Raw genomic sequence first — 65,548 nt, forward strand, 5'->3', positions numbered from 1 at the left:
CTTTCTCACAACATGAAGATTGTTACTGGCCAAACCAATGCACTCTGTGGTGAGTTGTCTCTGCAGTGTGAGAATACATGTCAAATGGAATCAACAGCAGGAAGTAGCTGCTCTGGTTTTAAATGCAGAACAAAATGACAATGATTTACTGCATTAAGAGACAGCTGTGCTGTTCACTCTGTCTCTTTATATAGTAATGACAAAAAATGTTGAGTTCAAATTTTGCAGAAGGAATTCGGGAGAAGGTTCTGTCATTTAAAAAGATTTAATTCAGTTAAAATTACAAGTTTACACAGCGTTGTGGACCGTGATGTGAAACAGCGTTCAGTCACACCAAAGATGACCCTGAGATGGGCTTTACAGGTTTTTATAGAGTGACAATAACAAGTGATTATTATTGTTCTCTTCTCCCAACATAAACATGGCAGTCTGCTATAATCCTCCTCTGTCCACGTCTCACCTCGTATCTGCTCCCTCCTCTGTAAGAGACAATATAAGAACACCTCCCTGCTTAGCCTTGATGATGTTATTATCCATTGTTCTTCTGCTGATACTAAGGCTCCATTCAGGATGTCTTGTTTGGACTCCCTGACCTGACAATCACCTGCTACTCATTAGCAGTTGTAATGTGTGTAAGCATGTTGCAAATCTCTCTGCGGTTCTACGTCATCCTACAATTGATCAAATCCAGGAGCTGGTGATGGCCTCCAGGGATGGCAATGATTTTTGTGTGTGTTGTTAATTACCCTTTACACAGCCTTCCTGTTCTCGGTTTTGGCCTCTGAATTTAGGCAGTAGGAGAGTACACTTTCCACTTTGGAGCGGTAGAAGGCCAGCAGCGGGTTCTGGTTCAGGTTATTCTTCTTCCTCGGGACATGGAAGAAGAGCAGCCACTACTGGGCTTTCTTTACCAGGGCACTGGTGAGGTTGGCGGAGAATTGGGTGCCCAGACATCTGAAGGTGGAGAGTCCACCCATTCTCTATCTGTAATGAGTACGGAGTGGACCTGTCTGTGCCTCTGTTTTAAGGACGCTCAGTTTTGAGTGGACAAATTCTCTACCTCTTGTCTGCATGCTGCTGTCTCATCTTGATCAGATACCCCTGAGATAATACAGCATATAACAGCAGGGTGAAAGATGCTAGCAGGCAGGGCATACATGGAACACCATTACCAATCAACACGCCACCTAGGGCTGTCAAGAATGCACAAATTAAGATTCTGTGGGACTTCCACATACAAGTAAATAAACTGGTGATGGATAAGCAACCAGACATGGTAGTAGTGGACAAACATAAAAAGATGGCCATAGTGAGAGATGTAGCTCTACCCAGTGATAAAAACATCAAGAAGAAGGAACACAAGATGCAGACGTAGAAGAGATATATGGGAGGATGACTTGGAAACTTCTGATTTTTTTCTTTCTTTTTTTTGCCTGTCCCCTTTGGATCTTCAGGCAACAGAATTGTTGTCTGAAGGCCAAGAAAGATGCCAAGCGGATTTACTTTACCAAGTAAATCACCATGGCCTTGCCATATTGGTCCATTTGATTGACCTTTATTATAATTATGTATTTATTTGATTTGCTTTTCGGTTGTCACAGACAGGACAGACATGACTGGGGAATAGGACAGGGAGAAAGAAATGAAAGAAAGAGAGGGCGATAAAGAAAAATAGAGGGGAGAAGAGATGGTAAATGGCCTGTATTTGTATAGCGTTTTACACCCAAAGCGCTTTACACTACATTCAGTCATCCACCCATTCATACACAAATTCACACACACTGGCGATGGCAGCTACATTGTAGCCACAGCCACCCTGGGGCGCACTGACAGAGGCGAGGCTGCCGGACACTGGCGCCACCGGGCCCTCTGACCACCACCAGTAGGCAACGGGTGAAATGTCTTGCCCAAGGACACAACGACCGAGACTGTCGAAGCCGGGGCTCAAACCGGCAACCTTCCGATTACAAGACGAACTCCCAACTCTTGAACCATGATCACCCCCAAAGACGGTGAGAAAGGGGGGAAGAATAAAAAAGAAAAACAAACAAAACAGCTGGATCACCTGTATGGCGATAAAAAAAAAAAAAAACAGAAGAGAAAACAAACAAAAGAGCTAACAGTAGATAACAGTAGCTACTAAATATTACATGTTATTGTGCAGTACGCAAGATCGACAGTGCACATGTGCTTTGAGGTAGCAGCCAAGAAAGGTGTAGTTTGTGTCTGTGAAAAGCCGTGTGTACACCTGTGTGTACACCTGTGTGTATCAGCACGCTTGTATTCAAAAGGTTTCTGCTAGGGAGTTTGGGAAGCCATAGCCCCGTCCCCCAGGGCATGAAGCAGGTATGGAGGTGATCCAGGCCCCAGACATCCAGAGGCCCCAGAGTACGACGACCCAAGGAGGACCACCGGGGGGCAACCGTGCCACCGTCCTGGGAAGAGCTCAGGAGAGCCCCAAAAGAGAGGTCACCCAGCAGCCAAGGAGCAGAGGCAAAGATATAAGAGCCATCCCACCAGTTAGAGAGCCCTGCAGTTGGGCCGATGCACCAGACATCGCCCGCACCGAGGCTGAGTTTATTTCTGTAATGACCTCATCCAAGTTGCCCAGCAAACACACTAAAGGGGAGGCTGGAATGTTACATTTCAGACACTTTGATAAGTCTTCACATATCTCACGCCAAAACTTCTGAACTGGTTGACAGAACCAAAGACCGTGGATATAATTGTCTGGTGTATTTGCTTGACAGTGTGAGCAGCTGTTGGAAGACATAAAGCCCATCTTGAACATCCTATGACCACTATAGTGCACTCTATGTAATATTTTGTATTGAATTAATTGCAAACTGGGATTTCTGATCCATTGAAAGGATAATTTAAACATATCTGAGACCAAAGGTTTTGGTCTAAGTTGATCGATAAATCCGCTTCCCACTTTGCAATAGGAAGGGATATTGATTCATCAATTTTAGAAAGTGTTCTGTATATTTTAGACAATAATTTGGGTTTGTAATTCAGCTTCACTGGGATTAAAGTTCTTTTTTACTATGGATTTAATTTGTTGATATTCCAAAAATCGTTTCTTGTTGATCCCATATTGTGTAACTAGTCTGTCAAATGAAATAAAGCCTGTTCCTGCCAATATATGTTTAAGTATTTAATTATTAGTATTTAATTCCTTTATAACGCCAATCTGGTAAATTGATCATATTATTGTTTTGTAATATGTCCGGATTGTTCCAGATTGTACGTTTGCATGGGATTAATGAAGACTCTTGTTGGGGGAAAACTCTGTAAAAGACCCAGGAGAAATAAAGACACAATGAGACAAAGTTACTTTCTTTATCAAACGTGTACACGGGTGAGCTGCTAAGGACAACTCACCCCATGCACAGTGGCTTGGTAATTTTTATAGGAAAGACAGTGAGAACAGGATAAGAAAATACAAAACAAATAAAATAAACAACTCCATATGTGGCGCTAGTCTCGTCAGCAGAGAGCTGGGAGAAGGCTGTGAGAGATAAAACAATCTAAAACAATATGTCCCAAAACAGTATGTCTTTGCTGAGAAAGTCTAAAAAGATAATTCTAAACTAATCTAACCATAGACAAAAGGGCATGCTTGCACATTTAAAAGAAGGTAAAGAAACATAGAAACATTTTTCCTGTAACATTCCCTCCTGTTTTAACTTATTTTAAATGTATACAACAATTGTCTGTGAAGGTTATTTATTAAGTATCTTAAGCAATTTTTAAATTCTCAAAATGTCAGCATAGCAGAAATGGAAGTCATTTGGTCTAAAGAATAAAACAAAAGAAAATAATACAAAGAAAAACATAGTAAATGAAAATCATAGTAAATGAAATAAGAAGTGGAATAAACAAGAAAAAATAATAAAACTAAAACTACAAAAAATAAAGGATGAAAAGTAAAATGAAAACTTTATATTTAAAAATGATGAAAACCTAATATGTAAAATGAAAACTTCAAAAAATACAAGCATGACACCTTATACTTAAAACGATGCAAACCTTAAATTGAAAACTTTATATGTAAAATAACGAAAACTTCATATTTAAAATGGAAACTTTATGTTTAAAACTGAAAACTTCAAAAAAATAAAAGCATGAAAACGTTACATTTAAAATGAAAAACTTTATGTTTAAAACTGAAGACTTCAAAAAATATAATAGCATGAAAACTTTATATTTAAAATGACAAACTTTATGTTTAAAACTCAAGACGTCAAAAAAATAAAAGCATGAAAACTTGCATAACCTACTAATGTTTTAATCAGTGCATGATCACTTGACAAGTCATTTTTAATCACCACGTCATTTATTAGCAGCTAGTACAAGTTCTCCTCTAACAGAATTGCAACGGGATGTTGTTCTTCTTCAGGCACGGCAACATAAGCAGTCATTGTAGTTGTTATCATCTGTGAAATCATTACTCTTAGACATGGCAACACACACAACACTAATATGAGCAGTGCTATCATGATGAGACCTAGAAGGAAAAATGGCTTTGCTACAGCAGCCAGCCATGAACCGCTGAACAGCCAGTCCAGCCAGCTTTGTGCTGTAGCTGCTCCAGGTGTGTGTTCAGTGACATATTTTTGCAGAGCGGTCAAATTCTGCAAAGCTTCATAAATGTCTCCTCCAGTTTCGTATCCATCAGGGATAAAAGTGCAACATGTTTCCCCGATCAGCTTGCAAACTCCTCCTTGTGATGCTGTTAGCAGGTCTAGTGTCAGTCTGTTCTGCAGCACCATCATTCTGATGGCCTGCTGTTCTCCTGCTAAGGCGGTTCCCAGGGTCTTAGTCAAGTTGATGTGTCGTAGCAGAGCATATCGGTTGATTTCCACATGATCCCGCACCTCGGCAACTCCAATGCCGGGGATCAAGCTCTGTAAGAATTTCACTCCTCCTCAGATGCGAAACTCTGGTTCCATTACTGCTTGGTGCCGTCCGTGCACATCCTGTCTGGTAATGAGTCTTTGTTTGTAGTATCATTCGGTAGCTGTAGTTGGAGCGACAGTTGAGGCTCATCAGTGTCGCGTTACTGGCACAGGTTTCGTTGAGTGAACAGTCCATACACTTCCTCTCGTTCCTTGGTGGGCAGAAAGTGTATATGTATTTGCGTAGCAGTCAGTTTTATTATTCAAGTAAGCTGTAGTGTTCATAAACTGCCACCAGAAATTAGTGGCATAGCCATGGGGAAACTTGGTGTACTTTCCTTTGTCATACAGTGTCTGCCTTTTCTCCATATAACGTGACTTGTTGTCCCCCACGGAAGCAAAGGTGAGGAGCCCGGCCATGGTCAGGGCCGCTGCAGTTGTTAAGAGCCACCACCTCATGACGACGGGACACACCCTCCTGTCGCGAGTAGACCCCCCGGCCAGGAAAGCTGACCCCTCCACCGGGCGAGATCACAACAAGTGGGCAAGCCTGCCGTCAGCTGTGTTTAGATGGCTTCACTTACTGGCTCTGATGGATGCAAGATGGTCGTTCCGCTATTTTGCAAGCTCCAGTTTTTCCTTTGGAGCACTTTGATCAGAACCCAGTCACCGGGCTGTGATCTGCAAGACACTTGATAGACATCATTACATTCTTCGTCATTTACAATCATCTCTTTATTTTCCTACAACTTAGACATACATTTTGCTACTGAAATTGTATCTGCCTTTTTCACTGGGTAGATTTCTGGCCACTTTGAGAATACATCTATAACCACTAGGGTGTATTTTTACCCTTGGCATTCATTTAGCTCAATAAAGTCCATATGGATTGTGTGGTCTCAGGTTTCCCTGAGCATTACATTTTTGACACGTCATGCACGTTCTGACAAATTGTTTTGCTGAGGTTTCAAAATTTACAGTGTAGAAATGAGAGTTGACAATACTGGTCAGTCCCCCCGTTGACAAATGCGTACAGCCATGAGTCACTAATGCCGCCACTTTGTGGAGGAATTTTGGCAACACTGGCTTGCCATAACACATCATTAAGTCGTTTGTCAGAACTGCACCGTGTTTTAGCCATTTTGCCTGCTCTGCTGTGCTTGCTGCTTTTGTTCATTTTTCAACACATCCAGTGGAATCTGATGTGTGTTTACTGCCATCAATGTGATGTTTGTGTTTTGTGCCGCCTATTTTGCTGCTCTGTCGGCAAAGTTGTTGCCTGTAGTAATGAAAGAGTCAGTAGGCGTTGTAAGAGGTTGGCATGCTGAACCAGGTTTCCAGTTGGTGTAATCATTCCTCTGTTATGCCAAATTTTTTGCAAAATGATGCACAGCAGAGAAAACATACTGGCTGTCTGTATGTATATTTATTAGTTTGTCTTTGTGTATTTCACTTTCGCGTATCACAGCTATCAGCTCAGCGCTCTGTGCAGAACACGAAGAAGAAAGTGGTTTTGCTTCTATTATTTTACTATCTGTGGTTACTGCGTAACCTACACAATTTCGGCCTGTGCTGTAAGGTCAAATGCTGTTCTCCTAGCTTCCACACTTGCTGATCATAAGGTGGATCTGGGCCTGGAGTTTGTTTAAATCTCAGAATGTTGTGATACTCGGTCGGTTTCTGGAAAGTGGATGTGGCGGGTGTCATTTAGCATGCACTCAGGTTTAATACCAGAAAAGAATGGCATGACTGCTATCTTAAGTTTTGTCAGAGCGTCTCTACCTAGCAAATTTACTGGACACGACGGGTCATATGCATTTAATAAAGCACCTGCGGCCACTTGCTGTGTGTACTAGTTCTAAAAGGGCAGTTAATTGTTGTACAGTTGTGTGGCCTGAAGCTGACTTTACAACTAATTTGTCCTCTACTCCTACAATCTCGTGTGAAGTGACCTTCCTCTCCACGGTTCTAGCAGGCGTTGTCTCTATGTTATCTGCTGTTTCTGCATGGCTGTCTGCAGCCTTGGTGTTTGTGACTTTGCTCGCCTCTCTGTTCCTGATAGCCACCTGCGAATTAGTGTTTTAGTCTATTGTCAACAGTCAGCCTTATTTTGAAGTTACAGAAAGCTTCTTCTTTTTTGTTTGTCTTGGTGTGGGAGAATAGATGCAACACTACATTTTCACTTAAGGCAGTTTTGAATAATTTCTAGTTTTTCAAACAATTCATGGATCTCACACATTTCAAACTTTCAAGTTAGGGTTGTTTCCCATTTATACATATATATATATATATATATATATATATATATATATATATATATATATATATATATATATATATATATTAACTTTGCATTGCTCACAGCTCATAGCTCACAGCTCTAAACCTAGGCATTTTTCAATCATATGCCTAATCACTATGTGTCACTGTGATTCTCAAGTATTGTCACAAGTTCGTTTAAAATCGTTTCCAAAACCAACAAAATAATCAAAGAAAAACAAAAAACATAAACGTGTCAGGACACAAAAGAAAAAGAAAAATGCTGCCACCCGAACAAGGCAGAAGTCTGCATATGTTGGCTTTTAATAGCATGCAGCTTGTAACATGGTAGACTAATGTGCCTGTGTTAATTCAGCTCCATATTATTGTGTGAAGTTGCACTGGGTTGGGAGTGGTTTTGTGGTTGTCACATTTTTGGTGAGCCAATAGCTGGAATGGGGTTGGACTAATTAGAGGCAGGTGTACTTGATTGCACTGATACACCGGTCTTCTTATAGCCCACACTACAAACACTGCTGTGTTGTTTTGTCTCTCTGTGCAGGTATGTAATGTGATGAAATCAGATATGTTTGGGATGGATGGGTTTTGCCCTATGAATTTTATATTAGGTGTGTCGTTTTGTCTCTCTGTGCAGGCCAGGGCCTATTATATGCCACAGCCTAAAGGCAGCAGGGTTGCAGAGGCTTGAGTGACCACTGACTATATGCTTGCAGGGTGGTGGGTCTCCAAGGACAACTTCTAACCCTGTTAAAGGCAACATGTGGAGTGCAACTTGGCTGTGTGGCATAGCTGGCTCTGGCCTTGGGACTGTGTGTTTTTATACAATTCATAAGTGGGACACTGGACTGTTTTATCTTTTATCTCTTGATATATTTTTCGTCAATAAATTATCTTTTAGAATTTTATTGACTGTCATCTTTTTGCCCACGACTGAGACGGTTGGTCAGACCTAGAGTCTTTCTTTGGGTGTGTTACAGCAGCTTCTGCTCTAAAAGAAACAAATAAATAAAAAGAAAAGAAAATGTGTAACATGCTCATCAGCTTAGCAGTGTCTACATATTTAATTCAGCTTCTCAATCCTGTAGTTTTAGCTGTTGTCTACAGGGTTTTGCTTATTGGTTGTTATTATAGGTGTGCTCTATATCTCAGCAATGTGTCATTCTAGGATGATAGGTTTCAAGCTGGTCAAGTGCCTCTATGCACTTCATTAGTTTAGTTATTCTCTGTATTGTCTTCATCTCACATGTCATTACACTGAGTTTTAGCAAACCTTAAGCTTGATGCAGGCTACTGCTTAACAGTTATCCACCTCACATCATAACCGACTAAGGTGCCTCTTCATATTAATATTATGTCATTGTTAATATTATACCCTTTGTCTTATATAACAGCAATAGCATATTATAATATTTTATCAGTGTGTACCACTATACTACTCCTGAGCCAATTTGATAGTTAGGATCATCTTATTCAGCAAACAGATAATTTAGAATTCATCCAATCTGCGGTCACATTTGTTCTCTCTGTTGCATGGCGGACCAGGCAGTTCTATTATAATATATTATTTATATTTTATTTTGTATCCATCAAGGGCTTCAGATGACCTGCAGAATCATCCTTTTCCCAAGGTGGAGACAGTTACCTTTTCACACACTGTCCTTGGCTGAACAATGACACAGCCTTAATATACTTTATTTATTTTATTAAAATATTTTCGTGTGAATTATTTGCTTTATATTCATTTTATACATGCTGGGCATGGTCATCATGCCAACTGTGTTTCATTGTTAATATCACTTTACAGGTTGTTATCCTTGCTATTATTAATTTCAAATACTCTAAAGATAATTTCTACTGTAATTTTCCCTTCATCTTTATTTCATACTTTTTATATTTATATCTACTCAGTGGGGTCTGTTTTCAACCCTTTTAAACTACTTCAAACTACTTTGATCTCTAGTTTTCACTTAATAAGGGATTATTAAGTTCTTCCTGATATGGGTGTTGCTGCAGATGCGGCTGCAGGAATGAGTGATGGCTTTCTAAAAGGGTTGTGGGAACTGCACGGTGTCTCGTCTTCTGGTTTTACTAAACTGGCAGTTGAGTTCTGTTCTTCTGACTGTTTATATTTTGTTTTCCTAAATCTCTCAGTTTACAGACATTGTTTTTGTCCGGCGTCTGGACTTGTCTTTTCTCACCACTGCTCGTCAGCAGGAGTGAGTTTTAATTTCACTTGCTTGATTACCCATCTTATTTATGTATTTACTTATTTTTGTTTAAGTAATATATACACAACACAGCTGCTATCACCTTCGCTGGTATTAGAGACGAGAGTGGTTGCTCACACGCCCTTCTACTTTCGGACTATTTCCAAAAGCGGTGTGAACTTTACGAGACGGAACTCGACCGTTCTCTCAACTCACCAGCACGTCAGTGAATAGCAGTAAAAGAAAAACACAGTAGGAGCAGCTCAGTCTCTTATTGGACCGTGAAAATTCAGCTTGCTCCGTTAGTTACAACAATACACACACATACATTCACATTCACACTTATTCGCGCGATCGGAACCCTTATCATAAGGGGAGCTGCCAGTCTTTCTGTAGACGAGCTACTTATTCCCTTGACCCAGCTGGGGGAGCTACCCAGAGCTCCAAACCTAACCCACAAGAGTGGGGAGCTTCCAGTCGACGAGCTCCAAGCTACCAGCCGACGAGCTACTTTAAACCCACAGAAGTGGGGAGCTTCCAGTCGCGACGAGCTACTTTCGCTATTTTAAATTCCCTGAATTTAAAATACGATTTTACGCAAGATTGTGTCAGTGTGTCTGTATCTACCTGGTCAGTGTCGCCGGGTCTGGTCCACCTCGATCGGGCCCCACCACCGTGGGTCGCTTTCTAAGAACGTTGGCCAAGACTCGAATTTAACGCCCTTGGTCTTTGACCACACACCTAGTGTGTGGGCTGTCGACAGACGAGCAACGTGGACTGGTCACGGAGATGGGACACGATGGAGGCGCTCCGGCTCCGAAGGACCAAGAAATGTTGGGGGAAAACTCTGTAAAAGACCCAGGAGAAATAAAGACACAATGAGACAAAGTTACTTTCTTTATCAAACGTGTACACGGGTGAGCTGCTAAGGACAACTCACACCATGCACAGTGGCTTGGTAATTTTTATAGGAAAGACAGTGAGAACAGGATAAGAAAATACAAAACAAATAAAATAAACAACTCCATATGTGGCGCTAGTCTCGTCAGCAGAGAGCTGGGAGAAGGCTGTGAGAGATAAAACAATCTAAAACAATATGTCCCAAAACAGTATGTCTTTGCTGAGAAAGTCTAAAAAGATAATTCTAAACTAATCTAACCATAGACAAAAGGGCATGCTTGCACATTTAAAAGAAGGTAAAGAAACATAGAAACATTTTTCCTGTAACAACTCTGTTATTTTTAGAAACTCCCATCATGCTGTCAGAGAAGAGCTGATGTTGATGCTTTTAAAGCACATGCCATTTCATGTTTGAGCTTGAAACATCTGAAATTTCTAGATTATTACACAGTGCCTGTTCTACATTTATCCTGGGTTCATCTAAGAAGGTGTGTTTTAACCATCCTGAGATGGCCTGTTGGACAAAAAGTAGTGATTAAAGTTAAGCAGATCTAGTTCTCCTTTATCCTTGGTCTTTTGTAATGTTTTTAAGATGACACGTGGGGGTTTATCTTTCCAAAGGAATTTAGAAATATACGAGTCTAGAGATCTGAACCAATCTTGTGATGGCTTACTTGGGATCATTGAAAATAAATAGTTTATTTTTGGCAAGACCATCATTTTGTATAGCAGCGACCCTTCCCATGAGTGATATGGGTAAAGATTTCCATCTAGCCAGAAATGCCATCTACTGTCTTTAAAAGTGGGATGTGGTTTAATTTAGTTAATTCTGCAAGCTTAAGAGAGATGTTGATACCTAAATACTTAATAATTCCAGATTGCAGTCGGGTAGATGAAGAATTATGGAAGGAGCAATTAATGGGAAGAACTGTAGATTTTGACCAGTTAACTGAATAATCTGAGACTCTTGAGAAAGAGTTTAGCAATGCAATTACCCCAGAAATATTGGTTTGTGAATTTTGGAGAAAAAGTAACACATCATCCACATAAAGGCTGATTTTATGTTCTACATTCTTACATTTTATGCCCTTAATTACTGAATTCTGTCTAATTGCTGCTGCTAGTGGCTCAATAAAAATTGCAAACACTGAAGGGGAGAGTGGACATCCCTGCCTGGTGCCCCTCAGGAGACAGACTCATTTGTTCTGACAGAAGCTGTTGCGGAATTGCATAATATTTTTAACCAGCTTACAAAAGAGTTTCCAAAACCAAATTTGTGTAAAGTTGCAAATAGAAATTTCCAGTTAACTCTTTCAAATGCCTTTTCTGCATCAAGAGACAATATTATGCTTTCAATGTTTTTACTGCATGCGTAGTCTATTCCTACCTTTTATGAAACCAGTTTGGTCAGGATGAATTAAAAGGGGGGTTATTTTCTCTAATCTCTTTAAGAGAGTTTTGAAGATTATTTTAAGGTCTACATTTATAAGGGATATTGGACGATTGAAGGAAATACAGGGTCTTTGCCTGGTTTTAGTAAGGGACTAATATTTGCAGAGTTCATATTTGGTGGTAGTCTACCATTTTGTTTGATTTCCTGCAACATTCTGTGAAAAATTGGCGCTAGAATCGTCCAGAATTCTTTGTTAAATTCTGGAAAGCCGTCTGTACCTGGAGCCTTATTATTGGGCATACTTATCAGGGCTTCCTGGAGTTCACCTGGTGTCGGTGGTGAATCCAGTGCCATTGCTTGGGTGTCTAATAATTTTTGGAAGAGTTACGTTGTCGAGAAATTGATCAATTTCGTTTTTAGACGGGTTTATTTGTGGTGGATATGAAGTTTTGTAGAAATGCCTAAAAATTTTGTTTAATTTTTTAAGGTCATATATTGTATTCCAAGATAAATCTTTAACGGCACATATGGTTGTTTTTTCTTTATTGATTTTTAACTGGTTAGCTAGAAATTGTCCGGATTTGTTACCAAGTTCAAAATTATGCAGGCAAAGTCTTTGTACTAAGAATTGGGTCTTTTCATTAATAATTTAATTTTTTGCGTATTTTGTTCAATATTTCTTGATCTTGGTGTGACACATACGCTTTTTCTAAGGATTTGATGTTTTTTTCTAGTTCCTGAACATTTTTGTTTTCTTCTTTCTTCTTATGCGATGAGAAAGATACGGTAGCCCCTACAGACAAAGCACATCCAAATTCCAGAGCATGTACAAACTCCAAAACACTTACAAACTCCAAAACGCGTACAAACTCCGAAGCACGTAAAAACTGCAAAGCACGCACAAATTCCAAAGCACGTACAAGCTCAGAAGCACGTGTAAACTCCAAAACACAACAGAAGTGCTCCAGGACGCTAGGGGCAGTGTTGAGCTCGCTTTGCAAAATAAACAGCAAGTGTGTTGCAAACACATGGAGTTGGATACCAGCGGAAAACACCTGCTAGGATAGAACAACCACACTCATATATATATATATATATATATATATATATATATATATATATATATATATATATAAGTTCATTTATAGAAAACTGCTCAAAGAAGTCCTGCCATTAATTAATTCTTCGATCTTAAATATGATCAACCTATCTCTAATAATCAGCTATGTACCACAGGCTTTCAAGCTGGCTGTAGTTAAACCTTTACTTAAAAAGCCATCTCTAGACCCAGCTGTCTTAGCTAATTATAGGCCAATCTCCAACCTTCCTTTCATATCAAACATCCTTGAAAGAGTAGTTGTCAAACAGCTAACAGATCATCTGCAGAGGAATGGTTTATTTGAAGAGTTTCAGTCAGGTTTCAGAGCTCATCACAGCACAGAAACAGCTTTAGTGAAGGTTACAAATGAACCATGTGACAGGGTTTAAAAGAGAGCCGCGCTGACAGCCTGGTCATGGGAGTGGAGCGACCAGACTGACAGTTGAAGTGACCCGGCCCTGGCCACCAAACCTTTGTTCGTTTCTGTGAATGTGGGAGCGTGTTCTCCTGGAGAACCGCAGTTGTGTAGGCTTAGGCTGTACATGTGTAGGCTGAAGCTGAGAACTGCCTTTTTCTTTGCAACCATTTTCTCTTGTTTATGGGTTAGGACAGGGGTGGGCAACTCCAGGCCTCGAGGGCCGGTGTCCTGCAGGTTTTAGATGCGTCCTTGAACCAACACAGATGATTTAAATGGCTAAATTAGCTCCTCAACATGTCCTGAAGTTCTCCAGAGGCCTGGTAATGAACTAATCATGTGATTCAGGTGTGTAAACCCAAGGTGAGATCAAAAACCTGCAGGACACCAGCCCTCGAGGCCTGGAATTGCCCACCCCTGGGTTAGGAAGTTAGGGATTGTATTGTCTTTTGCTCCTTTGTGTTTCTGTAGGGCTTAGTTCCACATGTCAGGGTTAGTTTGTTTTGTTTATTGTTTTGGCCTAGGTTCGCCGTGGAGTTATGCTTCCTGTTTACTTAGTAAATGTCACTTATACATTTTAAATGTGCGTTGTGGACTTGGAGAAGTCATTCAACCCATTGCTACGGGCCATTCAAGCCTCATTGACAGATTGACAGACGGATTGGTGCTGTGGCTAGAGGGATGCGGTCGCTGTACCGGTCTGTTGTGGTGAAGAGAGAGCTGAGTGTAAAAGTTAATCTCTAAATTTATCCGTCGATCTACGTCCCTACCCTCACCTAAGGTCACAAGCTGTGGATAGTGATCGAAAGAACGAGATCGCGGATACAAGTGGTGGAAATGAGCTTCCTCCGAAGGGTAGCTGGCTTCTCCCTTAGAGATAGGGTGAGAAGTTCAGCCATCCGGGAGGGGCTCAGAGTAGAGCCGCTGCTCCTCCTCCAAAGGAGCCAGCTGAGGTGGTTTGGGCATCTGACAAGGATGCCTCCTGGGTGACTCATGAGTGAGGTGTTCTGGGCACCGGGAGGAGGCCCCGGGGCAGACCCAGGACACACTGGAGAGATTATATCTCTTGGCTGGCCTGGGAATGCCTAAGTTGGGAAGAGGGAGGTCTGGGCTTCTCCGCTTGGGCTGCCGCCCCTGTGACCCGGCCCCGGATAAGCGGAAGAGATGGATGCATGGATGAATGGACGGCACCAAAGCCCATCAACAGTTTTCTGAAGATGCTTCCAGACATCCTCTCCACCTATTGATTTATCTGTGGGAGAGGCTTGAGCTGATTGTTGATTTCAACTGTTTTTTGTTTGGGTGCTCACAAATGTAGGCAGTCTAAAAGTTTTTTTTCCCTAAATAGATATAGATAAGATAAGATAAGATAAGATAAGATAAAACTTTATTAATCCCTCAGGTGGGTTCCTCTGGGAAATTCGGTTTCCAAAAGCACCATGAATGAATGAATTAGACTAACTATTCACTTTAGCTAAAGTTATTAAGTTAGCTAAAGAGTTGGGATGCTGTGTAAGACATAAATGAAGCTAAAACACAAAGGTTTGGACACCGTTTTGCATGTTTCCCTACTGTAGGGGTCTCTGCAAGCATACAGAGGGGGTACTCTGAGAGGGTACAAGATGACAACTTTGGAATTCTACTAGAAACAGTCGATCATATTTGTTGTCAAAGCTGAATTCAGGGCAAACTACGCTAAATTAGCATTTTTAGCTAACAGCTACAATACGCATAAAAGTTACCTTACGGCTATCATTTGTTAACATGACGCTTGTTCTTATACATGTAATTGTCACGGTCCGCTGTGACGGACCGAGTGGAGAGTGCGTGGAGGACTCAGGTGCAGACACGAGTGATAAGGAAGTGAACTTAAACAAAAGCGAGCCTTTTATTGTGGCTGATGAATACAAAAGAAGCAAACCAGAATAAGGGCAGCACAAGAGCAATAACTAAACAGAAACCTAAACTGGGAATAAACTAAGGTAAGGCTATGACTTGGAATACAATAGACCGGGCATGGAAACACGGAGGGTGGGAACACAGACAACGCGACACAGACTGTACGAAACACAGAGACTAAATACACATGAGGGATGATCAGGGGAAGTGGATGCACACGGGGAACACAGGTGACACTGATAATCATAACAAGACACGGCAGGAGTGAACGTAACACTGATGGGAGATGGGCAAAGTAAAGCAGGAAGTACACAGAGGTTCAAACAGGAGGAGAGAGAGCACGGGGAGAACGCAGACATAACGGGCTGGGGAAAACATAGAATAAAGCACAAAGAGAGACGAGGGCTCATAAATACACAGAGGGGCACACAGGGGGTAAGAGTCACGAAGGGAAAACACATAAGGAACAACGTAACAGATCAACCCAGGAAGCATGGCCTAAATAAAGAACAAAATACAAAAATACATGAAAACTAAGAATACTGGGCCCACATGGCCCAGGACCATGACAGTAATACATTTATTACCAACCTGAGAGTTTATCCGCTGGTCATTCGACATGACGAATGACTTCTGAAGTCTTAATTCAGCTCAAGATGCTGTAGATTCCCGTCAGTAACACTTTCGGTCCGCTAGTAAAACGTAGTTCTATTAATCTGCGCTTGAACCGGAACCGGATGTAAGTTCCAAAAAACTGAATTTTGGAACTGAAACTGAATGGTGAGAAGTGAAACTGAAATTATTCGAGAGCTGAATTTTTAAAGGATAAAATGCAGTTTCAAAGCAAATCAATTCATTTTCAAAATATATAATTCAATTTCAATTTAGTGATGATCATTTTCAAACCATAAATTCAATTTCAAATTAGACTAATTCAAATTCAGTTTTCAAAAGCATTTATTCAAGTTACAATTCAGATTCAATCTGAGCAATTCAAATTCAAATTTAACTTATTCAAATTCAGTTTCTGATGGCACAGATTTCTGCCCATATTCCACTGACTGCTGCGACTCACCTGCACCAGGGCAAACCTCCGCCTGCCCCACTCCTGCTATACAAATAAAAATAGAGCAACAGGACCGCTGAGTCTTTGATTTTATTTTTTTATTTTTTATTTTTATTTTTTTCTGTTGTGTTTTACTTGCATCTATTTAAAAGAGTGAGTGTAAACACACAAAAACCTATTTCATTTTATGTGCTGGAATGTGCAGAAAATAGGTTTAAATGTTAAACAAATTTCTTCCAGTCAGAGAATGTTGCATATAATACAATTTTTGCTTGATGCATAAAGTTAAAAGATTAAAACTAATAAAACTAGTTTTAAAAAGCGACTTTGTCATCTGATTTCATTTTGTATGATGGATTATGCAGAAAAAGAAGAATTGGGCTGAAAGATCTATCGCTTTATCACCTATACAGGTTGTAAATCGTGTTTTTAAAAAGTAACTAAGTAATTAATTACCTTTGAAAATAAGTAATCAGTAAAGTAACGAGATTACTTTTTTGGGAAAGTAATCAGTAATTAGGTTACTGATTACTTTTTTCAAGTAACTCGACCAACACTGTGAAAGACTGAAGTCCTTGTATGTGCTCCTGACAGATTTGTACCTAAGATAATGAATGCTCTTGGTCCCCTTTCAATGTTTGTTAAGTCATGCATAAGGAACCTTGCGGTAATTTTTGATGTGGCTCTCACTTTGGATGTTCATGTCAAATCTCCGTTGTTTTTATTTTTTTATCAGTTAAGAAATGTTGCTAAATTAAGCCCTATTGTATCTCACACTGAACTGGAGATTGTTATATATGCATTTCAACACATTTGGACTACTGTAATTCACTGTTTATATTTTTAAGCAGAAACTCTCTGGAAGATCTTCAGACTGTTCAAAACGCTGCAGGAAGATTTCTGACCAAATCTTCTAAGTACTCACATGTGATACTGTTGCTAATACAGCTGCATTGGCTCCCCAATGAATTTAGAGTCCATTTTAAGATTCTGGTTCTGACTTTTAGAGCTCTTCATGGAGAAGCATTAGCTTACATTATTGAACAGCCCTATGTCCCTGCCAGGTCCCTGAGGTCATGTGATCAGGGCCTACTTGTTATACATACAAGGCTGAGAACTAAGGGAGACAGAGCATTTGCCATTGTGGCCCCCAGACTGTGGAACTCTCTCCCTTTGAGCTTGAGATCAGTTCTTTTAAAAAACAGTTAAAAACCCAACTTTAAATTAAACTTTACTTTTAAATGCTTTAATAAATGTAGACTCTTTGTAGCTCTTGAGGCCAGGATCACTGATTTGGAAACACAGCTTCGTACCCTTGAAAAACCATGTCTTCCAGGGGTCCTACCAGGCCACAATGAGGGAAATTTAAAACTGCTGGCTTAGGGTCATAAATTCAGTAAAATTATAATTCATGTCGGCAGCAGTGTTGGTCAAGTTACTTGAAAAAAGTAATCAGTAACTAATTACTGATTACTCCCCCCAAAAGTAATCCCGTTACTTTACTGATTACTTATTTTCAAAAGTAATTAATTACTTAGTTACTTAGTTACTTTTTAAAAACACGATTTACAACCTGAAGAGGTGATAAAGCTTTCAGCCCAATTCTACTTTTTCTGCATAATCCATCATACAAAATGTAATCAAATGGAAAAGTCTCTTTTTTTTAACTTGTTTTATCAGTTTTAATCTTTTAACTTTATGCATCAAGCAAAAATTTAATTATATGCAACATTCTCTGACTTGAATAAATTAGTTTAACATTTAAACCTATTTTCTACACATTCCAGCACATAAAATAAAATATTTTTTGTGTTTACACTCAGTCTTTCAAATAGATGCAAGTAAAACACAGCAGAAAATAAATAAAGTCAAAGACTCAGCGGTCCTGTTGCTCTATTTTCACCTGTAAAGCAGGAGTGGGGTAGGCGGAGGTTTACCCTGGTGCAGGTGTGCCGCGGTCAGTGGAAGAATCCGCGAGTTTCTCTGTGAGTTTCCCATTACGTCGTAGCTACTCGGTGCTTGCTTGGAAGTTTAGGGGTTTTTTTCGCTGTAAAAAGAAGTTTTCTTCCCACGCACAGCGGACACTAATGTTTTTGTCACTTTTTATGGAATCAAACTCAAAGTAAGGTCAGTACTTCCACGCTTTAAACGCTGCACGCTCATACTCTCTCCCACAATCAATATGTGATCCATTGTTGATCTGCACACAGCTGTTGTCACCAATGGCGCACTTGCTTACGTCACTGTCGTGAGACATTCTCGCAAAAAAATCACGGTTTTAGTAACGCACTAACGCAGCGTTCCTACGGGAAAGTAACGGTAATCTAATTACCGATTTTGCAATAGTAATCCCTTACTTTACTCGTTACTTGAAAAAAGTAATCAGATTACAGTAACGCATTACAAGTAACGCGTAACTGCCCATCTCTGGTCGGCAGTAATGACACCCGGTTACATCAATCGGAGGTCACTAAAATTAATATTGAATCGGTGTGTAACTTTGCCAAAACAATGTGGGCGTCATATAATTGGGAAACTTTCCGGAGGAAACCTGGTCTTGTTAGGAGAGACAGCATCCATCCCACTTTGGATGGAGCAGCTCTCATTTCTAGAAATTCAATTCCAATTTATTTTTATAGCGCCAAATCACAACAAGTCGAAGATTATGTGATTTACGCTACACCATCAAACACAGCGGTTACTCTGAATCAGCAGCAGCAGCTGCAAAGATCAACCGCCATCTCGACGTCTTCCAACAACGTTGTCTTCGACGGCTGCTCAAGATCACATATCGGGATTGCGTTACCAATGAGAAAGTATATCGCTGTGCGGGAGTAGAGCCACTCCATGTCCAAGTCACCAAGCGTTGGTTCAGATTAGCCGGTCACATCTTTTGGCTACCTGACCCAAGACTTGCCCGTGTTGCGGTTTTGTGGAACACGAAGAATGGAAAGAGACGGTGAGAAAGACCCAAAATAACATGGAGGAGGATTTTCCTTGAAGATTAACGCTCAGTCGAACTGTCATGGGATGAAGCAACAACTGCCGCGATGGACCGAGTTTGATGGCGCTCTCTTGTTGCCCGATGTGCCGATCGGCATGGGAGGATCTAAGTCTAAGTAAGTAAATCACAACAACAGTTTCCTCAAGGGGCTTTATATTGTAAGGTAGACCTTACAATAATATGTACAGAGAAAAACCCAACAATCATATGACCCCCTATGAGCAAGCACTTTGGCGACAGTGGGAAGGAAAAACTCCCTTTTAACAGGAAGAAACCTCCGGCAGAACCAGGCTCAGGGAGGGGCGGCCATCTGCTGCGACCGGTTGGGCTGAGAGAAGGAAGACAGGATAAAGACATGCTGTGGAAGAGAGATAGAGGTTAATAACAAGTATGATTCAGTGCAGAGAGGTCTGTTAACACATAGTGAGTGAGAAAGGTGACTGGAAAGGAAAAACTCAATGCATTCTGGGAATCCCCCGGCAGCCTACGTCTACTGCAGCACAACTAAGGGAGGATTCAGGGTCACCTGGTCCAGCCCTAACTATATGCTTTAGCAAAAAGGAACGTTTGAAGCCTAATCTTGAAAGTAGAGATAGTGTCTGTCTCCCGAATCCAAACTGGAAGCTGGTTCCACAGAAGAGGGGCCTGAAAACTGAAGGCTCTGCCTCCCATTCTACTTTTAAATACTCTAGGAACAACAAGTAGGCCTGCAGAGTGAGAGCGAAGTGCTCTGGTACTACAAGGTCATTAAGATAAGATGGGGCCTGATTATTTAAGACCTTGTATGTGAGGAGCAGGATTTTGAATTTAATTCTGGATTTAACAGGAAGCCAATGAAGGGAAGCCAAAACAGGAGAAATATGCTCTCTCTTTCTAGTCCCTGTCAGGACTCTTGCTGCAGCATTTTGGATTAACTGAAGACTTTTCAGAGAGTTTTTAGGACTTCCTGATAATAATGAATTACAGTCGTCCAGCCTGGAAGTAATAAATGTATGAACTAGTTTTTCCAGCATCACTCTGAGACAGGATATTTCTAATTTTAGAAAATCTAAAAGTTTCTAAAATGATGGCTTTTTAACTGTTTTTTAAAAGAACTGACAGAGATCACTCTGTCACCTTTTTTCTTTTTAACCTTGTATGCTGGACAACCAGAAAGCCCTGTTCAGAAGACCTCAGGGACCTGCTGGGAATATAAGGATGAAGAAGATCAATGATGTACAGTATATTGGATCTATTCCGTGCAGAGCCCTGAAGGTCAGAATTATAATCTTGAAATGGAGCCTGAATTTAATGGGGAGCAAGTGCAGCTGGATCAGCAGGGGAGTGACATGAGAGTACCTGGAAGCCTTCGTCAAAAGCCTTGCAGCAGCATTTTGAACTCCCTGCAGATGTTCAAAGGAGGCATTACATAGACAGCTAAACACAGAGTTTCTTAAGGGGTAAAAACAAGAGCGGACCAGAGATATAACATGAATATCCAAAGACAGAGCTGGGTCAAATGTAACACCAAGATTCCTAATATAAGATTTAGCAAAAGGGACCTAGATTTTTTACTACCATAGTTACAAATTTATCAAGAGCAAAGAGGACTTCAGTTTTCTCAGTATTAAGTTAAAAATAATTATCAGCCATCCAACCTCTGATAGAATCTAAGCATCTCTGCAAAATTTGAAGTTTAGAAACATTATGTGACCTAAAGGAGATATATAGCTGAATATGATCTGCATAGCAATGATACGAAATGTCCTTAAAAGTGCTGAGAAGTAAATAGACAAAAACAGCACAGGACCCAAGACAGAGCCTTGTGGCACACCATAGGCAAGAGAAGTGAGGGAGGACCTGAACTTAGAGGTAGCCACAGAGAAGGATCGTTCACAAAGATAGGATTTTAAGCACTCCAAGGCAGTTCCTGATATACCCACCCAGTGTTTTAGTCTATGGTCGACAGTATCAAAGGCAGAGGTCAGGTCCAACAACAGTAGAGCAGTGCACTCGCCAGCAGAGATGGGCAGTAACGCGTTACTGTAATCCGATTACTTTTTTCAAGTAACGAGTAAAGTAAGGGATTACTATTGCAAAAACGGTAATTAGATTACCTTTACTTTCCTGTAGGAACGCTGCGTTACTGCGTTACTAAAACCGTGATTTTTTTGCGAGAATGTCTCATGACAGTGACGTAAGCGAGTGCAACGGTCGTGACAACAGCTGTGTGCAGATCAACAGTGGATCACATATCGAGTGCGGGAGAGAGTATGAGCGTGCAGCGTTTAAAGTGTGGAAGTACTGACCTTACTTTAAGTTTGAATCCATAAAAAGTGACAAAAACATTAGCGTCCATTAGCATTGTGTGTGGGAAGAAAACATCTTTTTAGAGCGAAAAAAACCCCTATACTTCCAAGCAAGCTCCGAGTGCGCTACGACGTAATGGGAAATTCACAGAGAAACTGCCGTATCCTTCCACTGACCGCTGCGGCACACCTGCACCAGGGTAAACCTCCGCCTACCCAACTCCTGCTTTACAGGTGAAAATAGAGCAACAGGACCGCTAGTCTTTGATTTTATTTATTTTCTGCTGTGTTTTACTTGCATCTATTTGAAAGAGTGAGTGTAAACACAAAAAAAAAAAAAAAAATTTATGTGCTGGAATGTGTAGAAAATAGGTTTAAATGTTAAACAAATTTCTTCCAGTCAGAGAATGTTGCATATAATTAAATTTTTGCTTGATGCATAAAGTTAAAAGATTAAAATTAATAAAACTATAAAAGTTTTAAAAAGAGACAGTTCCATTTGATTACATTTTGTATGATGGATTATGCAGAAAAAGTAGAATTGGGCTGAAAGATCTATCGCTTTATCACCTATTCAGGTTGTAAATCGTGTTTTTAAAAAGTAACTAAGTAACTAAGTAATTAATTACTTTTGAAAATAAGTAATCAGTAAAGTAACAGGATTACTTTTTGGGGGAAGTAATCAGTAATTAGTTACTGATTACTTTTTTCAAGTAACTTGACCAACACTGCTCGCCAGCATCATAATTCATCAGTATATCACTGGACACTCTAAGAAATGCAGTTTTGGTCAAATGAGCTGTACGAAAACCAGATTGGAAATTATCAAGAATTTTATGTTCATCAAGAACCACTGTGAGTTGCTTGGCCACAACCTTCTCTAAAATCTTGGCAATAAATGGTAGTTTTGAAATAGGTCTCTAGCCTCCTGTGCAATCCTGAATTGGATAAGTGTTTAAAAATGGGTGGATGGAAATGTCCTGTAACAGGTGTTAGGAGAGATGATAACGTGTCTTGATGCATGTTCAATCATCCAGGTAAGACAACTCGAAAAAGTTGATTCGGTTCATCTGGAGGTAGCGTTTTCAGTGTGAGAAGTGTTTCATCATCATCGTGTGACTTCTTCAGTCTCCGCTGACTGCAGGTTTCCCAAACCTTATAAACAGCACATTTGCATGACTGAAACTAGCGCCACTAAATGAACAATGGGCTGTGAGGACAGTTTATGATAATTAAAATACAAATTGTCATGACCATTGATGAACAACCACTGATCAATGGCCATGAGTACTATTCACAGAGAGTTGGGAAATGGCTGCAATCACAGCATTGTAAGATGGTGAAACATCTTACATGTGCATTATATATACATGTGTAAACATGATTATTTCAGGCAAGAGACATGACTACAGGATGCAGGTCATTAAAGCATGCCCTGCCCTCAGCAATCACAGCAGCATATCATCACAGCAGTGTGGCGACTTGGTGTTCAGCCAGTGAAACACTGCATGTGATAAAGGGGAAGTGATGAAGCTTAAGGCATTTCTCTGCTGCTCAGACTGGAGACGTGATCAGTCGTGATCCAGACAACATGAAGACTGCGGCTATCTCGCTGCTTATCGGTGAGTCCAACTCACATCTCCTTTACTCAACCATCATTCATTCTTTCATTCAGCAGAAATCCAACACTTTTTAAAGAAAATACACATTTCCATTAGACGTGTAGGGAAGCTGTCTCTGACTCTCACAGCTGGAAGGGAAGTTATGGCACAGTGATTAGTACTATTGCCTAACAGCCAGAAGATCCCGAGTTCAATTCCACCATCAGTTTTCATATTATCTTCAGGTACTTCCTCCCACAGTCCAAAGATGTGGAGTTGGATTAACTGGAGAGTTTAAAGTGTGAGTGAATGTTTGTCTGCCTCTGTTAGCCCTGCAAAAGATTGGTGACCTGAGCAGGGCGTAGCCTGCCTCTCGCTCTATGTTAACAACACTGGCAAGAGGATAGACGGATGGTTTTCATATATTACAAATGAACTGCCTAAACATTCCAATGAATGTTTGCTATTGCAATGTCAATCAAGTCAAGTGTGAAAAAATTCAAGTGAATTTACTAACATTTTGGTGTTGCATTTTAACATCTGCAGCAAAGAGGTACAGGGATATGTAAAATGCAGTTGACTAGAGATTCAATTCATCTCTTGAAGAACTGTAATTCTCATTGTAAGTATTACTCTAGCTGTAACAAAAAAAAGGAGTTATTTGGGTTATTTCTTCATGTAGGTAAATCAAATATGAACAGTTACCTGTGTTTTATGTATGAGAGAAGCCCCTAAAGACACCAATAATGCAAGGTGATACAAAGGGTTCATGCAAGGAATAAATGCAATACAATGAATAAATATTTTAGTAATCTTTACTCTTGCTGCAGCATTTTGGATTAACTAAAGGCTTTTCAGGGAGTTTTTAGGACATTCTGATAATATTTAAATTAAATTTTATTTATATAGTGCCAAATCACAACAACAGTCGCCTCAAGGCGCTTAATCTTTTTTCTTCTTCTTTTTTCTTTTTTGGGGATTTTAAACTAGCGATTAAGACCTTAAACTTATTAGAAAAGTATCTTTTGTTATCATAAATTGAGAAGAAGGGTTACTTTTCCATAGATAATTACAGCTGCCAAGGAGCTTTTATCTTTGATTGCTTGCCATAATTTCTTTGAGGAACACAACAATTTGTAAAGTTTTGCATGTACGGCTGTAGAGTGGGGTCATGGTAACCATCCATTAAGCTCTTCAAAGTCAGTTTAATGATTTATTAGTCAAAAATTGTCAGAAAGGCTAATAACTTAGATGCCATGATTGCTACGAGTGAGGCGTGTGTTGTCAATATGTAGAAAGTACAATTCAGTACTGATTCAGTATTAATAATGAATTACAGTTGTCCAGCCTACAAGTAATGAATGCATGAACTAGTTTTTCAGGGTCACTCTGAGACAGGATATTTCTAACTTTAGAGATGTTGCACAAATGGAAGAAAGCAGTCTTACATATTTGTTTAATATGTGAGTTGAAGGACATGTCCTGGTCAAAAATGACTCCAAGGTTCCTCACAGTGTTACTGGAGGATCCAGAGTAAGAATCTGCTTAGATACCATATTTCTAAGATTTTCAGGGCCAAGTACAATAACCTCAGTTTGATCTGAATTAAGAAGCAGAAAGTTAGCAGCCATCTAGGGCTTTCTTATAAAGCAACAAACTATTTCTCCAGGCTAAATGATGATTTTCTAAATTTGTGACACGCCATTTCCTCTCCAGCTTACGGGTTATCTGCTCTTTGAGAATTATACCACGGAGTCAGGTACTTCTGATTTGAGGCCTTAGTTTTCACCGGAGCTACAGTATCCAGAGTCGTACGTAGTGAGGAGGTAAAATTATTAACAAGATGATCGACCTCTGATGGGGTAGTGTTCAGATAGCTGCTCTGCTCTATGAGCATTGAAGATGATAACAGTGGGTGGATTATATTCTTAAACTTAGTTACAGCACTTTCAGAAAGACATCTACTGTGATAAAGTCTACTCTCCACCGCTGTGTAATCAATTATTGTGAATGTAAATGTTATCAGGAAATGATCAGACAGGAGAGGGTTTTCAGGAAACACTGTTAAATGTTCCGTTTCTATGCCATATGTTAAAACAAGATCTAGAGTGTGATTAAAGTGGTGGGTGGGTTCTTTTACATTTTGAGGGAAACCAATTGAGTCTAATAACAGATTAAATGCCATGTTGAGGCTGTCATTTTTAGCATCTACATGGATGTTAAAATCACCCACAATAATTATTTTATCTGAGCTCAGAACTAAATCAGATAAAAAGTCTGAGAAATCAGAGAGAAACTCAGTGTAAGGCCCAGGTGGACGATAGATGATAACAAGTAAGACTGGTTTCTGAGTTTCACAGCTGGGGAGACGAGGCTAAGCATCAGGCTTTCAAATGAATTAAAAGTCCGTCTTGGTCTTTTGTTATTTAATAGGCTGGTGTGAGAAATTGCTGCCACACCGCCCCCTCGGCCTGTGCTTCGAGGTTTCTGGTAGTTAGAATGACTCGGGGGTGTTGATTCATTTAAACTAACATAATCATCCTGCTGCAACCAGGTTTCTGTAAGGCAGAGTAAAACAATTTGTTGATCAATTATTAAGTCATGTACTAACAGAGACTTGGAGGAGAGAGACCTAATATTTAATAATCCAAATTTCACTGTTTTATTCTTTGGTTCAGATGTGGATACTGTATTGTTCTTTCTGTGGCTACAATGTAGCTTGCCATCACCTGTGTGTGAATGGGTGGATGACTGGATTTATAAAGCGCTTTGGGGTCCTTAAGGACTAGTAAAGCGCTATATACACTCAACAAAAATATAAACGCAACACCTTTGTTACTGCTCCCATTCCCCATGGGATGGACGTAGAGACCTAAAATTCATTCCAGATACACAATATAACCATCCCTCCCAAACAGTGGTCACAAATCAGTCCAAATGTGTGGTAGTGGGCACATCTGCTATATTGAGATAATCCATCCCACCTCACAGGTGTGCCACATCAGGATGCTGATCTGACATCATGAGTAGTGCACAGGTGTACCTCAGACTGCCCACAACAAAAGGCCACCCTGGAATGTGCAGTTTTTTTGCGCTATTGGGGGTCTGGGGACCCAGAACCGGTCAGTATCTGGTGTGACCACCATTTGCCTCATGCAGTGCAACACATCGTCGCATGGAGTCTATCAGATTGTCAATTGTGGCCTGTGGAATGTTGGTCCACTCCACTTCAATGGCTGTGCGAGGTTGTTGGATATTCGTGGGAACTGGTACACGCTGTCGTATACGCCGGTCAAGCACATCCCGAACATGCTCAATGGGTGACATGTCCGGTGAGTATGCTGGCCATGCAAGAACTGGGACATTCTCAGCTGCCATCTGCCCTGAACAATGTGAACCATGATTCATCCGTGAAGCGCACACCTCTCCAACGTGCCAGACGCCATCGAATGTGAGCATTTGCCCACACAAGTCTGTTACGGCGACGAGCTGGAGTCAGGTCAAGACCCCGATGAGGACGACGGGCATGCAGTTGAGCGTCCCTGAGACGGTTTCTGACAGTTTGTGCAGAAATTGTTTGGTTGTGCAAACCAATTGTTCCAGCAGCTGTCTGGGTGGCTGGTCTCAGACGATCTTGGAGGTGAACCTGCTGGATGTGGAGGTCCTGGGCTGGTGTGGTTACACGAGGTCTGCGGTTGTGAGGCCGGTTGGATGTGCTGCCATATTCTCTGAAACGCCTGTGGAGACGGCTTATGGTTGAGAAATGAGCATTCAATGCACGGGCGACAGATCTGGTTGACATTCCTGCTGTCAGCATGCCAATTGCACGCTCCCTCATTGCTTGTGGCATCTGTGGCATTTTGCTGTGAGACAAAACTGCACATTCCAGGGTGGCCTTTTGTTGTGGGCAGTCTGAGGTACACCTGTGCACTACTCATGATGTCAGATCAGCATCCTGATGTGGCACACCTGTGAGGTGGGATGGATTATCTCAATATAGCAGATGTGCCCACTACCACACATTTGGACTGATTTGTGACCACTGTTTGGGAGGGATGGTTATATTGTGTATCTGGAATGAATTTTAGGTCTCTACGTCCATCCCATGGGGAATGGGAGCAGTAACAAAGGTGTTGCGTTTATATTTTTGTTGAGTGTAAATACAGGCCATTTCTTTGTGATTTTTTTCGTTTAAGTTGTTTGTTGCTGGTTTTTAGTTTGGTTTTTTTTTCTCTTTTTGGGAGCTGAGACAATTTCTAAGGGGATGGGTTTTTGTTGGGGGGGGGGTGGCGACTCTGCTTCCTGGTCACAACTCTGGATAGAGGGGTTTATTATATTTGGCCAGATTCTAGAAATGAGAGCTGCTCCATCCAAAGTGGGATGGATGCTGTCTCTCAGAACCTTCAGATAGGATGTCCATATAATAAAACACTTCAGCCTCCCCCACCAACAGGCTGGCTGGAGAGGTGGTCAGAGACAAAGGAATGTGTTTGATCATGCTGCTTGAACTAAGACTTACAAATTTAAGTGACACAATGACAACATTTAACAATTTGACTCCAACACTGTTATTCCAATCATTCCTTCACATACATCCACAAGAAGTAGAATGAACCACCACTATATCGTAGTCCCCGATAGATTACACATACACAGATATTGTAAGCTTCCTGCTTTTATGACCCTTTTGTGCACAGGAGGTCACACAAATGCACCCCCAAACACACACACACACACACACACACACACACACACACACACACACACACACACACACACACACACACACACACACATTTTCTTGTCTTTTGTGACCATTAGGGGGATTTTACAATGGGAGGTGCTTGTGTGTATTGTAACTGTTTTCAATAAAAGGCAGCAAGCGGAGGCCAGAGTCGAGGTTGTCTGTGGTTGGATTGTGCCTTTCTGAGTCACCGATCGGGGCCTCCCTTGCGCAAGTAAAATCAATTGATCGGTGATTGTCTTGCTTTCTTCATGAGGAATAAGTCTCTAAACCAGCGGGGCCTGTGAAAGCGCAGACCCAACAAACAGTATTAAAGGTAATGCCGTTACCAACGTTGATATATTTTTAAGTAACTAGTAATGTAACTAATCACTATTTCCATTACTGTTACTAACAAGAAAATGCTTATCGAGAGCTGGGAGGGCGAAACAATCGCACGTAATAGGCCACGTAAAACCAGAGTCATGAAAATAATATATAGTAATGTCTTTTCTTGAATACTATCAATATGTTTACTGCCTAAGGATATTGCATGGCAAGCACTCCCTGCTCACACTCAAAAAAGGGGAAAAGAAAAGACAAACCACCCATTTTCTATTGGTGGAAAAATGTACCATGTTGACCAATCAAAAAATGATATGGCCATGAGTAAGAGTGAGAGGGGGAAGTTTTAGGAGTGATGATGGCAAAAGAAAGAGAATGATGGCATAGAAAGGAGCGAGCGAAGGAATGAGAGACAGCGATTTTTGAGATATTTAGTGTATTTGGAGTGTGTAGTTAGTGTGTTGTGCGTAGTCGTTGTTTTGTTTTGTGTGTCAGTGAGGGTACTAGTGAATGTCAAAGTTTTGCCAAAAAGCCACTAAAGGCAGACTGCAGTGTAGACCCTGTATCCAGGTGGAAAACAGGAGGAGTGATACACCTCCTGCTGTCAGGCCTGCAGATTATCAGGTTTGTGATGTTCTTCTTTATCTTATCTTGGACAGAAGTTATTTTCTGGAGTGGCACAATAATTCGTGTGACTCTTATTTGATGCAGAGCATATGATTGTTCTGTAAATAGTTTGAAATGGTTTTAAAAAATGTCATGACTGCATTTTTAGGTAAATAGTTGCAAATAACTGTTATTTGCAAAACTTGTGCATAAGTTTTTAAAATGTACAATTTCTGTTTTTATGTCAAGTTATGAAAATGTTTGGTACGGAAGCTGCTCTGCCAGCAGCCGTAAATCACTACAGAGGGTGGTGAAGGCAGCAGAGCACATCACTGGCACGAGGCTTCCTGCCATTCAGGACATTTATCTTGATAAGGCACACAGCATCATCAAGGACCACAGCCACCCAGCACATCAGCTGTTCTCCTTGTTACCATCTGGCAGACGTTACAGGAGTCTGTCTGCTCGGACTACAAGACTTAAAAACAGTTTCTACCATCAAGCCATACTACACTTCAACCACAACACTTAAACACACACACACACACACTCCACAGGACACACTCAGAAGCTACCCTGCAGCTGGTCATTCCACTTCATTGATATTTATATTTTAAAAAAGTGCAATACTGTAACAACTGCCACAAAAAAACAAAAACATTTTGTACTGCTGCTCATTCCTGTGATACACCTCCTGCTGTCAGGCCTGCAGATTATCAGGTTTGTGATGTTCTTCTTTATCTTATCTTGGACAGAAGTTATTTTCTGGAGTGGCACAATAATTCGTGTGACTCTTATTTGATGCAGAGCATATGATTGTTCTGTAAATAGTTTGAAATGGTTTTAAAAAATGTCATGACTGCATTTTTAGGTAAATAGTTGCAAATAACTGTTATTTGCAAAACTTGTGCATAAGTTTTTAAAATGTACAATTTCTGTTTTTATGTCAAGTTATGAAAATGATTTGTTAAACATATTTGTGGTTGTTACAGTAAAAAATATACATTTTTACTTTTGTGTGATTTTAGGTCAACTGTGTTAATACAGTACGTCAAAATGAAAACATAACTGTAAATTCAGACATGTAAGGTTGTGCTGAAAATAATGACACCAAACAAGGCGAGATAAATAGTTTTTAAAGAGGAAATGCAGAGGTAAAATCAAAAGTAGATAATAATGGCCTATTATACCCTGGACCCCAGAGGGTAAAACATTTTTTCAAAGTAATGCAATGATTACTTTTCTTAGTAATTAATTACTTTTATAATATTGTAAGTCAGTTACTAACACAGTTATATTTTAAAGAACTAATTAGTACCTATAACTAATTACCTTTTCAAAGAAACTTGCCTAACACCGATGAGAAGGCGATGCCGTCTCATAGCTTCGTATTTTCCCATGCACTATCATCAATAGTCTCTGTTTCTTTTGTGAACCCGAGGCTTGATTTGTCACTCCAGCTGGTGTACTTCTGGTCAGCTTGACAGACTAAGTTCTCATGTTCTCCTCTCAGTGTTTCATTTCATGTCTCCCCTCTCTTTCATGTGATTCCATGTACGTTTCCCCTGTCCATCATGTCTCTGTTTTTCTCTCTTATGTGTCCCCTCGACCCCTGTGTTAAGCTTGTGTTGTCACAGTCTACATCTCAATGTTTCCTGTTTTATTTTGACAGTCTACTGCTCCATGTTCAGTGTGTTTAATTTTGCTTCCCCTGTGGCATCATATTTATTTGCATCAGCTGTTCCCCATGTATTTCCAGTTCCCTCGTCACCCCTGTGTGTGTTTATTGTGTCAGTTTTTACTTCCTTATTTGTAAGGACGTCCGTTTTCCACGTCCCAAGTTCCAGGTATTCACATTCCTTGTGTTCAGTTTTAGTTTTAGTTTTCCCAGTTTAGCTTTTTGTTTAGTGTTGTATTTAATTGCTGTTTAAAGTGGGGGTTTATTTGGTTCTATCCCCATTCAGGTCATGCTGACAGATAGATGGATGGATGGATAGATGAAGGGATGAAGGGTTTTAAAGAGGCCATCTGAACAAATTCAAGTTTCACATTCTTAAAAAGTGACCGTTTCATGATCCGGCAGAACCTCCCTGAGCCTCGTTCTGCCGGAGGTTTCTTCCTGTTAAAAGGGAGTTTTTCCTTCCCACTGTCGCCAAAGTGCTGCTCATAGGGGGTCATATGATTGTTGGGTTTTTCTCTGTATCTATGAAGCGCCTTGAGGCGACTTTTGTTGTGATTTGGCGCTATATAAATAAAATTGAATTGAATTGAATTGAATTGAATTGAATGTTAAACACAAGTTGCCCTGGAGAACTGACATACTGACTTTCTGGTTGGGTGCAGGAAATCAGACGGGAATTGTGTCTTGTCATTAGGCAGCGGCTGCAGCTAATAGTGAAACTGTAAGGCTAATGATGAAACACACAGCAAATGTTTATAATGCCGGTCTGTAAAGATAAATGACTGTGTTAATTTAAAAGCACAACACATTTTTTTTGTCTAATAAACTACATTTCTCTGTAGCTAAATACATTTTTACAGAGGCACCACTGACCCTCAGTGACCTCTGACCCTCAGTGACCTCTGTCCTCCTGTTACAGGTGTGTGTGTGCTGCTGCAGTCTGCACTGACTGTTTCTGCAGGTGAGTTGGTGGAAGTGAAAACATTCAGTGAGACTCCAACAAGAACACAAATACATTTATTCTGTGTGTGTGTGTGTGTGTGTGTGTGTGTGTGTGTGTGTGTGTGTGTGTGTGTGTGTGTGTCTGTCCTCCAGTGTCTCTGTCTGTCAGCCCAAACCTTCAGCAGTTCTTCAGTGGACCTTCTTCAGTGTATCTGACTTGTGTTGATGATGGACAGATAGTTGATGGATGGACAGTGAAGAGGACCAGAGGAGGACTTACTGAGGACTGTGGAGCAGCTGCAGGCTTTGGGGAGTTTAAAAGTTACACCTGCATCCTCTCAGACATCTCCGAGCCAGACTCTGCAAGTTACTGGTGTGAAACCAGTTCTGGACAGAGGAGTGATCAGATCAACATCACTGTAACTGGTACACAAACTCACTGCTCCATCTGCTGGTACAGCATCTGGATATGACTCTACTCTCATTAACTCTGTTTGTCTCCATTGGTCAGAAAAACATCTTATCCTTGAGGTTCCTGCACTTCCTGTGAGGACAGGAAGTGATGTCACACTGCGCTGCAGACAAAGGAATGGTGGCACAGTTCAGGGTTATTTCTCCATCAAAGGAAGTTCTGTTGGTCCTAAACGAGAGCACAGCATCACTAACATCCAGCAGTCTGATGAAGGCCTCTACTGGTGCTCTACTGATGACGGTGGAAAGTCTCCTCAGAGCTTTCTGAGGGTCAGAGGTCAGATCACTGACATCACTTCCTGTTTAAAGCCATGAATTAATCTGCTGAGCTGATAATAAAGTGACTGAATCATCTTCATCATCTCTCCTGCAGATCCTCATCTTCCTCAAACACCATCTCCCTCCTCTCCTCCTGTAAACTCTCCTCTTTTTTTTACTCTTTCCATTCACCACCCAGCCTCCCCCTTCCTTCCTCCGTCTCTCCTGGTCACAGTTGTAGCAAGTCTCGTCTCTGTGGTTCTCCTGATTCTAGTTGTGGGTGGAGTTCTGTTCTTCTGCAGGGAAATAAAAGGTGATAAACCTGGACAGAAGTAAAAGTCACTTTAAAAAACATTTGCAGGAAGAATGAACTGTGTAGGACTTAGGCAAAACTTAAAGTCTGGTGAATGTCCTCTTATAAACATTGATTGTTCTCATTTGAAATATAACATAATGATAACACTTTAATTCAAATGACAATTTCACGATTCTGAATTTACGAAACCCTTCACATAAAAAAACATAGAACACTGTAATCTCTGCCTCCCATTCTACTTTTAAATACTCTAGGTACAACAAGTAGGCCTGCAGTGTGAGAGCGAAGTGCTCTAATAGGGTGATACTACAAGGTCATTAAGATAAGATGGGGCCTGATTATTTAAGACCTTGTATGTGAGGAGTAAGATTTTTAATTCAATTCTGGATCTAACAGGGAACCAATGAAGGGAAGCCAATACAGGAGAAATCTGCTCTCTCTTTCTAGTCCCTGCCAGTACTCTTGCTGCAGCATTTTGGATTAACTGAAGGGGCAGCACAGTTGCATGGTGGTTAGCACTGTTGCATCACCGCAAGAAGGTCCTAAGTTTTATTTTACCATCAGGTTCGCGTCTTTCTGTTTGGAGATTGCGTGTTCTCTCCATTTTTGCATGGGTTCTCTCCGGGAACGCCAGTTTCCTCCCACAGTCCAAAGATATTGAGTTGGTGGGGTTATGTTAAGTGGAAACTCTAAATTACCCATATAAATGTTTGGTAATGGGTTAGGGTTGTTGCTTCAAAGACGTTTCACCTCTCATCCGAGAAGCTTCTTCAGTTCTAAGGGTCAAATGGTGGAGAGTCCCAGATTTAAACCCAGTGGGAGTTTCCCCCCAAAAGAGAGACAAAGGACCCCCTGATGATCCTCTAGCTAATCACATGAGCCAAGGTATGAAAGCGGGTGTGGGTCACAATCAGCCGAGGTTTCGGGAGAGCTCATTATGAAACTTGGCCCCACCCTATCATGTGTTTTCTTGAGATCAGGAGGCCCAGGATGTGAGTGGGCGTTCAGGCGTCTGGGGAGGGAACTCAAAACTGGATTATAGATGGCAGACAGTTGGTGTCATAAACCACCGCCTCTGTTTAAAGATGGTCGTTCACAGTGGACATAGATGGCTTCTTTCACTGCTCTTTCAAACCATCTGTCCTCTCTGTCCGAAATGTGAACATTGGCATCCTCGAAAGACTGACCTTTGACCTTTAGATGCAGATGGACTGCTGAGTCTTATCCCGTGGAGGTGGCTCTTCCATGTTGTGCCGTGTGTTTATGAAGTGGCTATTTGGTCTCTCCAATGTAGAGGTCTGAGCATTCCTCGCTACACTGTCAGTTGCGCCGTAAGATGGCTGCACCGACGAGAGCTCCCAGTCATCTCAGCAAAAATTTTATTATTTATTTTGTACTGCTTTCTATTTCTGTGCGCACAGTGCGATCATACACTCTGTATGACTGACAAATGCTTTTGGAGCTACGTTCGTTAGCCAGTTTGGACTTTACAGTGAGTTTCGACTTCGTGGACGCTCTGCTGCCTGGGATCCTTTGTTTACTCGTGCAATGTTGAGGGAAAACAAAGAGGGGGAAACGCGCCGGAGTTTTGTGCTGAACGCGACAGAGAAACAGCAAGCCACCTCTGCCCAGCATCCTGCTTGCGATTCTCCAGTCTCTTGACAACAAACTTGACGAGCTGCGTGCACGGATTAAACACCAACAAAACATCAGGAACTGCTGCGTTCTGGCCTTCACAGAGACATGGCTGGAGCCCAGCGTCCCCGACTGTGCCATCATGCTGGATGGATTCACTGTTTACCGGGGAGACCGAACGAAGGACTCAGGCAAGAAAAGGGGAGGAGGGGCGTGCTTTATGGTTAACTCTTTGTGGGCTAGAGATGTGTGTATCTTAAAAAGTTACTGCTCTCAGAGCCTCGAGCTACTGACCATTAAAGTCAGGCCTTTTTACCTCCCGAGGGAGTTCAGCTCAGTTCTCCTCTCAGCTGTTTACATTCCCCCACATGCTGATAAAGCTACGGCTATGGACGAACTGTATAACATCATTATTGGACTTGAGAACAAAAATCCAGAAGCTGCCTTTATTGTGCTGGAAGACTTCAACAGAGCCAACATGAAGAAGGTTCTCCCCAAATACTATCAGCACATCTCCTTCCCCACAAGAGGTGATCAAACACTGGACCACTGTTACACTCCATTCAAAGAGTGCTACAAACCCCTCCCCCGCCCAGCTTTTGGTAAGGCAGACCATTGTTCCATACTGCTGCTGTCTGCATACAGACAAAGACTAAAACTGGAAAAAACAGCTTCCAGGGTCATCTACAAATGGGGCAGTGAGGCTGAGGAGGTCCTACAGGACTGCTTTGACACAACTGACTGGCAGATATTTGTGGATGCAGCTGATGGCAACATCAATGAACTCACAGACTCTGTCACTGGATATATTGGAAAGTGCATGGATGATATCATCACAAAAACCACTGTCCGCATATATCCAAATCAGAAACCCTGGGTAAAGACGTTTGCGCCAAGCTAAAAGTGCAGACCTCTGCCTTTAACTCCAGGGATGTTGATGCATATAAAACAGCCAGGTACGACCTCCGAAAGTCCATAAAAAAGGCCAGAAAGGACTACAGGGACAAAATGGAGTCCAGCTACCACAGCTTTAACACCAGGCGACTGTGGAATGGACTGCGCTGCATCACTGACTACAAGAAGGACAACACAGGCAGTGTTCAGCCCACTGCATCTCTTGCAGATGAGCTTAACAACTTCTGTGCTCGTTTTGACGCAGACAACAGAGAGCAGATCCTCTACCCTCAGGAGGACAGTGAGGCTGCAACTCTAACTCTGAAAACAGAAGCTGTGAGATGGACCTTTAAAAAGGTAAATCCTCACAAAGCTCCAGGACCAGACGGCATCCCAGGCTGGCTTCTCAGAGTGTGTGCCGACCAGCTGGCAGGGGTGTTCACCAACATCTTCAACCTCTCCCTGAGGCAGTCAGTGGTCCCCATGTCCCTCAAAGCATCCCCCATCATTCCTGTTCCCAAAAAAATCAGTGGTCTCCTGTCTGTTGCACTGACATCCGTCATCATGAAGTGCCTGGAGCGGTTGGTCAAAGGTCACATCTGCTCCTCCCTCCCTGACACACTGGACCCTCTTCAGTTTGCCTATCGGACAAACAGAGCCACAGAGGATGCCATCGCCCTGGCAACGCACACCACCCTCACTCACCTGGAAAAAGGGAATACATATGCAAGGATGCTCTTCATCGACTACAGCTCGGCATTTAACACCATCATCCCCTCAAAACTTGCCACGAAGCTCGTCGACCTTGGGCTGGGAACACCAATCTGCAGATGGATTCTAAACTTCCTCACAAACAGGCCCCAGGTGGTGAGAGTTGGTAAGCACACCTCCCCACCATTCATCCTAAACACAGGTACGCCACAGGGCTGTGTGCTTAGCCCCCTCCTATATTCCCTGCTCACACACGACTGTGTTGCTAAACACGAGTCCAACATCATCATCAAGTTTGCGGATGACACAACCATCATAGGCCTCATCACAGACAACGATGAGACGGCCTATAGAGAGGAGGTGATGGCACTTTACGAGTGGTGTCTGGAAAATAACCTGACTCTCAACATCAGCAAAACTAGAGAAATGATAGTGGACTACCGGGAACGACCAGTCAGGGAACACCAGCCCATCCACATCAAAGGTGTCAAGGTCGAAAGGGTCAGCAGCTTCAAATTCCTTGGAGTCAACATCACCGAGGACTGGACCCTTCACACAGACACTGCTATCAGAAAAGCTCGCCAGCGGCTTTACTTCCTGAGGAGGCTGAGGAAGTTTGGCATGAACGCCAACATCACCTCAAATTTCTACAGGCGTGCAATCGAGAGCTTGCTGACGAGCTGCATTACAGTTTGGTACGGAAGCTGCTCTGCCAGCAGCCGTAAATCACTACAGAGGGTGGTGAAGGCAGCAGAGCACATCACTGGCACGAGGCTTCCTGCCATTCAGGACATTTATCTAGATAAGGCACACAGCATCATCAAGGACCACAGCCACCCAGCACATCAGCTGTTCTCCTTGTTACCATCTGGCAGACATTACAGGAGTCTGTCTGCTCGGACTACAAGACTTAAAAACAGTTTCTACCATCAAGCCATACTACACTTCAACCACAACACTTAAACACACACACACACACTCCACAGGACACACTCAGAAGCTACCCTGCAGCTGGTCATTCCACTTCATTGATATTTATATTTTAAAAAAGTGCAATACTGTAACAACTGCCACAAAAAAACAAAAACATTTTGTACTGCTGCTCATTCCTGTGCATTATCCCATGTGCCCCCCGCCCTCACATTCCTATTTAAGATTTTCTTTATTTAATCACTAATGTGTACATATATTTATACATACATATTTAGTCAGTTAACTGGAAATCTCTTTTTTTCTTTTACTACATCTTATTAATATTTTGCTCTTTAGTATTTTTCTATTTATTTTTTATTATCCATCCATCCATTCGCTTCCGCTTATCCTTTTCAGGGTCGCGGGGGGCGCTGGAGCCTATCCCAGCTGTCATAGGGCGAGAGGCGGGGTACACCCTGGACAGGTCGCCAGTCTGTCGCAGGGCCAACACACAGGGACGGACAACCATTCGCACTCACATTCACTCGCACATTCACACCTAGTGGATTATCCAATTAACCTTTCCCCACAAGCTGCATGTCTTTGGACGGTGGGAGGAAGCCGGAGTACCCGGAGGGAACCCACGCGAACACAGCGCCAAATCACAACAACAGTCGCCTCAAGGTGCATTATATCAATGGGCACATGGGTCAATACATGAGAGTAGCACAAAAAGGGATTGGCAAGAATACCAGAGGTGCAAAACACCAGTTAATGGTAGACAGAGCAGTCAGCAGAGATTGCAAGACTAGGCTGACCAACCTGTGCACTGCCTGGATTGATGACAAGAAGGCCTATGACTCAATGTCCCACACCTGGATCTTTGGATGCCTAGAACTGTATAAGATCAACAAGACCCTAAGAGGCTTCATCTGGAAGCCTGTTCTCAATGGGGATGTGGCGTAAAACACTAGAGGCCAACTTCAAGCCCATAGCACAGTGACCATCAAGTGCGGGATCTACCAAGGAGATGCTCTTTCCCCACTGCTGTTCTGCATAGGCCTGAACCTCCTCAGTGAGATCATTTACAAGACGGGCAAATGGGAATCATGATGAGGCCGCTAGGAAAGCTGCAACTACGAAGTACCTGCAGAGGGTCAGGCAAGTCCTGAGAGATCAGCTGAATGGTAAGAACAAGATGCGGGCTATCAACACCTACGCCCTCCCCGTGATCAGGTACCCTGCTAGGATAATAAGCTGGCCAAAGGAGGAGATCGAAGTCACTGACATCGAGACAAGAAAGCTCCTGACCATGCATAGAGGGGTTCACCCCAAGTCCAGCATCTGTAGGCTGTATGCTAAGTGGAAGGAAGGAGGCCAGGGACTGGTGAGTGTCAGCATCATAGTCCAGGATGAGACAACAAACATCCACGAGTACATCAGGAAGATGACCCCAACTGGCCGCGTGCTCAGTGAATACCTTAGGCAGCAGAAACCCAAAAAAGAGGAGAATGAGGAACCATCATGGAAGGACAGGCCCCTGCACGGTATGTACCACCGGCAGATAGAGGAGGTTGCTGATATCCAGGAATCCTACCAGTGGCTGGACAAAGCTGGACTGAAAGACAGCACAGAGGCACTAATCATGGCAGCACAGGAACAAGCACTGAGCACAAGCTCCATAGAGGCTGGGGTCTATCACACCAGGCAAGACCCCAGGTGCAGACAATCCAGCACATAACAGCAGGGTGCAAGATGCTAGCAGGCAAAGCATACATGGAATGCCATAACCAAGTGGCCGGCACAGTATACAGAAACATCTGTGCCGAGTATGGCCTGGAATCCCGAGGTCAAAATGGGAGATGCCCCCAAGGGTGGTGGAAAATGACCGAGGTAAGATCCTGTGGGACTTCCAGATACAGATGGACAAAATGGTGGTGGCTAACCAGCCGGACATAGTGGATGTAGACAAGCAGAAGAAGATTGCTGTAGTGATAGATGTATCAGTTCCGAATGACAGCAACATCAGGGAGAATGAACACGAGAAGTGGACACATTTAAATATTAAATGTTACTCATTCTAGTCAGTTCTGACTATCTGACAGTTTATAAAAGTAGTCACAGATATCTGATTTGTTTTCCATGAGATCAAAGTTATATCAGTTTTACTGAAAGGTTCTAAAAGGAGCCACTGGAACCCAAGTAAATCATGAAATTCAACTCAGTTTATAGTTTAGTTTTCAGGGTAATACTGGCTGAATGCAGGAAGTGTCATGGTCGGCTGTGTGGCAGGCAGGCAGGAGTGGTGGACCCAAAATGCAGGATTCTCAGGACACGAGGTTTAGACAGAAAATGCAGCTTTATTGCTGGAGCAGAACATCAAGATAAAATAAAACTCACAAAAGCAAACAAAACTCTAAACAGAGATGCAGGAGGACTGGAAATCCTAAACACGCAGCAAGTGAGGGTGAACAGACGTTAACGATGCGACACCGAGTAGGGGAAGACACAGACACTAAATACAAGAGGTGAACGGAGCAAAGAGGAAACAGCTGGGAGACACGGCTGACGTTGATTACACTGACGAGACAGGGAGAGCACAAAGCTGAACGCACTGACAAAGGACACAGACCTACAAAATAAGACAGGAAGCACACGCCAGACAGAGACAGACTCGTAAACAGGCATAATGACGTCATGGACAAACAGAGGGACATACGGGCAGAGAAGACCAAGCACAGGCAACCTAAACCAAACATAAGGGCAAGATAACAAAACCTAAACCAGACATAATCATCATCGTCATCAACATCATCATCAGATAACTAAAGAATCAGAATATAATTGTAATCAAAACAGTATCACCAGAGAATAACCAATCCATAATGCAAAAATAAACCAAAACATAAGAAACTCAAAATGCTGGGTCGACCCGACCCAGGACCGTGACAGGAAGAGCAAAACCACCTGAAAACATTTTAACAGGTAGTTGAGTCTGGTTAGCATGTGTCTGTGTTTTTCTTCCTCTCTGCTCAGGAGGTAACAACTCTACTCCCCCTGAAGATGTGACTTATGCTGATGTCAGACTCAGAAAGATGTCCAGCACAAAAGGTAGGCTGTAACAGTAGGTAATAAGTATTTGGTGGATCAGGCAGCAGTCAGAGTTGGATGTACTAGCACTCTTTTCCTCAGCTTCAAAAACTGGCTTGTAGTTCAAATCAAGTCACCTGTTTGGTGGGGAATTTAATTTATTGAAGCCCCCCAAATATGACTATCCAGAGTTGAGACTAGGAAGCAGAGTTGCCGTCTTACACGCCTCTCTGCAGCTTCTCTCCTCCTATTACCCCCTCCCCCCCAAACCCAACCTCTTAGAGATTGTCTCAGCTCCCAAACAGACAAAAAACAAACTAAAAACCACCAACCAACAACTTAAACATAAAAAAATCACAAAGAAAGAACAATACAGTATCCACATGAACCAAAGAGTAAAACAGTGAAATGTGGATTATTAAATATTAGGTCTTTCTCTTCCAGGTCTCTGTTAGTACATGACTTCATAATTGATCAAAAATGTGTTTTCTTTGCCGTAAAGAAACCTGGTTGCAGCAGGATGATTATGTTAGTTTAAATGAATCAACACCCCCGAGTCATTCTAACTACCAGAAACCTCGAAGCCCAGGCGGAGGGGGCGGTGTGGCAGCAATTTTTCACACCAGCCTATCAAAAAACCAAAGACACAAACAGACTTTTAATTCATTTAAAAGCATGATGCTTAGCCTTGTCCACTCAGCTGAAAAACCTCAAAAATCAGTCTTATTTGTTATCATCTATCGTCCACCTGGGCCTTACACAGAGTACAATATGAGTACCATATTTTCCGGACTTTAAGGCGTACTTAAAATCCTTAAATTTTTTCAAAAATCGTCGCTGCACCTTAATCCGGTGCGTCTTATGTATGAATTCTGTTTGTGCTTACTGACCTCAAACTGATTTTATTTGGTACACGACGCTTAAAAATCTGTCAAAAAATGTTTTAGTACAACTTTGTGTAAGCTACGAATCCGCAATCTTGATGGATTGTCAGAGCATTACAGCTACCATAGTCAGGAGCCTCCCAGAGTAATACGTGCTGTGGCAACATATTACTGAATTGTGCGTATTATGTTAGTATAGGGACCCCGAAATGGCATCTGTTAAGAAACATGCTTACAAAGTGGATTTCAAACTCTATCAGTCAGGCAGTAGAACATGGGAATAGAGCAGCTGCGAGAGAATTCAACAATAATGAATTAATGGTATGGAGGTGGAGGAAGCAAGAAGAATGAATTGAGTAAAGTTTGACTTATCTGTTTTGTTTTGTTTTGCTTCATGTGCCTTATAATCTGGTGCTCCTTATGGTCTGAAAAATACGGTAGTCTTCATAATCCTTAAGGGATGGCTTCCAGACATTCCTAAAAACAATATCCAGAGAAAGGGTGGAAAGTGCTTCTCTAACTTTTTTTTTTATTAGTGATCATAAATGTATTTTATTTGATCTCTCCTTTAATTGAGACACACTGTCCTCTGTTCATGTGGATGTTCTGTCAATGTAATTACTGACTGCAGTGGAACAAACTGTGGAATTGTTTGATAATAATTTTTTTCAAACAGATGATATAGAATGGCATTTGGCCTCCTTTAATTCACAATGTCAAAAAATTCTAGATAAAGTGGATCCTCTTAAAATCAGGAAAGGCAGCACTACTAAATCCCTGCCCTGGTTCACAGAAGTTAATTGCAGGTTCAGGCGAATTTGCCGTAAAACTGAGCACCTGTTGAAAGCCACAAAACTTGAGGTTCATAAGCTCCACTTCAAAGAACTATTATCTACTTTGATCAACATGGTGAAAGATGCAAGAGCCACTTATTTCTTTAAACTACTCGCAGTAGGAAGAAGAAATCCTAAGGTTCTCTTTGACACAGTAAATAACAGTCTCCCTCCAACTCCATGTACACCTGTCTTTTCAGATAAGGGCTGCAATGACTTTCTAGGATTTTTCAAGATAAAATCTGTGACCTAAGAGGAAACTTAGCTCCCTCAGATAGTCCCTTCAACCATGTTCTCTAGCATATCGAGACTATCGCTCCACACCGTTACATATTCCATATGTACGGGGTACGACCCCCCTTGGTCGTGGCGTGTGGATATTTCTTTAAGACACTCCGGCAGGCCCGGCTTTGCCCCACAGCTCACATATAAAACAGCTGTGCAGACGTGACACTGGTGATCATTTGATCTCCACTTGTGTTGTGTGTGAGTGTGTGAGTGCCTTGCTATGTGTGTTGACACAAAGGGGATACGGCTACAGCGTTCCAAGTGTTCGCTGTTGGCCTGCTTAACACTGTGGGGGATAAACAGTGGGGAATTATGCTACGGTTCGTGCCAGCTAATCGTTAGCTGGCCTGCGAGTAGCATTCCAGCTGGTTAGCCTGCCTGGCGTGTCACCCGCAGCTCGTAGGTTAACGCGGCCAACAGTGCTCCACTCGTAGCCCGACCACATTGGGGAAATGTGTCAGAGTTCCAAGCATATGTTTTTACCTGTCAGCACTGTGACGCAGGAGCTAATAAACAGTGAAAAGGGAATTCGGGTTGCGGCTAGTGCTGGCTACCTGTTAGCACTTCCTGGTTAGCGTGTGGCTCCGCCCCCTTGCTTGGTAGCAGAGGTATGGCAGCCCACACATCCCAAACATGTCTGTGTATGGCATTTTTGCCCTTTTACGATAGGCACAAGCAGTGTGGCTATGCCTGGGTGAAAAAGGAAAAATAAATAACTACATCAAGGCAGCCTAGACCATGCTGTGCTGGCTAAAGTAGCTGACGCTTGCATGCACTCCTTTGTTTCCAGCACGAACTTGGCAGACCATGCTTAATTTCTGAAAGTACGGCACCAGTTAGGCAGGCCATGGGCTGGGTCCCTTCCCACACCTGTTGCTGATTTACTGCTGGCCCCCCCTACAGCGTCCCTCCCATGGCTCTGCTTCTGTGAGGCCTGGGCTTGTGGAGGTTGACTGTCAGGTGGCGGATGTTGAAAAAGCTTCCATCCTCTCCTCCAGTGTTACCCACCTGTCCCGGGGCTGCCCCCTGCTGGTCCCCGGGCACAGTGTCGGGCGAGATGGGTCCCTTCAGCTCTTGACTGGAGCATGCCGTGTGTGGGAATGAGCCCTTCTTGAGGTCTCATCTAGTAGAGTGGACCTCAAGGTTGTTGCTATCACGTAGCCTCAGCGCCTACTGTCTAAGGTGCTGCTGCTGCCTGGTTGGCCTAGTTGCAGGCAGTGAGTGCTCTGCCTCTCAGCATTTCTGGTCCCCTGCCCGCAGTTGGTTGCTGCTGTGCATGGCGGGAATAGTTGCCTTTGGCCCCTTCCACGTTAGCCCCCCACTGGTCCCTAGTTGCCCCTTCGGGCCTTCCCTGGGCAGGGCGGCATGCCCTAACAGGGGCGGGAGGATTACTTATGCCCTGCTGGTGGTGTGCTGTCTGCGGACACCACGTGCTGTCTGCAGACAAGCACGTGGTGACAGTGCTGGGGGTGGACCTTTGGGTCATCGCCTTGCTCAGCCCTCCACTTATGCAGGCTAGGCTGCCAGCCACCCCCTCCCTGTCTGTCAACAGCTCGGGGCGGCTTCGGCTTTGAGGATGGACGGGTCACATCCCTAGCTTGGCCTGCGGTTGCTGGCTGTGTTCCCGTGGCGTGTTGCCCGCTTCGCCAGCTTACACGCCAGTCGGACCTCGCTGTGGCGAGTGAGAGTTCTCCAGCCTGTAGCGCCGACTCTCTGTCTGGAATTGCCCGCATGTCGTAGGCCTATGCGACCAGTGGGATGCTACTTGGCAGCTCGGTGTGCTGCGTTCCCTGGCAGTCTGCCTCGCGGTTCCCGGGCTGACCTTGAGCGGCCGATCACTTGCAGTCCTGCATCCTGCACGACCAGTTCAGGCCAGTCATTGCGAAGCTCTGATCAGGGTGGTGTCTCCATTGGTGCGTTGTCACTGACTCCCGGCACCTTCACTCTCGGCAGTTTGGTTGCACTGTCTCCTCGCGGGGTGTCTTACAGAGTTACCCCGTACATATGGAATATGTAACGGTGTGGAGAGATAGTCTCGATATGCTAGAGAACGTACGGTTACGGTGTAACCTTGGTTCTCTTAGTGAGAGACTATCTCTACCCCATCAGGCCGCTCGGAGACGCGTTCCGATCAAACTATCACCGGTGTCATGTCTGCACAGCTGTTTTATACATGAGCTGTGGGGCGTAGCTGGGCGTGCTGGAGTGTCTCAAAGAAATATCCACACGCAATGGCCAAGGGGGGGTCGTACCCCATACATATGGAATATGTAACGGTGTGGAGAGATAGTCTCTCACTAAGAGAACCAAGGTTACACCGTAACCGTACGATCTTCCACACCCTGTAATTATGGAATCCTTTCACCCAGTTTCACCCAGAAGATCTATCAGAAATAGTGACAAATGAAACCCTCAATGAGTCCAGCTGATGTCCTACCTACATCTTTAGTAGGAAGCGGTTCTAGGGGAGTAGGTTCAATTGGATGGCTCCTCGGCCTCAGTCAGGCGATGTGGGTATGTAGTGAGGCGTGGTCTGCGGTGCCTTGCAGGGAAGGCGGACGCACCTGCACAGCATCCGCAATCATGTCCGCCGAGTTGAAACATGAGGTTTGTGGTGTGTGTTGTGGTGGCGTTATGTACGAATAAAGATGAAACAATGACAAAACACCTTCGTCTGGACCCGCCATGCCTTAATCACACCGCATATGTGTTTCTCAACAAAAGAGTCAAGAAGGAAGTGGAGTCTTCTCTGCCCAACCTTTTATGCATTTAACTTGAATTTTAAACTCTCTGTTTGTAATTTACTTTTGTCACAGACAACTCGGGTCCAAAGTGAAGAAGGTGAAACAGACCAAGAGTCTAGATGAGAATAAGATATAAGATAATACGAATTAAGATAATCATGTAACCACTCCCATAAAGAACGGGGCTCACACGCCCCATAAAAGAAAGCGGCAACTTTTGCCATCTATCCAAATCTTTTTTTATTTTTATGAGCAATGTAGAAAAATTCAATTTCCATAGGTTTTTAAGATCTGGTCTAATCTGTAGTGCAAGATATGTAAAGCCGCTGTTATGTGTTACAGAACAACCAGATGTTCCGGATCTTGTGTATTCATCAGTGAGAGCAGGTATCATCATATACCTACATATATATATATCTATATCTATATCTATATCTATAGATATAGATATTTACATTGTATATATCAGACCAATATGTGATAATTTTTTTCTCTTTTGTTCTGCACAGGAAACTAAAGCCATATAGCCTGATGGACCTTCTACTCCTGTTTCTTTAACTGTTAAATTGATATGATTATATACGTAATAGATATATGGGCTCAAATAAATATTTTGTACTTGTAAATGAAAAGGGTAGTTGTGAACTGAGCTTTGTAACCCTGTAAACCAAAATATCTGAAAATTTTATGTTTGTGCATCTATAGATGAGAATTTGTGTGTTTGTAAAAAATATTTACACAAGCTATAAGTTCATGTTTTTTGTTAACGTCTGATTACAGATACAAAGCAAAGAACTACGTGAAGCTCTGCACTCAGGTTCCCTTGCTCTGTGTGTCTTTCAACTTAAAAGTACGGATTTTGACCCAATTTTTCTTCCTTTCAGCTGATTGGTCAACGTCATGTCAATCACAAATTTAAGAAACCAATCAGAGAACAGATGGGTTTGGCTGTCGGAGGAGCGCTTTGATTTGATATACAAGTAAAAAATATTTCTGACCACAATTTGAGCCCATATAGATACACTATAAATAATTAAATGAATCTTCAACAGACATTTCAACTAAGTTAGCATGCTCATGCTACTATAAATCAAATTCAAATTACAGTAATATTTTCTTGCAGTTGCAACCTTTCCTACATTATGTTTTGCTGTAAATCACAAAGAACTGATACTGTTTCAATGTAAAAATGTTTTTTGATGTGACAAATATTGAACTGAGTTTCCCAGCAAATTTATAAAATGTGTGTGTGTGTATGTGTGTGTGTGTGTGTTTGTTTTTAATGTTTATATATCAAGTAAAAGCCACCGAGTAACCGCTAAGGGCCTCTATACCACTCGTGCAAACTTTCAGTCCCAAAGCTCTTGCAGGAACGAGCCCAGAATAAACAGGACAAGAGGGTCAATATCAGCCAGAGACGTTAAAGTTTATTATTTTAAAAGAAAACACAAAGGGTTTGCAATAGTCCTAAAAAATCACAATAAAAAGGTCGCTAACGACAACAATATGCTCTTATTGGTGCCCCCTGCCAGCAATGCAACTATCACCTGAGGGCTTGCTCTCCCCTGACAGCCCCAGCTCGTTGCTTTAAAAGAAACAAATCCACCCCAAATAAATACAAGCCCAACAGAACACTTATTACATGCACTAAGTGTTTTAGTTCAGGCAATAATTGGTAGCACTACAATCACAGCAAATCCACACGGAGCACCTCATATAGACCTAATCTCCCTACAGTAAGAGCCCAGCTCAGGGATTGCACATTGCCCGACTAATATTGCACCAGCCCAGTGGAGATAAAAATGAATACCCTCATTGTAGTATTCAAATTGAATTGAATTGGAGTCTTCACACACCCCTGTTCTCTGCAGCCTGTTGGAGCAGGGGGGCTAGGAGGACGCCACCTCTCTAGGGACATCTCAGGCCCTCCAAGGTATGGAGGCCTATCTCCCCCCACCACTTCCCCTGCCAGTGGCAGACGCCCTCAGACATCGGTGTGTTGGTGGTTCTTTGTGTCTGGGGATGGGCGTCCGGGTACCCACCGGCTCACTCCTTGATGGCTGCTTATCAGGGCCTGGAGCCTGGGGCTAGCTCGGACCACTTCGGGGGTGGTGTGCCCTCGGCCTCTCGGCCTGGGGCTCGGTCACTCAGGCACAGCTGGCTGCCGGCGGAGCTCACGGGCACGTCACTGCAACCCCCCCTGGCTTCTGCTCCGCAGCTGCTGAGTGACCCCTCATCTGGGGCTCTTTTTATTTCAAACGTATTTTTTGTCTGCTTATTTTGTTGGTTTTTGTTTCTTGTCCTGTCCCTCTTCCCCGCTGTTTTTCTTTCTCTTTCTTTCTCTCCTTTCTTTTCCCCAGTCAAGTCTGTCCCGTATTTAACAAGTGGAAATAAAATAAAGTAAACAATAAAAGGTGAATCAAATAGACCATTACGGCAAGGCTGGGATGGTCCATTTGGTAAAGTAAATCCATTGGGCATCTTTCTTCGCCAATACTTCTGATGGCAAAAAGAGCCAAACGGGACAGGCAAAAAAACAAAACAACCCCCCCCCCCCCCCCCCCCCCCCCCCCCCCCCCCCCACAGTGTCCATTTTAAACAAAACAAAAAAAAAAGGACTCAAATTGAATATATTCAGACTGGTTGACTGGATTAGATCAAGTGCCTGTGTCTCTGTGTATTTGTGTTTCCATATGTGTCCATATTTGTAATTACTTGTATCTGCTGGCTGTTATTTCTTTCTTTTTTCTTTTTTAACTTTGGCCAATTTTTCACAGTTAAATAAGTAGTTTTGAGGGACCATTACCATGTTCAGCATTTTTTCAGCTGTCCATTTTGCTTTACCAGTATTTCTACTTAAGTTATTACTATTCTGGTAAATCAAAGTATTTCTACTGCTTTTCAGTATTTGTGCTAAATACAGTATTCCTACTAAATCATACTATTTCTGCTATTTTATAGGATTTGTGCTAAATATAGTATTTCTGCCAAATTATAGTATTTCTACTAAATATAGTACTTTTGCTAAATCATAGTTTTTCTGTTATCATGTCTCTCTTAAGTCACAACATTTTTGCTAACATGTTATGTTAATGATCCATATCAGAAATACATTGCAGAAAACCCATATCTATGCAAGGGGTGCAGCTTTATTGACAAGAACAACTACACAGCCTGATGAAGCAGACAAAAGCAGCATCTCTGATTGGTGGATTCAAATTGAGCACATCCAGGCTGTTTGACTGTCATAGATACAGTTGAAAATATAAAGATGAAAAAAGCTGAAGAAGCTGAAGTCAGTTTTTGAAAAAGTTTTTGAACTTCTAATAACTTTACAGAAGCACAGTTTGTGTGTGTGTCTGTGTGTGTGTGAATGTTTCTAATTTCTGTATCTGCTGGCTGACGTTTGTGCCAATTTGCCTTAGTAGAACAAGAATTAGTTTTTAATGAAGTTTACATTTGGTTTACTTTTTTTCAGCTCGTAATATTGATTTTCCAATATTCCTGTTATGTTACTTCATTCCTACGAAATTGCCTGCCAGGTCCCCAGCCAGCCAATCCTCTGTGAGGGCTGGTACATTCAAATTTACATATCAGGGCCTGCTTGGCTTACCAGCCAGCCAATCGTCTAGGTCAAATATGTTTAATAATTCATATTTTAATTATAAATGGTCAACATTTGATGATTCCCCCATCTCTTCTGAACAAAACGGTCTAAGAACGACCATTCTAGCCCCTACGGTTAGGAAATTATGGCCATTTGTTTAAGGTGGATCCTCAATATGAGAAATACACTACAGAAAGACTGTGTGTGTGTGTGTGTGTGTGTAAAAGGCTGCAGCAGGTGCAGCTGCTTAGGCGGGAAAAAGTACACAGCCTCTCTGATTGGTGGATTCAAATTGAGTAGCTCCAGGCTGCTTGACTGAAATAGAAACATACAGCCGACACTATTAACAGCCCCTGCTCACTTGCCGCTCTGTGTGTGTGTGTATGACAGAGAGAGAGAGGGAGAGAGAGAGAGACCCTTTTTATGGCAGCATCTCATCCATCCATCCGCTTCCGCTTATCCTTTTTCAGGGTCGCGGGGGGCGCTGGAGCCTATCCCAGCTGTCATAGGGCGAGAGGCAGGGTACACCCTGGACAGGTCGCCAGTCTGTCGCAGGGCCAACACACAGGGACAGACAACCATTCACACTCACTTTCATTCGCACATTCACACCTAGTGACAATTTGGGTTAACCAATTAACCTATCCCCACTAAGTGCATGTCTTTGGACGGTGGGAGGAAGCCGGAGTACCCGGAGGGAACCCACGCAAACACGGGGAGAACATGCAAACTCCACACAGAAAGACCCTGGCCTGATGGTGGAATTGAACTCAGGACCTTCTTGCTGTGCGGCAACAGTGCTAACCACCGTGCCACCGTGCTGCCATATATTCAGACTGGTTGACTGGCATAGATCCTGTGTGTGTGTGTGTGTGTGTGTGTGTGTGTGTGTGAGTGCGTCTATGTGGTATGGATTGACATTTGACCTGCGCTGTACCTGGGCTCCGGGGATATTTCGACTTTTTGCTGTGTATTCATGTGTCCCCCTAAAACATGACTTGTAAATGCATTTTTAAGTGTCTAAATAATAATTTTTTCTACTTCTTATGAGGTCATTATTTATCTTTTGACCTGTATTTGCTTAAACTGTAGTGTAAATTCATTTATTAAACTATAATTAAAAGATTTTCTGATTTTCTTAAAAGTCCACCTATACCCCTCACCTGATTTTTGTGTATTCCAGTGTATTGCACAGCGACGTTTCGAGTTAGAGTGGATGTGTGTAGGTACTGCAATTTAATACACATTTTCAATACACACGGCCGGAAGTCATTGTGATTGGTAGGCTATATATATAGGCGGTACCTACAGGAAACGGCGCCACAACTTTCGCGCGCGTGCCCTTTAACAAGTGTATGTCGACGGCAATACGAAGACGGATTAAAAACACAAAGGTAAGCCTTTTTTAATGTAAAATGCACCATGACTTTAATACTATATGAAATTATAGGTGCACAGGCCTATATTAAACTGGTTTAATTTATGCTTTATGGACTGTTAGTGAGTCTTTGAAGAAGTAAAACGGCCCCAGCGTTTGTCATTGAGTAAATAAAATAGGGCTGACGACTAACCGCGTCAACGCGATAAAGCGGGCTAACCCGTGTTAGGATTTACTCGGTGTTAAAGCATTATTGTGGCTTAAACGTGTTAATGCCGACATCGCGACTAACGCGATTAACAATTAAACCAGCGCAGTCTGAGTCAAAATCCCTGATGTCGCTGTTAGCTAATTTCGGGCAGTTTGTCCAATGTCTGTCCATTCTGCTGACAGCCCTAAAATAAAAGCAAGGGTATAAGTGTATTTAGTCGTGTATTTATTTATATGCCTGAAGAAAAAACTTCTTACAGTTTTGATGCCTAAGCTTTCTCAGTACTTGTATCACTCTCTGCAGTCGCCATTACAGAAATGTCACATGTCGCCATTTTGAGTACTAGGCCTTTAACATTTTAAAAGAAGGCATAAATTAGCACTATGAATAAGTCAGCTGTGTTTATGCTGTAAACTACACTACTGCTAGTTCTGCTACTACTGATGATGATGACAATGATGACGATAATCGTAATACTTTATATGCTTTGGTAATACAGCCAATCAAAACGTACAGGAGAACATGCGAAGGAGACGCATTCCTCCACGGGAGGATGCAGTCTGTCATGTTTCTGCTGGAAGGGACAAACTGGGACTTGATATCCACTACATAAATGCCTTCAAAGGTAAGTTGGTCTTTAGTTTGGATTAGATTTGGAGTTTGTCACTTTGTCTTTTGTCACTCACTTGGTATGCCTCTGCAATTCAGGTCGGGGCATTTTCACGACTGTTCCATTCCAAAAAGGAGACTTTCTTTTGGAATACAGAGGTAAACTCATAATAAAAGAAGAATGTGAGCGGAGACACAGAGTTTATCATGACAGCCTGAAGGTGTTCATGTTTGAATTCAAGTTTGATGGAAAACTCTGGTGGTGCGTATTATATCAGTGTAGTTTGATTAAGATTAAATTACACATTGCTTTTGATTTATGAAAAAAAAGCTTCCTAACTAGTTAAGCTAATACTTTTTTGCCTAACCCCACAGTGTGGATGCATCTCAAGAAGATGGGTCATTAGGCAGACTTGTCAACGACAACCACATCAGTCAAAGTGCTAAGATGAAAATATTAAATATCAATGGAAAGCCCCATCTATGCTTATTTGCAAGCAGAGACATAAGTCCAGGTGAAGAAATAGACTATAATTATGGTGACTCGGATTGGCTCTGGAGATGCAAGGTATTTCTACAATTGTACTTTTTGGAACTGATAAATTGCATACCCTAAGCCATTTTTACATTTGTACCTACTCAAATTGGCTTAACGTGACTTAGGGCATCTAGTTTTTCACTGAAATTGAGTATCACCTACTGTGCCTGGGGTAACTATAGCAATGCAGCCAAGCATCCAGTGATATAAATGCCACAGCAAGCATGGACGTCAAGGTGACAAAATGCCTGCTGCTCAGTCTATACTTTAGTGTTCAATTCAGGGATCACGCTGTTAATTTTGGTCGCTATTTCAAACATTTCAGAGTTTCAAAAATGATGGCTTGGATTTTCACGAAGGAGGCGCACTCATAACTTATCGAGTGACACCATTGACCAGCCACCTGGTGGCATTCAGTCTATGTCAAATTTTCTGATCACTTTGGATCACTTGGAACCTTGGTGCAGTAGTTACTGAAAAACTACATGGTACTATAACCTACTGGAAAAACAGGGGTAGGTACTAATGGAAAACAGGCAATTGTGATGGCTGCCACATCAAAGCCCTCTAAAAGCACTAAAAAAATATCAGCAGGTATGCAGAAATAAAAAATGGCTTTCGGTTTCTAAATTTTAACAGTGATTGATGTTTAATGTGATTCTACACAGCAAAATCTCCAGTGTTAAATTAACACTAGAGAGTGTCTATAAGGGTCCACACCTCTGAGTGTTAAATACAACACTGTTGAGTGTTAAATTAACACTTTTGACAGTGTTATATGTTTAAAAGTAACCTAGTCAGTTTTGAAGATTAACAATGGCTAACACTGAGCAGTGCTGATTTTCTAACACTGGAAAATAACTCAAAATGTTAGAAATATTCCAGTGTTAGAAAATCAGCACTGCTCAGTGTTAGTCTTTGTTAATCTTCAAAACTGACTAGGTTACTTTTAAACATATAACACTGTCAAAAGTGTTAATTCAACACTCAACAGTGTTGTGTGGACCCATATAGACACTCTCTAGTGTTAATTTAACACTGGAGATTTTGCTGTGTAGCCTCTTTAGTTAGATTCATTTTAAATTTTGTCCCTCGAAGATAAATGGGCCCTAGTGACAGTTCGTTGCTGCTACAGGTGATTGTTTTACTCCTTTAGCAATGGCTTAAAAAATAAAGAAATCACACTGACTATTTGTCTCTTAATCATAGGGCCTTAAATTCTCTATACATGACAGTGAATATTTTAAAGACAATAGCTTGAAACTTATCTTTCTCATACAGTTTATTTAATGTTTCAAAAGCCTCTTCAAAAATGCACTGTATATTCATTTTCTATCTGTTACACACGAAGACGGAGACCAGCCAGATTCAGAAGACTGTGAGCTGCCTAAAGCCGCAACCAAACAGCTTTCCAAACAATGATCTGGACCTGAAACATCCAGAGCCTGAAAGGGTAAATATAATCCAGTGTACCACTTAATGAACTAATAATTTAATCTATCATCATTCTTTATGGATGCTGTGTGTGTGTGTGTGTGTGTGTTTGGCAGTCACCTGGGTGTGATGTGATTTACATGGACCGTGGCTTGTAGGTCCTTTTCATTGTTTCAAAGTGCAAGTCTGGATAACATTTGAGTGTGTGTGTGTGTGTGTGTTAACCACCCAAATGTGACTTAGGAGGACCACACTGTTATTGGGGGACTCCGTCAAAGTTTGCTTCATGGTGACATCACTCTGGTTTTAGGAGGGGTCTTCTCGTATGTCTTGACAGTTTGACCTACAGCATGCAGAACTGACTGCATGTGCTTTGTTTCTATGTTGAAATTTTTTGAAACTCAGGCTTGAACATTAAGATAGATAGTACTATACAACTTCTTAACTTGTTTTAGGCACTTTTTACTGCTTTAGTGCATGGGCTCTCTCTGGCTGTGTACTCTGGCTTCTTCCCACAGTCCAAAGATGTAGCTTATGGGGTTAGGTTAACTGGTGATTCAAAACTGCCCTTTGGTGTGAATGCAAATGCTTGTCCTTCCATGTTAGACTGGTGATCTGTCCAGGTTGTACTGCCCTATGGTAGCTGGTATAGGCCCCAAAACTGCTACCCCACAATCCTGATAAGGATAAGTGGAAGAGGATGGATGATTGCAAAGGAATCAGTTGTTAATTATTGTAGCCAGTATTTTTTTCAGAAGAAAACATTTCTTGAGTGGAAAGGCCCCCCCCCCCCACACACACACATGCAAATTAAAAACAGAAGCACAGGCCTGCCCAGTACAGTTGCAAGAAGAGCACTTGGTCTAATCTTTGTGCCATCTTTTCTTTGTTGCAGGATCTTGATGAAGAAATGCCTCAGCAAGGCTCAGAAGCCATGCATTCTTCTTCAGTGCAAGATTTTGAAGAGGTAACATTGACCTAGGACAGATTTTAATGAATGTTTCTCATGCACGATGTGTACCTTACGCTATTTGCCGATAGTGAAATGGTCTATTCATCCTCTTGAGTGATGCATTTTTAGTAACTGTCAGATTACTGTTCTTTTGTCTTCATTCTCTATCTGTTACACACGAAGACTGAGACCAGCCAGATTCAGAAGACTGTGAGCTGCCTAAAGCCGCAACCAAACAGCTTTCCAAACAATGATCTGGACCTGAAACATCCAGAGCCTGAAAGGGTAAATATAATCCAGTGTACCACTTAATGAACTAATAATTTAATCTATCATCATTCTTTATGGATGCTGTGTGTGTGTGTGTTTGGCAGTCACCTGGGTGTGATGTGATTTACATGGACGAAGTTTATTAGTTGATATCTGCAACTGAATTGAAAACACCTCACCTTTCCAACTGTCCAAAACAAATAAATGTTGCAATATTTTGCTAACAGTGTCACAATCATCGTCTGGTGTGCACAACAATATCATCTTTGAACAAGTGCATTCAGTGTGTGGGACTGGTTTCCTCCCTCAAGTGGCTTGGCTATAAGTGCAAAGGTGAGACATTTAGTGAATAGGTACATTATATAGTAAAAAGCATTAATGGAGTTCAACAAGTTAAGACTAGCTGAAATGAACACTGCTCCCTTTTTAATTAATGGGTGGTCACGTCTAATTAAAGAAATGTAGTATTACCTCATTGGTGCAGGACCTTGTAAAAATGGTATACTTGGGATTGTCCTCAATTCCCCATTCCATAACATAAACTGCTCAAAATAATAAAGGGAACACTTAAACAATGCGATGTTACTCCAAGTCAGTCACACTTCTGTTATATCAAACTGTTCACTTAGGAAGTAACACTGACAACCAGTTTCACATGCTGTTTTGCAAATAGAGTAGACAACAAGTGGAAATTATAGTCAATTCACCATAATAAAGGACTGGTTCTGCAGGTGGTGACCACAGACCACTTCTCAGCACTTATTCTTTCTGGCTGATGTTATGGTCACTTTTGAATGCTGGCGGTGATTTCATTTTAGTGGTAGCATGAGACAGTCTACAACCCACACAAGTGGCTCAGGTAGTGCAGCTCATCTAGCGTAGCACATCAATGTGAGCTGTGGCAAGAAGGTTTGCTGTGTCTGTTAGTGTAGTGTCCAGAGCATGGAGGTGCTACCTGGATGTGGAGTAGGCCATAGGAGGGAAACAACCCAGCAGCAGGCCTTAAATAGTAAAACTATGTACTATAATTTCCAGTATTTGCTCTGTTTTTTGTCATATCTCGTTGTTAATGTGAGGTTTTTGGGGGGGTTGTATGTGTTTGGTTTTTTTGGTTTTTTTTCCCCCACAATTTCTCAGATGAAATTGCATTAAGTGATGCTGAAACAAAGGACAGTGAGAGTGAATCAGATGATGATGACACATCACTCACAATGTCGGCGTGTGGCACCAGTGAGCCTGTACATGCAGTAGCTGATTCCACAAACACAGCGCAGCCCCAAGACACTGTAGATTGTGGTAAGTTACCACTAGCTTGGTTTCTGTGGATAAAATGTTTGTTACAAATATTAAAACTTAATCAAATTGTGTAATCAGCAGATGAAGGACTACTCACAATGCCTGCAGCAAGTGAGACTGCTGCTCCCTCTGAAGGTAAGGGGTGCAGTTGGTTCTCGAAGCTTATTATTGTTTCATCACTTTGCAACATATGGCAAACTGCAGAGTGGTGGCAAAAAGTCACTTGGATGAGTGACAAAATGTTTCTCCCACTGAAAACGCTACGTCCAGATTAACAGAATCAACGTTTTGGGATTTACTTACCTGGATGATTGAGCATGCATCAAGAGACTTTTATTCAACTTTTTATTCAGTCTTTTATTCACAGCGGAACACTAAATGTTGTCTCATTTTAGAAATTTGATAAATTTTCAAACAGAATTTTAGCTCGTTTTGATATTGATGGTAGCAACACATTTCAGAAGTTAGTACAGGGTAGCATCCATTCTTTTAACAAGCAAATGTTTTTTGTTTTTTTTGTTTGGTTTTTTGTTTGTTTTAACTACTACTACTTTATATATCTTCCAGAGAAAAATGCTGCTCAATCCCACAATTCCCGAAGAGCTCCCAAAAACATGTGGTCCAAGGCTGAGGTTGCTGCAGTGATGAGGCATTTGAAAGACCACATAAACGAAGGGAAACTAGCCACCAAAAATGAATGCAGTCATTGCAAATTGGTAGAAGATCCGGTGTTGGCAGGAAGAACAGTTCAAAACATAAGAGATTTTGTAAGAAACAGAGGATTAACTGCAAAAAGGCAGAAAAAAATGAACTAAAATAACTGTTTAGAGAGCTGTGGTTTTACATCTTGGTCAGATTGCCAATTGTTGTTAACACTGATGTTCTGTTTAAAGAAAAAAAAGTTCTTGTTAAATACAGAAGTAGTTTGTATTTCATAATTTTTACATTTAATTTATTTAGGGTTTTTTTTTGACGGGTTATATTTAAAATAAAAAATTATAAATGCATATTTTCTCCCCTTAATATTTACCTTTAAACTATTAAAATTCATTTTAAATGTTTTTAATTTTTCTGTTTTCTATATTTTTATATTTCTGTGGGAAGCGTGGGCATTTTTGTCCATAGATTTCTTTTTTTATTTATGGTTAAAATTAATGTTCAGATCCAAGAACACTAATAAAATGATGTTCCAGTAATCCTGTGTCCTGTCAGATGTGTATTCATGGTAATGATGAGCTATTTACATATTACATCATTGTCCCTTTAAAGACCCAATATTGTTTTTTTTGGACCTCATAAAACACATTGTTGTCAAGTGGACAATGTCTCCAGAAAACACAATAGAGTCTGGTTGGTGTGTATCAGTGTATCTAGACTTCTATAGGGAGTGTATGAGGTCTGAAGTGACCCAAATTTTTTTCAGATTTTTTCGAACACTTTAACCTCGCTCCCTTGGCTCTAAGTCCTTTCAAAAGGGTAGTCCACTTAAACCACCACCGGGCGGATTGACGTAGTATAGTCCCGCCATACCACATAGACCCGTGTGTGTGTGTGTGTGTGTGTGTCTCTCTCTCTGTGCATCTGTGTGTCCATATTTGTGATTGTGTGTATCTGTTGGCTGTTCTTTCTTATTTTTATTTATTTATTTTTAATTTCTGCCATTTTTTCACAGGTTAACAACAAGTAGTTTTGCAGGAACTTAACCATGTTCAGCTTTTTTTAAGCACCACAGGTCACCAGACAGCCAATTGTGGGGGGCAGCATCCCATTACTGGATTCAAAGTGAGCAGATTCAGCCTGATTGACTGGCATAGAAACACATAGGACACTCCATGCTGTTTGTGTCTCTGTGTGACTGTGTGTGTGTGTGTGTATATGTTTGCATGTCTGTGTTCATCTTTGAATCCATGTTCATACACATTGTTTTCTGGACGTGGCTTATGTGTCACTGCGTGTCTTTGTCCATACAGGGAGTGCAGAATTATTAGGCAAGTTGTATTTTTGAGGAATAATGTTATTATTGAACAACAACCATGTTCTCAATGAACCCAAAAAACTCATTAATATCAAAGCTGGATGTTTTTGGAAGTAGTTTTTAGTTTGTTTTTAGTTGTAGCTATTTTAGGGGGATATCTGTGTGTGCAGGTGACTATTACTGTGCATAATTATTAGGCAACTTAACAAAAGACAAATATATACCCATTTCAATTATTTATTTTTACCAGTGAAACCAATATAACATCTCCACATTCACAAATATACATTTCTGACATTCAAAAACAAAACAAAAACAAATCAGCGACCAATATAGCCACCTTTCTTTGCAAGGACACTCAAAAGCCTGCCATCCATGGATTCTGTCAGTGTTTTGATCTGTTCACCATCAACATTGCGTGCAGCAGCAACCACAGCCTCCCAGACACTGTTCAGAGAGGTGTACTGTTTTCACTCCTTGTAAATCTCACATTTGATGATGGACCACAGGTTCTCAATGGGGTTCAGATCATGTGAACAAGGAGGCCATGTCATTAGTTTTTCTTCTTTTATACCCTTTCTTGCCAGCCACGCTGTGGAGTACTTGGACGCGTGTGATGGAGCATTGTCCTGCATGAAAATCATGTTTTTCTTGAAGGATACAGACTTCTTCCTGTACCACTGCTTGAAGAAGGTGTCTTCCAGAAACTGGCAGTAGGACTGGGAGTTGAGCTTGACTCCATCCTCAACCCGAAAAGGCCCCACAAGCTCATCTTTGATGATACCAGCCCAAACCAGTACTCCACCTCCACCTTGCTGGCGTCTGAGTCGGACTGGAGCTCTCTGCCCTTTACCAATCCAGCCATCCATCTGGCCCATCAAGACTCACTCTCATTTCATCAGTCCATAAAACCTTAGAAAAACCAGTCTTGAGATATTTCTTGGCCCAGTCTTGACGTTTCAGCTTGTGTGTCTTGTTCAGTGGTGGTCGTCTTTCAGCCTTTCTTACCTTGGCCATGTCTCTGAGTATTGCACACCTTGTGCTTCTGGGCACTCCAGTGATGTTGCAGCTCTGAAATATGGCCAAACTGGTGGCAAGTGGCATCTTGGCAGCTGCACGCTTGACTTTTCTCAGTTCATGGGCATTATTTTGCACCTTGGTTTTTCCACACGCTTCTTGCGACCCTGTTGACTATTTTGAATGAAACGCTTGATTGTTCGATGATCACGCTTCAGAAGCTTTGCAATTTTGAGACTGCTGCATCCCTCTGCAAGATATCTCACTATTTTTGACTTTTCTGAGCCTGTCAAGTCCTTCTTTTGACCCATTTTGCCAAAGGAAAGGACGTTGCCTAATAATTATGCACACCTGATATAGAGTGTTGATGTCATTAGACCACACCCCTTCTCATTACAGAGATGCACATCACCTAATATGCTTAATTGGTAGTAGCCTTTCGAGCCTATACAGCTTGGAGTAAGACAACATGCATGAAGAGGATGATGTGGACAAAATACTCATTTGCCTAATAATTCTGCACTCCCTGTATTTGTAAACATCGTTAGGCATGTCATTTTTGCCTTACACTTATGTACCTGCTGGCTCTTCCTTCTTGCTTTTCTAATGTTTCTGCCAATTTTTCACAGTTGAACAACAAGTAGTTCAGCTTTTTTCAGCTGGCCATTATGCTTTTCTAATGTTTCTGCTTAAGTTATTACTTTTCTGCTAAATTATAGTGTTTCTGCTACTATGTTGCATTTCTACTAAGTTATACTATTATGCTACTTTATATTAAGTTGTACTCTTACACATTTTCTTCCAAGTTGTTATTTTTGTGCTAAATATTAACATTTCTGCTGTATTACAATACCTCTGCCATGTTGTACTGTTTCTGCCAAGTTACTATGTTTCTACTAAGTTACAATATTTCTGCTAAATTCTCCTTTAATGTAGTATTTTTGCAAAGTAATTGTGTGTCTTCTAAGTAACTGCATTTCTGCAAAGTTATTATATTTTTGCTAATTTGTCATTCATCTGCAACATTATTACAATTGACAAAACAAATTTCCCACGTGTGGGACTAATAAAGGTTATCTTATCTTATCTTATCTTATCTTATTTCAACAACTGTGAAGAGAAAATTATTTAGAAGATAAAGAAACTCACAACTCAGATATCTATTTTTTACATGCGCATGGGCAGTCAACGGTCCGATCTGCTTTGCACTGACGTGCACAACAGATGAGACACAGAAAAACCGCGCAGGGCATCCAGAACGTCCTTTATTTATACTTAAAACGAGCTTTCAAGGAAGTAGGAGTGGCAAAAACATTTCCATAAAAGGAGAGACTGTTCGCTTGTCAGCTGAAATAGGAGATAACTTGGTATGTATAGAAATGCAGACATTCCCATAAAAGGAGAGAAAGAGAGAGAGAACGCCAGCTTGTCTGTAAGAATAAGAGGAAGTGTCGTATGTCACCGCATTCCTCTACACATATGGCTTCAATCTCTCTTCCTGTGTTGGCTCCAATTCACAACCTCTTCTTCCTTTAAATGAAGCTACAACTAAGCATTAATCACAAAATTAAAAATCTTTCCTCATTCCCTCCTGTTGTCGCGAATTTAAAGAATATACATCAATGTGTTTCAGACACAGACCCTACATTGTGAGTGCTTTCGGTCTGGTCGTCATAAAATGTGTATCATTCAAACATAATCATTCATCACATTAGTTTCATACTCATCGTCTTCTCCTTCTTCCTCATCTGGCACAGTGACATATGCAACGAGAGATTAGGATATCATTCTTGATATCATTCCTCTTACACAGGGAATAATACATGTAGTAAAGATACAAAACATGATAAGTATTAGGCCAATAAACATCAAAACCTTAAACATCAATGTTCTCCATGAGCCGCTCAATCGGTCACCTGTGCCTGTTGAACATTTCTAAGTAATTGTAGAGCATTTGTCATATTATCAGAATGCACATTGTCTAAAATATATGTACAACAAGTCGTATCGAACAAAACACACAGACCGCCCTTTTCTGCCAAGATCATGTCCAGGGCGACTCGGTGTTGCATAACAGTCATTCTTATGGCATCAATTTCCTGATTTTGCTCATTGTTGATGGTGGTTGATGCATTTAAAAACAGCCCAAAACGATAATCCAATAGTCAGGGGGTCACTGTGGTTTAGGACAATTCCTGAATATTGATAATCTGGACTGGCAACGCTTGCTGTGCATGTCACTTGAGTCATATTCATAGGTTTGCCATATAATATAGCATACTGTGTTGTAGTAGGCATGTGTGAGCATATATATTTGTATCAGGCGTTGTTCATCCAGGGATGGATGTGGTCCTGTGTCACTTCGACCAGGTGTGAGTTGTCATATGTCCATGTCCTTCTATACAAGTTGGCTTCTTGATCCATTAAGTGCATCAGAGTCCATGCTGTAAGCAGCAGGGCCAAGGTGGTAAACAGAATAATCTTCATGATGACCAGACACACCGATTTGCTCTGGTGAGTAGACTACAGGCGAGAAGTAGAAGGCGGGATATACCCAATCAGCCCTCCCTTCACCTGTAGATCACCAAAGAGTCGGGGTGGTGGTGTCTTTTAGGTTATGTTGTCACTCACTTCCACCTTTTTGCAATGGCTCTGGTGGATCCAAAAGGGCCTCTCAGCGATTTTGCAAGCTGTTGGTGTCGTCAAGAGTACTTGGCATGGACCTTATCGCCTGGGTTTAATCTGCAAGAGACTTGAGAAGCGTTGCACAGCAGTTCAAAACAATATCCCTATTTTCTACTAAAGTTGTCTCTCTAACAGATTTATCTATGGGTTCACTTGCATCAAATCATGCATCTTTTCACTGAGGTCTGATTCAAACTATCTGACTACTGATTCTTTCCAAAAATAATTTCACATGTAACAATTTATATATGTGTGTTTTCTATTTTTATTTACCTCTTTGTTGTGATCTGGTGGACATCTCTAAACACCATCATGAGTTCAGGCTTCAATTTCAACCCAATTATACTCCTCTGGGCTTCACCTTCCCACTGGCCCCTGTACCCTTCTCAAAGTGTCCTTTGTTGTCTTAAATCTCCAGCAAACACAATCTGTTTCTTCTCCGTTTCTTTTCAGTATTTTCCTTATAGATTAAGTCCCAGCCAGGCAAAATATCACATTCAGTGCCTTTAAACAGTTATGTCGCACTGTTCTTACCAGCCTGCTGTTAATTCTTCAGGTTCACGATGTTCTGTTGGTCTTCATCAGGAGATTGACTGTCCTTTGAGCTTCTTCTCAGGATCGGGACAAGTGGGAGGTCAAGCTGTAAAATTTTAAGCCAAACTTTGGCCTGTTTTCTCCCAATTATGTTAATCTATGGTTTTGCTGCTATGCTCAAAATTCTAGGTTGAGAAAAGTCCACCTTTATCTATTTGTGGCCTATATATTAACACACTAAACCATACCATTAATATCATTTTCATTTCTTTTCTTAAAGCCTCCATTGCTTCATCTGGCTAGAGTCTGTCTCTTCTGTTTTTCTCTCTGGGTGCTCACTCCTTCTATGGGCATGCAAAGGTCCTGTCACACACACTCTTCCTGTTACTCTCTTTTGTGTTTCTACAGGCTAATCAAACTCATTTTGCATTTACAATCTACAAACCCTTTGTAATTCTACTAACTTTTGATCTAAAATGTAGCGTCATTCACACAATAATTTCATATTTTGATCCTTGACATTCATTCAATTCAATAGAATCCATGTGGATGGTGTGGAAAACTGGCCTCTCTTAGGTCTTAAGTTTCTTTGTGAGTTGTGTTTTTGACAGAATAGGCATGTTCTTACAAATTAAAGTTTCAAAATTTATAGTGTAAAAGTGTGTATTGTATTGTTTATCTATACTATATCTCCCTCCTGTTTACACATGTATTACTTCATGTGTCACTACAGCCGCTGTCCTGTGTAACGACTCTGGTAATATTGGTTTTCCATCACAGACCATTAAGTCATCTTTCAGTTGTGCTCCACATTTCAGCCACTTGTTTTGTTCAGTGGTTGTTGCAGCTTTTTGTTCGGTTTTTAGTACATCAAGTGGTATTTGTGGGCAGCAGTCGGATACTAGTAGCTCTGCCAATTGTTGTGCAGCCTGTTTTGCTACTTGATCTGCAAAATTATTACCTTTTGTGACAATAAAATTGTCTTCTTGATATGCTGCACATTTGCAAAGTGCCAATTGTTTTGGCAAGGTGATCACTCCCAGCAAGATTTTAAAAAGCTGCCGTGTTTCACTGGGTTACCCATAGAGGTAACCATACCTCTGTTATGTCAAATTTTTGCAAAGTGGTGCACTGCTGAAAGAACAAACTGGCTGTCAGTGTATATATTTATATTGTGGCCTGTGTGCAATTCATATGCACATATGACTGCGTACGTGCAGCTGACTTTTTTACTGCCTCTGCTGCGGCTACACAGCCTTGCACATGCAGGCAGGCCTGACGCAACAGAGTCTAATTTACACGAGTCTAAGTTTCACCAGGAATGTTAATGAGCATTGTTTTCCTCCAAACGCCTGTGTTATCACAGCTGTCATATAACCTGCTCCTCTATCTACACGTAAGTAGAAAGGCTTATCATAGTTAGGCAAGGCTAAAACTGTATCTGTCTGTAATGCCTATTTTTAAATAACTGAACGCTTCTTCTTCTTTTTTCCTCTCCATAGATGAAACATTACATTTTCACTTGAGGCATTTTTAGATAATTTCTAGTTTTTCAAAGAACTCACACATCTTACATATTTCAAACTTCGAAGTTAGGGTTTTGTTTTGTTTTTATATATATATATATATATATATATATATATATATATATATATATATATATATATATATATATATATATATATTTTTTTTTTTTTAAACTTTGCATTGCTCACAGTTCATAGCTTACAGCTCTAAAACTAGGCATTTGTAAATCATATGCCTAATCACTATGTGTCACTGTGATCCACAAGTATGGTCACAAATTTGTTTCCAAACCAACAAAATAAAATAATCAAACAAAACTGAAAGCATACATGAGTCAGGACACAAAAAGAAAAATGCTGCTACTGAAACAGAGCAGAAGTGTGAGGGAAAACTGAGCTCACAGACAGCTGCATGTGTTGGCCTTTAATAGCATGCAGCCTCTGTTCTAAAAAAACAAATAAATAAAAAATAAAAGAAATGTGTAACATGCTCATCAACTTAGCGGTGTCCACATATTTAATTCAGCTTCTCAATCCTGTAGGTTTAGCTATTATCTACAGGGTTTGGCTTATTAGTTGTTATTATTGATGTGCTCTATATCTCAGTAATATTTTATCTAGGATAAATGACAGGTTTTCAAGCAGGTTAAGTGCCTCTATGCACCTAATTGGTTTAGATATTTCCTTTATTTTCTTCATCTCATATGTCATTATACTGAGTTTGAGCAAACCTTAAGCTTGATGCAGACTACTTCATAACAATTGTCCATCTCACATCATACTGACTAGGATACTTCTTGTTATTAATAATATTATATCATTATTAATATTATCATCTTTTTCTTTCTATATAATAACAATAGTATATTACAATATTTTATTAGTGTATATCACTATACTACTACTGAGCCAATTTAATAGTTAGGATCATCTTACTCAGCAAACAGATAATTTAGAATTCATCCAATCTGTACAAATTGCTTTTTCTCTGAACAGGTTTGTGCCTACTTTTTAGACTGGTCTTCTGTTTGCCTCATCTCAGATCCAACCTTCAGTCACATTCATTCTCTCTGTTGCATGTCGAACCAAGTAATTTATTATTATATATTTTATATTTTATTTTGTATCCATCAAGGGCTTCGGGTGATCTGCAGTTTCACCCTTTCCCAAGCTGGAGACATTTACCTTTTCACACACTTTCCTTGGCTGAACAATGACACAGCCTTAATGTACCTTATACATCTCTCTATTTTGTTTAAAAGGTTTTCATGTGAATTATTTCCTTTTATTTATTTTATACATTCTGGGCATGAACGTCATGCCAACTATGTTTCATTGTTAATATCAGTTTACAGGTTGTTATCCTTCCTATTATTAGTTTCAATACGTTAAAAATAAGTTCTAATGTAATTTTGTCTTTGTTTATTTTATTTTTGTACTTCTTATATTTATATCTATTCGTTGGGGTCTGTTTCCAACCTTTTTAAACTACTTTGATCTCTAGTTTTCACTGCACTGTAGTGTGACCTGATGCTGATTTTACTATTAAATTATCTTCTGAGAGTTGTACTTCCTGTGGTTTTCTGTTCAAAACGGTTTTACATACTTCTGTATTACGTAACATCTGCACTGGTTTGCCATTGACATATACTGTCAGTGTAGGTTTGCCTTTTACTTCAGACACTAATTGATAGACATTAAATACTTCTGCGTCACTTTTGTCATTTTCATTTGGCTTTTTTCTCATTTAGTCATTCATTTAAATACTGCCGTTTGTCTGTTTTATGTCTGCAATCTCTGGTGAAATGCCCTTCCTTGCCACAATTCCAGCACGTACTATCTCTTTCTTCACTTCTTTCGCGTAAGTCTGTCTGTCCTACATATCTCTGGCCCTTTCCTCTAAATCCTCCTCTTCCTCTGCCTCTATTTCCTCTCCTCTGTCCCTGTCTGTTACCTTCTAAATCCTCCTGAAAATGCGATAAACTCTGTTTCTGGATCTAATGTGAAAGTACCTGTGCTTGCAGTTTTTTATATATTACACGGAGCGCGTGCTCGGCATATTGCAATGCGTCGGCTAGTGGTCATTCATTGTGACCTAGTGTTTTCCAACGTGGGATTTCACTGCGGGTAGCAGGCGATTCAGGAATGCATTTTTTAGCTGCTGTTGGTAAGGACCGTCGGGACCTTCATTATAATCCATTCCTGAATGTTGCCTAAAAACCGGATGCAGGCGATCTAAAAAATCGGACGCTATTTCATTTTCTTTTTGTTTCACTTCACCAATTTTGCCTATCTTTTTGTGACCACGGCCGGAACATGAATATATTTGGGTTATTATCACGTTGTGCCTCTCCACCTTCTTTACCTTCCCCCGTGGGTTGGCCATATCTGGGGTTTGGTACTGCTATCATGGGAAAAATGCCGGGAGGACCAGGTGGATCGACATCACCTCCCATATCTCGTCCGTAGCGATGTTTTCCTATTTTTTCCTGTGGATTTTCACCTAGTGCCATTTTATCTAACATGTTTTGTGCCTCTGCATAAGGACCAGGCTGAGGTCTAATCGGATCAGATGATAATTTAAGGGGGGTCGCAGCAGCGGGAGTGGGGGTTTGCCTCACAGCAGCAGGAGTGGGGGTTGACTACCTCTGCCTTTTTCATTTTTCTTTTCTTGTTTCTTTTTTTTATTCTCACATCGTCTATCTGCCTCTCGCTTCCATACTTGGAAATATTTAATTCTTGCATGCGTTTTCCTTTTTTCTTTAAATCTTTTGTTTCTCCTACTTGTTTCAGTAATGCTCCTTTAAGTTGTGATAATGCAGATGGGCTACATTTTCCTTCCCAGGTGGTGTCACGATCTGGTACAGGGATTCAAACGCAGAGCGGTAAGGTATCTCCAAGGTGTAGTTTATTTACAGTGCCAGTGCAATATATGTACAGTGAAGGGATCCAAAACTCCGGGGGAATCACAGGGTAACTCGCTCACGTCTTCTTTGCTCACACTCACACACGTTCCCGCAGCAGGGAGGTCGCAGGTCCGGGGGGGAGATCTGAGGCAGACGAGAAGGCAGGTCACCAACTAATCACAAATCACGAATATGAAGCACAAGAGCTGTGAGAACACTAACGT

At 41.4% G+C, this 65,548-nt stretch overlaps 2 protein-coding genes across 3 annotated transcripts; both read left to right on the top strand.

The window, feature by feature from the left end:
- Positions 1 to 22,959: 22,959 nt before the first annotated feature.
- LOC146644484 (uncharacterized) lies at positions 22,960 to 45,609 on the top strand. The gene is made up of 8 exons (XM_085396015.1): positions 22,960 to 23,074; positions 31,328 to 31,369; positions 31,504 to 31,776; positions 31,862 to 32,098; positions 32,195 to 32,392; positions 39,584 to 39,658; positions 44,729 to 44,773; positions 44,896 to 45,609. Exons 1-8 carry the CDS (start codon positions 23,044 to 23,046, stop codon positions 44,901 to 44,903), a joined length of 909 nt encoding a protein of 302 aa, XP_085252141.1. The 5' UTR covers positions 22,960 to 23,043; the 3' UTR covers positions 44,904 to 45,609.
- Positions 45,610 to 50,613: 5,004 nt separating this feature from the next.
- Positions 50,614 to 56,204, top strand: LOC146644485 (uncharacterized). 2 transcript variants are annotated; one of them, XM_085396014.1, is made up of 8 exons: positions 50,614 to 50,759; positions 52,081 to 52,182; positions 53,059 to 53,130; positions 53,299 to 53,400; positions 53,613 to 53,718; positions 54,523 to 54,681; positions 54,763 to 54,816; positions 55,249 to 56,204. In XM_085396014.1, the coding sequence occupies exons 1-8, from the start codon at positions 50,640 to 50,642 to the stop codon at positions 55,494 to 55,496; spliced, it is 963 nt and encodes a 320-aa protein (XP_085252140.1). In that variant the 5' UTR covers positions 50,614 to 50,639; the 3' UTR covers positions 55,497 to 56,204. The 2 variants fall into 2 exon arrangements, with proteins under 2 accessions (XP_085252140.1, XP_085252139.1); XM_085396013.1 differs by having other exon boundaries at positions 54,760 to 54,816; positions 55,249 to 56,202.
- Positions 56,205 to 65,548: the final 9,344 nt, after the last annotated feature.

This window comes from Rhamphochromis longiceps, linkage group LG22 (assembly GCF_057381845.1).
Source record: "Rhamphochromis longiceps isolate RC_006_pf linkage group LG22, R_longiceps_female_GT1.1, whole genome shotgun sequence".
Taxonomy (NCBI): domain Eukaryota; kingdom Metazoa; phylum Chordata; class Actinopteri; order Cichliformes; family Cichlidae; genus Rhamphochromis; species Rhamphochromis longiceps.

What these genes read in the sequence shown, in the direction of transcription:
- LOC146644484 (XM_085396015.1), top strand. Translation starts at nt 23,044, where the DNA reads ATGAAGACTGCGGCTATCTCGCTGCTTATCG. An exon ending in TGCACTGACTGTTTCTGCAG is followed by an intron (nt 31,370 to 31,503) that starts GTGAGTTGGTGG and finishes TCTGTCCTCCAG; the next exon opens with TGTCTCTGTCTGTCAGCCCA. An exon ending in CTTCTGCAGGGAAATAAAAG is followed by an intron (nt 32,393 to 39,583) that starts GTGATAAACCTG and finishes CTCTCTGCTCAG; the next exon opens with GAGGTAACAACTCTACTCCC.
- LOC146644485 (XM_085396013.1), top strand. Translation starts at nt 50,640, where the DNA reads ATGAAAATATTAAATATCAATGGAAAGCCCCATCTATGCTTATTTGCA. An exon ending in ATTGGCTCTGGAGATGCAAG is followed by an intron (nt 50,760 to 52,080) that starts GTATTTCTACAA and finishes TTACACACGAAG; the next exon opens with ACGGAGACCAGCCAGATTCA. An exon ending in AACATCCAGAGCCTGAAAGG is followed by an intron (nt 52,183 to 53,058) that starts GTAAATATAATC and finishes TCTTTGTTGCAG; the next exon opens with GATCTTGATGAAGAAATGCC.